General features: G+C 31.9%; 2 protein-coding genes, 2 long non-coding RNA genes and 1 pseudogene across 5 annotated transcripts; all 5 read left to right on the top strand.

Annotated features, from left to right (window-relative positions):
* The first annotated feature begins 14,451 nt into the window (after window positions 1-14,451).
* On the top strand, window positions 14,452-16,727 carry LOC131183394 (probable disease resistance protein At5g63020). Its single transcript, XM_058154167.1, has 2 exons — window positions 14,452-16,634; window positions 16,682-16,727. The coding sequence occupies exons 1-2, from the start codon at window positions 14,452-14,454 to the stop codon at window positions 16,725-16,727; spliced, it is 2,229 nt and encodes a 742-aa protein (XP_058010150.1).
* On the top strand, window positions 16,726-17,550 carry LOC131180172 (uncharacterized). Its single transcript, XR_009149011.1, has 2 exons — window positions 16,726-17,162; window positions 17,302-17,550. It is a non-coding gene; the product is annotated as an uncharacterized LOC131180172 (long non-coding RNA).
* A 12,710-nt stretch (window positions 17,551-30,260) lies between these two features.
* Window positions 30,261-41,776, top strand: LOC131180271 (uncharacterized). Of its 2 annotated transcripts, XR_009149060.1 has the most exons (4): window positions 30,261-30,535; window positions 31,551-31,694; window positions 31,998-32,110; window positions 41,242-41,776. It is a non-coding gene; the product is annotated as an uncharacterized LOC131180271 (long non-coding RNA). The 2 variants fall into 2 exon arrangements; XR_009149059.1 differs by lacking the exon at window positions 31,551-31,694.
* Window positions 41,777-44,109: 2,333 nt separating this feature from the next.
* Window positions 44,110-46,765, top strand: LOC131180134 (probable disease resistance protein At5g63020). Its single transcript, XM_058147764.1, has one exon. It carries the CDS (start codon window positions 44,110-44,112, stop codon window positions 46,534-46,536), a length of 2,427 nt encoding a protein of 808 aa, XP_058003747.1. The 3' UTR covers window positions 46,537-46,765.
* Window positions 46,766-53,078: 6,313 nt separating this feature from the next.
* On the top strand, window positions 53,079-55,095 carry LOC131183389 (probable disease resistance protein At5g63020; annotated as a pseudogene).
* The last annotated feature ends 7,624 nt before the right edge of the window (window positions 55,096-62,719 follow it).

Below are 62,719 nucleotides of genomic sequence, written 5' to 3'. Positions count from 1 at the left end.
AACCTCTTCATCCACGACCCCTCCTGCATTCAACACTAAAGCCTTATTCACTTATCTTGAAAGGCTTAGTGATGATATATACTTTGTGGATAGGAAGCTTGACACTGGTCTTGATACCCTCAAGGATCGTCATAATCAACTATTTGACTTTGTCATGGAAACCAGAGATAAGCAGAAAGAACTAAAGGAGATGATGAAGCAACTCATGGTTTTTCTAGGAATGCCACCTCCACCTCCATCACCTCCTCCAAAGACCATCATTTCGACAAAGAATGATGCAACCAAATTTCCTTAGCAACATCGATGGACAAGGGCAAAACAATAGAACTAGATTAGTTTCTGTTTTACTTTTGTTCAAACCTGTAGGACTTTTTCTTTGTAGATATGTTCAAACAATTGTAGTTTATTTTGAATTCTGTTTGTTTGTTTTGAATTAGTTTATTTTGAATTCTGTTTTTCTTAAAGTTCTATTGGATGCCCATTACATTAGTTTTTCATTGATTTTCATTGCCTTTACTGCCCTTTTGTGCATAATTGTCCATACATTGTATATTTTTGCATGCTTCTACTGGTGGTTGCACATTTTTCCTTGCTAATCATCATGCAGCAGCTTTTGAATATACTGCACAGGCTGTGAATTCCCTTATGCAAATATTTTGCATAGCCTGTGCAGCCCTTTATGCCACTTATGCAGAACTGCACAGGCTGTCATCCCCTTATGCAAATGTCCTACATAGCCTGTGCAGCCCTTATTGCCACTCATGCAGAACCGCACGGCTTATGCACCCTACTTATGCACATGTTCTGGACAGCACTTTACTCTGCATAACCTGTGCAGCTTCTTATGCATCCCTTTATATCTTGAATTCTCATCCGCTCTATACTGTAACTCTTTCTTTTTGCTCTTAATTTTCACTAATCTGGTTCTTCCTTTGAGTTTTTATACTACACTGCTTGAGACATTGAGGACAATGTCTGATTTTGAGTTTGGGGGTGTGCATTTTGATTTTTGCTTCATTTTTCACATTTTGAGTATAGGAGCATCTCATCCCATTCCATTTACATATATTGTAAATATTTTACATATACATCCTTACATACATATACATAACACATTTACACACACATTACACATTTACATACACATTATACATCACTTAGAAATTGTACACATTGCACACAAATAGACAAATAGACTTCCTCCATTTAGTTAGTGCATTACTCATTTTTAGGAATCATGCATCATGCATTAAAATCTTTTGCCAAATCCCTTGAGTATTGAAAAGTTACCTATGAGAGTGATTTGACTTACCTTTAGTTGGGTTTGTGGATTGAAAGTTTCCTAAGAGGTGCAAGGTTTTAAAATGTCTATCCCTTGCCTATATCTTCTTAGCCAAAAAGCCACCCAACTAGTCCTTTAGAGATTGGAGTGTTTAGAGGGAGTTATTGGATATAAGGTAGTCAAATGATGTCTCACCAATTCTAGAACAAATTTTCTAAACCTTTCAAGGCGAAATACCAGCTTGTACTTGAAAAGAGAGATGATTAGGCATTCTTTGATTTAAACCTTCTCATTTTAAACCCTTTGGCCCTTTTCCTAATTAAAATTGACCCTTGCAAACCCCTTTGAGCCTTTTTATCCCTAATTTTTCTTGAAATCCTTATTGTTACCTAGCCAATGAACCAAACACTCCAACTCTTTTCATGAGGATAATTGAATATTAGGTACACTTTATAAATATATATATATATATATATATATATATATATATATATATATATATATATATATATATATATATATATACAATAAAAGGGAGAAGAAGTGCTTGTCATCTTGTAAAAGTGCTAGTATATATACTTTTCATTATTGTCATTCAATTTGAAAGAAATCCACCCAAAGTATTAAAAGGAATGAGTTTGGGGGTGGCATTTTTAGGGACAATCATCAAAAGAAAATGTAAGATACAAGTTTAAAGTATCAAAATGTCCCTCCATTTTATGTGTTTTGTAAAATATGCTAGCACTTGACAATCCCCATTGTGTATTTCTCTCCCCCATATATATATATATATATATATATATAAAAGAAAAAAATATAATAAAATAAGAAGTGTACCTTATGTTGTCAAGATTGAAGATATTCTCATGCTTTGAATCCTTTTTATCCATCTTTCTTCTTAGCCTCATTTTGAACCCCATGGCCCCATTACATCCCTAAAAAGACCTTTGATCTCTTGATAGTATTTGCTACATTAGTGGAGATAGGAGTAGGGAATTTGCCTATGGGATTGGAAAATTATCCACTCATTCATTTAATTCCATCATTCTATATAGAGACACTTTGACTATTGATTGTCCTAGAGTTCCTTTTGAGCATGACTCTCTCTTTTGATTGGTTGGTGTGGGAATTTTGAATGATAATTGACTTGATGGCTAAGCGGTGAAAGCTTGGATAAGCATTAGATTCTTTGTATTTTGAAGGATGGGTATATGGATTGTTGGTATGGCTGAAGGTGTGTTAAGTTACTTTAATAGGTAATTTTCATAGCTCTTTGGATAAGGCACCCCTAAAAATTTTGCATCACATTTTAAAGTTTGCTTGAGGACAAGCAAAAGCTTAAGTTTGGGGGTATTTGATGCATACATTTTGCATAATCATTTAGGTTTAATTTCATAGCCATTTTATTTGATTATTAGTCACTTTTAGCTAATTTCATTAGTTATTTAGTTAGTTTTTCATAATTGTCAATTTTGGATTAATTTGTAATTTTTACTTTGTTTTGTAGGAAAAATGGTGTTTTTGAAGGACTGAAAAGAAAATTTTCCATTGAGGAGTTACTTCTACAGCCAAAGATGTCAAAAACAAGTTTTCAAGTTGAAATATGCATTGACAAAATTGCGCATAACTTGCCGAATAAGCTATGCAGATCCGCATGAGGGGAAGAAACACTATTCCAACACCTGCCGAATTGTGCATAAGGAGAGTGCATAGCTTATGCAGATTCACGCCTTCCTTATGCAATCTCACGGAAATGTGCATAACCTATGCGCCAAGTCATGCAGTTTCGCATAAGTGAACCAAAAACAGTCGAAAACTGCATAAGGGATCGTGATAACTTATGCAGTCCACTTATGCAGTCCCACAAAGGTTTCATTAATGAGCTGACAGAAGATTCCCTCAGAAAATTCCTCCTAAAACACACCATTTTAGGGCTCCATGTCAGAAAAATGCTATAAATAGCCCCATTTCCCATTTTAGAAAAAAGAAGAAAGCAAGTACAGGAAGAAAAGGAATAGGGGAGGCAGCAGCTGAAGAGTCATAATCATCTCCCACTCCATTTCCAACCAGATTTGGAGATTTCTTTCTTTTCTTATATTTTTCCTACCTTTCTAGTGTTTAATTTCTTGTTTCTTAGCTTAGATCCCTAAAAATTTTGCATCACATATTAAAGTTTGCTTGAGGACAAGCAAAAGCTTAAGTTTGGGGGTATTTGATGCATACATTTTGCATAATCATTTAGGTTTAATTTCATAGCCATTTTATTTGATTATTAGTCACTTTTAGCTAATTTCATTAGTTATTTAGTTAGTTTTTCATAATTGTCAATTTTGGATTAATTTGTAATTTTTACTTTGTTTTGTAGGAAAAATGGTGTTTTTGAAGGACTGAAAAGAAATTTTTCCATTGAGGAGTTACTTTTACAGCCAAAGATGTCAAAAACAAGTTTTCAAGTTGAAATATGCATTGACAAAATTGCGCATAACTTGCCGCATAAGCTATGCAGATCCGCATGAGGGGAAGAAACACTGTTCCAACACCTGCCGAATTGTGCATAAGGAGAGTGCATAGCTTATGCAGATTCACGCCTTCCTTATGCAATCTCACGGAAATGTGCATAACCTATGCGCCAAGTCATGCAGTTTCGCATAAGTGAACCAAAAAATAAAATCGCATAAGGGACTGCATAACTTATGCAGTCCACTTATGCAGTCCCACAAAGGTTTCATTAATGAGCTGACAGAAGATTCCCTCAGAAAATTCCTCCTAAAACACACCATTTTAGGGCTCCATGTCAGAAAAATGCTATAAATAGCCCCATTTCCCATTTTAGAAAAAAGAAGAAAGCAAGTAGAGGAAGAAAAGGAATAGGGGAGGCAGCAGCTGAAGAGTCATAATCATCTCCCACTCCATTTCCAACCAGATTTGGAGATTTCTTTCTTTTCTTATATTTTTCCTACCTTTCTAGTGTTTAATTTCTTGTTTCTTAGCTTAGATCCCTAAAAATTTTGCATCACATATTAAAGTTTGCTTGAGGACAAGCAAAAGCTTAAGTTTGGGGGTATTTGATGCATACATTTTGCATAATCATTTAGGTTTAATTTCATAGCCATTTTATTTGATTATTAGTCACTTTTAGCTAATTTCATTAGTTATTTAGTTAGTTTTTCATAATTGTCAATTTTAGATTAATTTGTAATTTTTACTTTGTTTTGTAGGAAAAATGGTGTTTTTGAAGGACTGAAAAGAAATTTTTCCATTGAGGAGTTACTTTTACAGCCAAAGATGTCAAAAACAAGTTTTCAAGTTGAAATATGCATTGACAAAATTGCGCATAACTTGCCGCATAAGCTATGCAGATCCGCATGAGGGGAAGAAACACTGTTCCAACACCTGCCGAATTGTGCATAAGGAGAGTGCATAGCTTATGCAGATTCACGCCTTCCTTATGCAATCTCACGGAAATGTGCATAACCTATGCGCCAAGTCATGCAGTTTCGCATAAGTGAACCAAAAACAGCCGAAAACTGCATAAGGGACTGCATAACTTATGCAGTCCACTTATGCAGTCCCACAAAGGTTTCATTAATGACCTGACAGAAGATTCCCTCAGAAAATTCCTCCTAAAACACACCATTTTAGGGCTCCATGTCAGAAAAATGCTATAAATAGCCCCATTTCCCATTTTAGAAAAAAGAAGAAAGCAAGTACAGGAAGAAAAGGAATAGGGGAGGCAGCAGCTGAAGAGTCATAATCATCTCCCACTCCATTTCCAACCAGATTTGGAGATTTCTTTCTTTTCTTATATTTTTCCTACCTTTCTAGTGTTTAATTTCTTGTTTCTTAGCTTAGATCCCTAAAAATTTTGCATCACATATTAAAGTTTGCTTGAGGACAAGCAAAAGCTTAAGTTTGGGGGTATTTGATGCATACATTTTGCATAATCATTTAGGTTTAATTTCATAGCCATTTTATTTGATTATTAGTCACTTTTAGCTAATTTCATTAGTTATTTAGTTAGTTTTTCATAATTGTCAATTTTGAATTAATTTGTAATTTTTACTTTGTTTTGTAGGAAAAATGGTGTTTTTGAAGGACTGAAAAGAAATTTTTCCATTGAGGAGTTACTTTTACAGCCAAAGATGTCAAAAACAAGTTTTCAAGTTGAAATATGCATTGACAAAATTGCGCATAACTTGCCGCATAAGCTATGCAGATCCGCATGAGGGGAAGAAACACTGTTCCAACACCTGCCGAATTGTGCATAAGGAGAGTGCATAGCTTATGCAGATTCACGCCTTCCTTATGCAATCTCACGGAAATGTGCATAACCTATGCGCCAAGTCATGCAGTTTCGCATAAGTGAACCAAAAACAGCCGAAAACTGCATAAGGGACTGCATAACTTATGCAGTCCACTTATGCAGTCCCACAAAGGTTTCATTAATGAGCTGACAGAAGATTCCCTCAGAAAATTCCTCCTAAAACACACCATTTTAGGGCTCCATGTCAGAAAAATGCTATAAATAGCCCCATTTCCCATTTTAGAAAAAAGAAGAAAGCAAGTACAGGAAGAAAAGGAATAGGGGAGGCAGCAGCTGAAGAGTCATAATCATCTCCCACTCCATTTCCAACCAGATTTGGAGATTTCTTTCTTTTCTTATATTTTTCCTACCTTTCTAGTGTTTAATTTCTTGTTTCTTAGCTTAGATTAAAGCTTTATTTTCTTATAAACTCAGAATATCTTGTAAACATTATGGATAGTGAGTAGTTTTAATTAGATTCTGGAGTAAGGGACGTAATATTTGAGATATTTTGTGGATTTTGATTGGGTAATCCATATTTTGTGGTCTTAATGAGTTTTATTCATTTCTTGTGTGCTTAATGACATGCTTAGTGTAGGATCCCATTAAGTGATGTTCTTAATCCATGGTTGAGGCACCGAAAGGAGAAGGCCTTGTGATAGATAATCAAGAAATTGGACTTAATTAACTTAGACCTAGAAATAGGTTAAGGATTAAGAGGATTCACATATTAATTAAAGAACCTAATGGGTCTTAATTAACTCTAACTCCACGAAAGTAGGATTAGATTAATTAAGGCACTCTTTGTCTCACTCGAAAGGGTATTCAAAGGATTTAAGAATTAATCTCTTTAAAACCCGTAAGTTCCACAAGATTGGATAACCAATTTAAAATCCCAAAAGCTTGAATATGAAATCCCGAACTCCGGAATCGCCTTTTTATCATTGTTAATTTCTAATCGAATTTAATTACTTGCCATTTTGAATATTGCCATATTTGAATTTTCTTATTTTAATTTGATGCAAATTTAGTTAAATCATTACATAGTTGAATAGATTATTGATTTTGCACATATAGATTTCATACTCCAATACCCATCAATTCATTGCTTTAATTTCAAAAATAGTTCAATTTAGTCAACTTTTTATATCAAAAATTCAATCATTAACACAACTCCTCGTGGGAACGATATCTTTTCTATATTACTTGTACGACCCGTGCACTTGCGGTTGGGCCACATCATGTATCTATTAGTTTATTAACTTGTGAAATTGGTGATGATATTATTCATTACAACTATAAGTGTTAAAAAGCATTTTCTGCAATAAAGAATGTAAAGACTCAATTGCGTAATCAAGTAAAAGTTGAGTTATTAAATGATTATTTGATTACATATATTGAAAGATATTTTTTATAGCGTTAATTATGAAGTGATCAAGCAATGCTTTTAGAAAATAAAAAATCTTCAAAGATAATTGTAATTTGAGATTGTAGCGAGAATTTATTATTTCATGAAATTATTTTTTACATTTTCTTTTTCTTAGTAGATAATTTATTATTATATATAATATATTTTTTAAATTAAATAAAGTATATTTTTTTAACCTTACTTATTCAATTTGTCGCTCATACCGCTAATAGTATGTATAGTGGTATTATGCTTTAAAAAGGAACAAAGGTGAGAATCACATAGCTGCTTGCATACATGCCGATATTATAGCAGCTGATATTCTAGTTTTTTTCAACTTTCAACAAGTGCAGTGTTAGACCAATCCCAGTATCTTCATTAAGAGTAATAAACACTCACCCCCTTTTTTCTTAAGCACTGCTTAATTTATAGCGCTTGCAAACTGTCACAAATTATAACTTGTTATTATCTGTTAAATCTTTAAAATTGCTAAGCAATAAGAAATTACTAGTGACAAGTCAGAAAAATTTTAGACCTATCGCACATGTAGTGCTGCTAATCATATCTCTTGGGAGCTCTTTGCTTAATGGTTATCAAGATTGTTCTTTGATCTAATATAGACAATAGTGATGATAACATTAGAAATTAGTTGTCTAATATAATCATGTCTTAAAGCAATATGTCTAGACTTGTGATTATAAATCTTGCTAAATGCTCTAAATATAGTAGCTTCACTATCATAGTGCAAAGAGATTGACGACATCAATTGTGGTCACAACTTTATACCTAGTGATAAATTATTTAGTCATTCTGCTTATTTACTTACGACTGTTAAAGCATTAAACTCAGATTCCATTATGGAATCAGTAATAAATGTCTGTCTCTTATAAGCCCATGAGACAGCTCATCCACTAAAGTAAATATCCAATTGGATGTAGACTTATTATCATTAACACTGGTATCCAACTAGCATCACTATAACCCTCAAGCATTGAAGGAAATTTATTGTAAAACAAGACAAAAGACTTTGTCCTTTTACGATAACTGATAACTTTTCCAACAGCTCTCTAATGATCAGTGATAGGATTATGAGTATATCTTGAATGTTTACAAATAGCAAAGGCAATATCTGGCCTAGCACAATGAATAGCATACATCAAACTAACAATTGCACTAGCATAGCCTGATTGACTTACAGATCTTCTTGAATTTTCAACTAATTTGTTAAAAACATTAAAAGGAGTATTAGTTTCTTTAATACTCAAATAATTATACTCGGAAAGAATCTTATCAATATAATGAAATTGACTCAAAGCAAAATCTCCACTTTGTTTTTAATTTTGATACCTAAGATAATATTCACTTCTCCCATATCTTTCTATAATCATTCCAAGTCAGTAATTTTGCATTCACAGCAGTCACTTGAAGTTGTTCAGACACTTTTATTGTCATATCTTTGAGTCTAAATATTAAAACAGGCAATTCATCTACTTGATTCATAACAGGTTTATTTTCTGACATTTGAAAAAAAAAATTCATAGAAATCTGTCTATACCTTGTTTTTTAGAAGTATACTTACACTCTAAGGCCTATCCAATTTCTTGTGAAGTTTTGATAGGCCGAAATAAATCATATAGTCTGTCAAAAAGAGAATTCATAATAAATCCTATGCAGCAAACTTCATCTTCTTCACATATCCTATGAGATGCTGTGATTGTTGCAGCCTTATTATTAGATGGTTTAGGAATTTTGAGAAAATTATCACTCAGCAAATATGCAATACCTAATTTTGTAAGCAAAAATAATAATTTGTCCTTCCAGCGAGTGAAATTTATTCTATCAAAATGCTTTAGTTTGAAGACATCAGGATTGACAATCTTGTTGAAAACAAAATAAAAAACACCAGTACCAGAAGCCTCCATTGTTGAATAATTCCCTTAAGATTGTTAGAAAAATAATAACAATAATAACAATAGGCTTCGATTGTGTAGTCGCTCTCCTTAAGAGAATTATGCCCCCCACCATGTTGCTATCAGGTATTTTGAGCAAATTCCTCTAGGATAATAAAGTCAAAACAAAATTTTAAACAACGATTCTAGAATTCTCCCAATAATGAATTAAAGAATAACAATGTTGATTGTAAGTAGAAATGAAGAGAAAAGATAGAAGAGAAAGAGTTAATAGATTTTTGTTGAAACTATTATTTATAAAACTTTTGCACCTCTTCGAACAAATATAACAGTTCACTTTGCATCTATTAGAATAATTAGATCTGTTTACTTTATATCTCTTAAAATAATTATATCTGTTCACTTATATCTTTTAGAATAGAAATAACTGTTGATAATAAATAGTTCGTTTTGATTTCTTTTAATGTACAAACATAACTTTTTTAATATGGGACAACTTTCCTGTCACTAACTATTTCTATCATGCAATCACATGCCAAATTGCATTGTTCTTTGATATTTTTTAAATTTAATCAATTATTAATTAATTTGACATATTAATTATCCATTCTTAATACTACATTTAGCTTTGGATGCTGCGTTGGTGGATGTCTTACAGCTAAACGGAGTGACTTTGCTACTTGTGAATTCTCAATTATCAAGACTGCAATTCTTGCGCATTTCCTTTTGCTGCATGTAAACTAGTTCTTCACAAATAATAATAAGAAAGATTAAAAAAAAAAAAATCACCAATTAAAAAGAAATTCCTATTTCTATATTTCTCCACATCAAACACCCAAGATTATATTTTAAAATTTATTAAATTTCAATAAAATTTTAAATAAAACTAAAAAATTAAAATTATGCTAATCAACCTTAAAAATTCGTAAAAATTAATATATAAGTTACTTGAGAGTAACTCAAGAATTAAAGATGTTCAAAATAATCTAGAAAATCTGAGAAAAAATATTAAAAAATAAAATTTGAGCTTTGAAACCTAGTTTCTCTCTCTATAAGCAAAATTATTTGTTTTCCTTACCTGAATTAAAAAACACATTTAAGCCAAAATAATATAACTTGTAAAGAACATTATAATTTTCTGCACAAATAATTTAATTTTCATTTAGTTTCATTGTTTACCTTCACAACAACCGGTGAACCTTATTGATCTTTGGACTTCGATTATATTTATATATAATGCAAACCATTATGAGTAGGTTGATAAAAAAATAAAATTCAAATTATGCAAACCCAAAAAAATAAAAATAAAATAAAATAATTATGCAAACCATTATTACTTGACTTAGTATATTATGAATTCAAAACACAAATATATGAAACAGTGTTATTAAACCTGGCCTGGAGATTGACCCGACGAAGGTATCGAGTGAATGGGTCAGTGATTTAACCGGTAGATCATTAAAAATTAATTAAATATATAAATTAATTAAAATTAATTAAATATAACACTTATTAATATAAATAAATATAATTAATTAAATTTTAATTATTCAAAATAAAATTTTAACATTTATTAAGTTATATTTAATAAATTTTAATAGTGTTTTTAAATTTTACATAAAAGTATTCAAGTAATATAATGCATCAAAATTTCTATAAATGTATAGTTTTTTTTAATATTTATGAAATATGAAGTATATAATAAAAAATAAATATATTAAAATAAAAACACATAACTACCAAATTAATTCAATTAATTTTGATTTTAAAGACTTTTTTATGAGATTTTAAATTTAATTTTTTATACTAAAATTAAAAAAAAAAAAAGAGAGAGGTTTTATTAAATAATTGAACCACTCATATCAATCGGGTTATATCAGCTTATTGATTCAATAGTTGAGTCCGCCGAATCATGTCAGGTCGCTTCTTTATTTAGTTTAATTATAAATTCAAATTGATTTGAAAGTCAGTTTACCAATTCACTAGTTTAACCGTTCAATTTAGTCCGAGTTTAATAACTATGATGTGAAATCCATGTAGCCCAAGCTTACAATTAAAGACACATTTTGGCTTTCAAAGTTTAGCCAAGGTTTCGAATCCATTTTTAATATTTAGTAATTAAGAGCTAATTCAATCACATATAGATGGCCCTCGAAAACCCCGTTAAATGATAAGCCATATTTGAAATGATAAACATTATATTTGACGTAGTAAACGGATTAAACGTCATATTTTAAAATTGATTACATGACACTCATAATATTCAGGACAGTTGAAACGCTATGTTGTGTTTGAAATGGTAAACGGATTAAATTTAGTGATTTGAGATTATATTAAAATAAAAATATTTTGCATTTTATTTTATAAAATCAATTATTTTAATATAAATTAATTTAAGTAATTTATTAAATTATTATATATAAAGTAATTTAAGTAATTTACTCATCAACAGTCTTCTATATGTAATAACTCAACTTATTCAATAACTGTCACGATTAAAAAATAGTTTTAAATTTATTTATTATTTAAGTGTTAAAAAGACTTGTTTGGTTCCATTATATATGATAGAATTCATTTTATTTGTAAATGGATTTTTTTATTTAGTATATTATATATTAAATGTGAAATTTATTTCGAATGAAATAAATTTTGTATTTAAAATAAATAAAATAATAAATAATAAGAGTATAGTTTTGTTAATTGAAATATATATGATTTGAAATTTGAAATTTATTTGTAAATTTTATAAATTTTGATGAAATTTGATTTAGTTATAATAAATTTTATGAAATTAATTATTAATCATTTTAAATAAATTTTCATTTAAACTAAATATTAAAATTTTATATTTACTAATAAATTTCATAAAATTTAGTGAAATTTATTTATATCAAATACTATCATAATCATAATTAGAAAATTGGTCATTTAAAGCACATGGTTTTAATAATTTTAGTACATAAATAATTATAATATATATATATATATATATATATATATATATATATATATTAAAATTTTTATCTAACAGTTTTTTACTAATGATTTTATAATATTTTAAAAATAAAAGAAAATATTATTTAACAAAAATAATTTAAAAAAATAAAGAAATAAAATAAAAGTACATATTAGAAATATAAAATAAATATATGATGGCAAATATTTTGCTAAGCCATTAACCAGCCCGAGTATTCATGCTCAGATTTTTTTTTTTTATTAAGTCTGTACGAAAATAGACTGATTTCACGTCAATTTCTCTAATAGATTTTCAACGGTAATTATAATATTTTCTCCACTTAAAATATAAAATTATTTCATGTCAATTTCTTTAATAGATTTTCAACAGTAATTATAATAATCGTAAAGCCACTCAATTTGCAATAAACTAATGCAAATTGTTTAATAAGGTAAAGATTATGACAAAAAGGCCACTCAATTTGCAATAAACTAATGCAAATTGTTTAATAAGGTAGAGATTATGACAAAAAGGCCACTCAATTTGCAATTGATTAGTGCTTATCATACGCGCGCGTACTGACAGCTTCATTAAGAGTAATGTATTATCAACTATATGCTCAGTTCATTGAACTTATACTTTGAGAAGCAATCTGTCAAATAGATGTTAAACAAATTTCCAGTCATGTAAAAGGAAATCTTTTCCAAAGTGTTTAATGGTCAGAAACCCAACAGGCTCCGTTATACTCTGAAAATATTTTGCGGGATGAGACAGAAATATTTATATATTTTTTTCAACGTCAAGGTGAATGCCCTTTGCAAGTCCTCCAATGCGTTGTATGAGGTTAAACATTTGTGAATTGTATTGCATCTGTTGTCTTTTATATTCAAGAACTTGAATTGTCAGGAGTTGCCACATTTCTTGTTTTTTTGCTTTTGACATGATCATTCTATTAGATATTCCATCAAACTTCTTCCATATCCTGTAATATATAATGTCTAGCAGTGTGGAGTTTAAGGTGATGAATATGCTGATGCTTCACCGTTGTCCATCGCATATCATGGCCAATATTGGAGGCTTGCTTGTTTCTGGAGGCCTCAAGGCCTCAAGATGATGAATGATTCATCGAGTTACCCTCACGCAGGGCTTAGACTTTGAGGCAACATCCACACTTGATTTCCCACAGAAACTCGTGACTAGCTGCTCTGGCCACTGGTATGATGTTTTTTATCATTTTATTTAGAATTTTAATAGGTAGTGTGTGTGTATATATATATATATATATATATATATATATATAAGGTTTAATAAGAGTTGAATTATAAAAATTTAAAAATATTAAAAAAATAAAAATAATTTAAATTGAACTCAATTCACTTAATGTAAAAATGAAATTTGTTTTATTTTAAAATTTAATTTGTTTGTTTTGATTTAAATACTATCAAGACTGATTTTATCAGTTTGGTTTGATTCTAACGAATCATATATAGTTTAGAAAAGAAATTGATCTACCTTTATAATTTTTGGTTTTATAATTAATTTTTTAAAAAACGTTAAAGCCAACGTAATAATTTAAATAAATAAAAAATTATTATTTCCTTTTTTTCTTTACTTTATTCCCTTTGCTTTCCAAACAAGAGAGAGAAAAAAGTAATTTCATTTCCTATGATTCTCTCCACCCGCCATTTCTCTCCTCTCTCTTTCTTTCTTGGAATAAATTATTAATTTATATCTAAGTCCTTAAAATTTAATAAAACCCTCATATTAATTGTTATTTAAAGTTTGAGTAAAGATTGAATTCGTGAATTTCAATTTTATTAAACAAATTGATCCTTTCTTTCCAATTTATCGTCTTAAAAAACTATTTTATAATGGCAAAATTGCCCTTGTATGAAAGGAATCTTCTTTTACCTCTAAATATTTCACTATTAAAATTAGAATAATTTATAACTAAGTTTATAAGATTTGGTAAAATTCATATATTATTCCTTGTTTAAAATTTAGCTAATAATTGAGTCCTTAAATTTCAATTCTGTTAAATAAATTAGTTCTTCAGTTAAAAAGATAATTAATTTGCCGTTAGTGTATTGACTCTGAAAAGAAAAAAATTATTGATCCTCTTTTTATTATTACGTCAGAAAGTAATTAAAAATGAAAGTTTAAAGTAATACCATTTATAATAAAAAAAAAATTTATTTCATTTTTAAACTAGCATTATTAAGGCCACTGTCTTTCCTCAAAAGCCATAGACTCCACAATGAAGCAAGGAATAAAACGATTCATGCATCGTTATCAAAAAGCCATAGAATCCATTATTATGCAAACTGCAAAGACTTAAAGGGATCAATACCATTATTCTTCATCTTTTTGCCTCTCATTTTTCACTTCACTTTATTTTCTTTCTTCACATTTCAATCGAGAGAGAGAAAAGTAATTTCATTTCCATCATTCTCTCCACTCTCAATTTCTCTCCTCTCCCTTTCTTTCTTATCATTTTTTCAAACAAAGAGTTCATTTTTCATCCCTTAGATTTCTTGTAATAACTTAGCTTCCGTTCATTTTTTTACGCTTCTGTCCAATTCTTCATAAGCTATGGGTAACGTCGTTTCAATTCAATGCGGTGATGCCTTGATCGGTCGTTGCTGGGATTGCGTTGCTGGACAAGCTCTTTATGTATGTCAGCTTGAAGACAATCTTCAAGAACTTGAGACTGCAAGAGATAAATTAAGAGAGCTGAGCAATGATGTGATGCGGAGGGTTAAAAGTGAGGAAACTCCACAAACAGTGCAGCTGGATCGAATTGGAGGATGGCTTTCAAGGGTAGACGCTACCATTACTGAAGTTGATTCTCTCCTCAACAGAGCTACGCTAGAAAGACAGAAATTGTGTCTCGCAGGCTGTTGCTCCAAGAACTGTAAGGCCACCTACATGTTTGGGAAAAGCGTTTCCAGAAGCCTCAAACATGTGGTTGGTTTGATGAGCGAAGGAGATTTTAAGGAAGTGGTTGAGAGGACACTTCCAGAACCAGTGGTAGTAGGAAATGTTAATCCAACATTGGGCACTGAAACTACCTTAGACGAGGCATGGAGCTACATCACGGGAGATGAGGTGAGAATTGTTGGCATATACGGTATGGGGGGAGTCGGTAAAACTACTCTTCTTACTAAAATCAACAACAGATTTGCCACTATATCTAATAATTTTGATGTTGTGATTTGGGCTGTGGTTTCTAAAGATTTGAAACCTGAGAAGATTCAAGAGCAGATTTGGAAAAGAATTGGCTTTTTGGATAAGAAATGGAAAAAGAAAAGCCTCCATGAGAAAGCGGAAGACATATTTCATGTACTGAGTAGAAAGAAATTTGTATTATTATTAGATGACATATGGCGGCGAGTTGACCTTGAAGAGATTGGGGTTCCTCTACCTACTAGACAAAACAGATGCAAGATAGTATTCACAACACGCTCTTGCAGAGTAGGCGGGCAAATGGAAGCTGAAAAGATGATAAAAGTAGAACCTTTGGCTTGGGAAGAAGCTTGGGCGTTGTTTCAGAAGAAGGTTGGGGATATTGATTTTGATATTGTTCCTCTGGCTCAAGATGTTGCTAAAGAGTGTAGTGGGTTGCCAATCGCACTCATTACCATTGGCAGAGCAATGGCCAGTAAAATTACAAAGGAAGAATGGGAGCATGCTCTTGAGGTACTTAGAAGCCCTGCCTCAAGCTTACCAGGCATGGAGGATGAGGTAATTCAAGACATGGAGGTTGAGGTATTTGTAAGATTGAAGTTTAGTTATGACGGTTTGCTTAGTGATAAAGTTAAATTTTGTTTCTTATATTGTTCCTTATTTCCGGAAGACTTTGAAATTGAGAAAGATGACTTGGTACATTATTGGATTTATGAGAATTTTTGTGCTCGCAATGAGGCATATTCTATAATTGGGACTCTTGTTGGGGCATGTTTATTGGAAGAGAAAGGCCGACATGTGAAAATGCATGATGTGATTTGTGATATGGCTCTGTTGATAGCATGTAAATATGAAAAAGAAAAATATAAGTTTTTTGTGGAAGCGGGTGCCCAATTAACTCGAGTACCAGAGGTTGGAAAATGGGAAGTATCAAAGCGGATGTCCTTGATGGCAAACTCCTTCGAGAGAATCCATGAAGTTCCTAGATGTCCTGATCTTTTTACTTTATTTCTCAGCGATAATCGTAATTTGAGTGAGATCAGTGATGGTTTCTTTCAGTTTATGGGTACACTAACCGTTTTAGACCTATCAAGTACTAATATCAAAAAATTGCCGGTAGGAATATCAAAATTGAACTCATTGCAATATCTTAATCTGTCATGGACGTTGATAAGTCAATTGCCAATTGAGTTGAAAATGTTGGTAAATCTGAAATATCTGAACTTGGTGGGTAATTTCGAGCTAAATATGATTCCAAGGGGAGTCATATCCAGTCTATCACCATTGCAAGTTTTGAAAATGTACAACGTTGGTTTTATTTGGGTCGAAAAATTGGAAGATAATATATTGAGGGAAGAGAACATGCTAATAGAGGAGCTACAATGTTTGGAACACTTGAATGAATTGAGCAGTACAATAAGAAGTGTCTCAGATCTCCAGAGTTATGTCAACGCCCACACATTAGTCAACTGTACTCGAGCTCTATGGCTTAATTTGTTTCCAAGTCCACAATCTCTCAACATTTGGTGGTTGGCAAATATGAAGAATCTAGAAGATATTGTTATAATTGGTGGAAGTAATTCAGAAGAGTTGGGAGTCAATGTTGTAATGGAAGAGATAGAAGCACATGATGCAGGTGGAGGCCTAGGCAACTCAATGATCTCAAGGAAGATATACTTTAATAGCCTTCATACATTGACTTTAGGGGGAAGCCTCAGATTGAGGGATCTGACATGGGTTATTCTAGCTCCAAATTTGACGTGTTTGAATGTGCAAGTGAACGAGCATATAGAAGAGATAATAAGTGTTGAAAAGTTAGATGATGTTCAAGTTGGGGATGAAAATTTTAACCCATTTTTTAAACTCCAAGTGCTCAGGTTGCTTTTTTTACCACAACTGAAAAGCATATATCCCAATGCCTTGTCCTTTCCCTCTCTAGAAAAAATCGAAGTAAATGAATGCCCACAGCTTAAGAAGCTGCCATTAAACTCGAGCAGCGCAAATGGAGGCAAAGTTGAGATTAGAGCAGAGGAACAATGGTGGAAAGATGTTGAATGGGAGGATGATTCTACTAAAACTACCTTTCTACCGTGCTTTGTGCATGCTCGCTACCATTGGTAATTGGTTTTCATTTTCAACTTTGTATTATTTCGTATTGACATATTTTGATCATATTATATCTTGCATCAAACGCTTAAAGGCTTTCAAAATTATTGTTGAATGTGATTTCTAATGCAATTTTTTTTTTTTTGGCAGGGGATGAGCTGGCAAACTATGGAATGGTGCTGTGAGAGCAAATGCTGCATTTGGCTTTGGATGCTGTGTTGGTGGATGTGTTACAGCCAAATGGAGTGATTTTGGTACTCAAGTATGAGGACTGCAATTCTTGCGCATTTTCTGTTACTGCATGCGTAGCTTTTTTGCTTTGATTTTATTTTGAGATGTTTTCTTCGAGTTTGTGCCCAGTCAATGCCTTCTACCTGAAATTAAAGTTGAGTTTGCTTAGTATGAGCTCATTTTATGTTTGGTCTGAATTTTGCATATCATTTTAGGGATGGGTCCTTAGATAGATATACACCATGTATATTTGTGCTCTTTATTTTTCTATAATCAAAAGCTTATTCTTCACTTGAAATCTTGAAAATTTACATACAAATCGACATGATTATATTATATTATATTATATTTTTTAGATGCACTGTTTAAACTTGGGATAGCCTTAGCTCAATCTAAAACTCTAAAATTAATAATCACTAATCTGATAAGTCTAGCTATTATTTAAATATAAGATTGGATCTCATATTTATATTTTAAAACTATGAATTTTCTGAATTTAATTGATTGCAAACTTTTTGTGTTTGTATCACGTAATATATGAAAGAATTTTCATTTGTAATTAATATGTAAATATGAATTTTATATATCTAATAATAAATTTATCAATAATTTATTTTATATAATCATACAACCACTAACATTACTGCTTACTATTGATCAAGCTAGCATTTATTTTTAATATCTTGAATAATAATAATAACAATAATAATAATAATAATAATAATAATAATAATTTAGCATGGAATCATTTCAATTCCATCTTTCTATTTCAATCAATAATAGTTCAATTATAATATATAAATAAAAATATTTTTGACTCAAAATAAACTAATTTCCTCTAAAAATACATTTTTAATATAAACTAGTTCTTCACAAATAAAAAAAAATCCATAAAAATTCACCAATTAAAAAGAAATTCCTATTTCTATATTTCTCCGCATCAAACACCTGATATAATATTATATTTAAAAATTCATTAAACTTTAATAAAATTTTAAATAAAACTAAAACTCTAAAATTATGCTAATCAATTTTAAAAATTCATGAAAATTAATATATATAACTTACTGGAGAGTGGGTTGATAACTTCATTATAATTTTCTGAACAGGTAATTTCATTCCCATGAGCACGTTAATAATAATAATAATAATAATAATTTTGGCCTCCAAAGTTTAGCCCAATATTTATTGCACGGTTAAAAAAAGTTTCGAATCAATTTTTAATTTTTCGTAGCTAAGAGCTAATTCGGTCACATACAGATGGCCCTCGGAAACGGCTAATTATTAGGTACAGCAGGAGCACTAAAAAATAGTGCTCTTTCTTTCATAGAAAGTGAGTCTTTCCTATTATATTGGGAGTGGATCTCACATGATTGTGAGAGAAGGTGTATGTACACCGGGTGCACCTAATAATTCCTCCTCGGAAACCTTCGTTAAATGATAAGAGTTTCGGTTACATGAGATTTTGATAAAATATTATTTTGAAATTTTTGAAGTATTTAGAAATTAATTTAAAATCAAATTTTATACATACCAGTGTAATGGTAAGAATGACCTTATTTCAAGCTTTTTGAAGTGGTCATTGGTGAGTATTTTAATCAGTAATTTTTTTTTTGTGTGTTTTTTTATATTGATTTTGTGTTTTTTCAATAATTTTCATATTTGTATCCTTTAGAATATATTTGTTTTGTTCCCAATTTATTTTTGTTGATAGTTCTAAGTTTTGTCATGAAAGATTTATTATCTCCTCTTCTGTGAGGATTTGATATTTGTTTATTTGCGAGAATTTGCTCCAATTTTTCTTTTTTTTATTATTATAGAATTATTAAGCATTTTGTTTTATTATTTTGGTCAGAGTGCAATGATAGTTAGTAAAGATTTCTCTTGTTGAGTATATCAAAATTTGATAATTTTTAGATTATACTTATAAAAACACTGCCGAGTCAAATAATGGTAGATTACCATTGAGTGAAGCATACTTTTCGTCAATTGGCTAACTTAAATACCATGTTAATGCAATTGAATAATTACAATTATCTTTTATGTTAGTTTATCTTAAATTTTCTTATGTAAAATTTGTAACAACCTGATTTTTTTTATATACACATAGAAAATATCTAAAAGTTAGACTATTAATTTATTACTATTTTATTCATGGTATTAAATTAGTATTTTCATAATAGTAATATTTTTACTTTATGAATGTTATTTTTACTGTTATTATTATTACTATTATTATTTTAAATTGTTATTTGTAATATTGTCACTATCAAAAAAATCAATTAAAGTTGTTTAAGATTAAATTAAAATAATAATAATTATAATAATAATTATTATTATATCTAAAGTTTTATTTAATTTAAATATAATAAATGAATTTTGAACCTAATTGTATCTATCTAAAAAAGTTTAGGGACCAATAGGATAATTAAAAGTACAAAAAAAAAAAAAAAACAGATATCAAATCGCAATAGTAGAGCTAGCACACACCCCCTCCCCATCCCTCTTCTCCATTTTTTTCCAGCAACCCACCAACCACCATTGCCAGCACAGGCTTCCAGCTGCTCCAACAGGTCCGATGACCTTCCCTAGCATCCATGAACGCTCACTAGCAGCTCCAACAACCAAGCAAATCGATGTAAGAGAGAGAAGAGAGAGAGGAGAGAGAGAGAGAACTTCCAAGCCATTTTTCAGTTGATTCTGATGGCCAACGCTGGCGATAAAAGCAGCACTTGACTCCCCACGAGCCCAGCTTCATTTTTCGATCATCCTCATTGTCGATAACCACCAGATTCACACAAAACAAGAAGAGAGAAAAATATCGATTTTGTCACTTGTCAACTATTTTTTCGACGATCCGACTGTCAAATCAGCGATCTGAGACCATCGATGAACTCAGCGTGGCAAAACCTTCAAGATGGGATCAATCATGCTCTGATCGGACACCATTTGAAAAAAGCGATTATCGGACTGTCTAAATCATTTGGTGAGATTTTTGACCTTTTTCGATGCTTGTAAATTAAATATAATTATATGATAATTATTAATAATTTTTGAGCTTTGTTTACGTGCAATCGGATAGGTGATAGCTTACTGGCACTCGGGATCGAGTTTTTAACCCGTCTGGGTGATCGGTTGGCTGTCCTAGAAAGGGGTCGTGTTTACAGTTATTCCTAGCATTTTCAGACGTTTCGAACGCATTCAAGATAACAGAATTTGTAAAGGTAGTCCCTAACTTCAGTTGTATAGTTTGTGCCTTGATTAAGTTAGTTAGTTAAATCTGTAAAATATTCCTAGCTTAGAAAAATTAAGTAAAATGACTTTAATTAATATAAGGACGATGTGGAGGACCTCCTAGAATATTTTCATAATTTTTGAAATGTTGAAAATAAATATTTGGACTGTAGAGGAGTTAAGGACCCGAGCTGAAGTTTAGAAGATTGGACTTGGATTAGGACTCTTGTAGGCCTCGGATGGGTATTATAATTGTTGATGTGGGCCTGAGGCCCTGTGTATTGTTCTTGGTTCACTTTTCTTGTAAGGGGGTTAGGTCCAATTATAGGGGAGACTCTACCAAAATTTCAACAAGACCTTAGGATTTTTTTTAATTCTATAGTTTGAATTAATTATTTAATTTTGTCAGTATTCTAATAGAGGTCAGTGTGTATGTTTAGGTGATCAGTATCGACATTCTTCTCCTTCCAGCTAGACCAGCTGCAGTCTAGTCGACCAGTCTATGAGTTAAATATTGATTATGTTTATAATTCCATATTAATTACATATTTGGCATGCTCATGCATTTTTATAAATAATTAATTATGCATATAAATAATTAATATATTCGGGATATTTTGGTTGTTGCATATATAATTATTGTTATTTATTTGTGATTACTGCCTTGAGAATAATTTAGAGCTCTGTATGTGTGTTGGCTTGAGTATGGTGTGGATATGGATGTGGTAGGAAGGGTAGTTACAGATAGAGCTTGACTTATTGGGACTCGATCCTTATATTTATGGATAAGTCAGGGTAGGTATGGCTTTGAGTTGATCTCACTGACCTCCGCACTTAGATTATTAAGTGAAAGTCCGGCTTGAGTTGACTTCACTAACAAGTATTGGATTAAGAGAGTTGTATAGAGGATTAGCTCCCATATGTATATATTGATGTGATACACTGGGTGTGTGAGTAGCTCCAAATTAACTTCTCGTGTGAATATTGGGTGAATTTATTATTTTATGTGTTGGATGTGCATTTCATGATATGATTGCACTAGTCTTAGATAGTTATAAAAATTGTATCTATAATCAATATTTAAACTCTCTAAGTCGAATGCTCATTCCTGTTCAAATATTTTTCCTAAGTTGTAGGACAAGCGAGTTTATTTCTTCGAGTCTAACCTGTATTTTTCCTATGCGGGTTGTGCTTCTTAGTTTTATAGTTCTTGTATCTATTTATTTATTTATTTACTTATTTATTTTTTTAATAACTAGAACTTCGCTGTGACATTGGGTTATGTATTTATGGTATTAATTGATGAAAAATTTTTATGATATTAAATAGTTTGTACATGATCGTATCTGGGTTGAGCTAGGCTCCCTTAGTTTCGGTTTCTGATAGTTAGCTGGTTGGGTTGGCTGAAATAAAAATATAATATTTTATTTTATTTTATTTGTATGTTGGCCCTTAATTTTGGCTCTGGTTATGGATTTGGGAATAGTGAGGCTTACTACAAGCCTCAGAGGCTTTATGCTGGCCTAGGTCCTAGTGCCGGTCTAGCCCAGAAATTGGGTCATGGCAAAGTTAGTATCAGAGCTTAGGTTCTAGATTTATGGGAAAGTGTGTACTTAGAGTTGCCACATGCAGAGTATAGGATATTGTTTCGTCTTCTTCTGTAATTCCTTATTTCTAAATTCTGTGTTATTCCTTGGGTAGTGTAAGAGTGCTTTAGTCAAGTGTCTCAATTTTCATGGAGTACATGGTGATGTGAACTAGAGTTAGCAGACATATTGAGGTCTGCCATAAGGATATGCACTCTAAGAAGTTTTATGTTTTTGTCAGTATGGGGCTGATTGGCATGCCTATCTAGTGCAAGGCACGAGTACATGAAGGTAAGTTTTGGCAGTAGTGTTGCCCTAGATGGGAGTGAGGGTATCACTACTAGCGGTCATCTGTGGATGGCCCAGTCAAAGTATGTTTATGGTATCAGTGAGTTCAAGAGAGATAAGAGACTGGGAAACCTGGTCTGTTGGGACATACCATAGTAACTATATAATATTCTCGATGTTTGTGCTGTAAGCTATAAATTATAGTACCGACATGGGATTATTGTGTAGAGCTGCATGTTTCCCCTTGATGCACCATGATGAGGGTGGTTGCAGACAACCTCTATTTTGGTATAGTTATGCAAGAACAGAGTTTTATTTTTCCAGAGAGTTTAGAACTCCTAGTTAGAGGTTTAAAACCCTTGAGCTATAATATTGAAGTTCATAGTTGGATGGCAACTAGAGTCAGTGACTCGGTTACCCTAGCATGAGCTAGAGTTATTTCAAGAGTTGCCATAAGTTAGAGGTTTTAGTATAGTCACAAAGAAGGTAGCACCTACAGAGCGAGACCATCTGATCTTCGATATGGGGTCTTAGACAGTTTTGGCATTACAAGAGATGTTTTGCCTAAAGTTTAGTAAAAATAGTATCTTCTTTATATGGCAGCAAGGCACAGAGTATGACTTTACTTCCCTAAAAGGAGATCCGATGCTATGAATGATGTTCATAGCCTGTGAAATAACGCTTTAAGGGGTTTGCAGTATGATAAGAGAGCAAATAGCCTTTCATAGTTGTGGTAATGTAGTAGATTCAATATCTCTCTTACTATTAAATGTGCTACTGATTATGACAATGTCCTTCAAGAGAGATAGCAGATTGCTATTGGTGTTGGTGACTAACTAAATGGCATCCTAGTTAGGATTGTAAGCTGTGATATAGAGTTGTTGATCCAGGCATCCTAAAGAGGACACAAATCCCACAATGGGAATCATAAGTGAAAAGATCATGATGTGTGTAAAGCTTTTAATTTAATGATAGGTTTAGGTACACAGTACTTTAAGTTTGGCTATTTAAGTTGAAATGAGAAAATAGAATCCCTGTAAATCTCCATCTCGAGGTAGTAGAGGGTAGTCTGTAGTCTAATGGGCAGGAATATAGATTACGCAGTGAATGTTTAACTACTATTCCTTTAGTTCCTCCTTAGCTTCTTATTGCTCAAGACAAGAGTATACTCTAAGTAAAGGAAAGGATAAGGACAGAAGTTAGCATAGATAAATCATAGAATATGTATATATATAGAAGAAGTGCAGAAGATAAAGATAAAATAGTTGGTTTAGATGTAGCAGAGAAATAACATGAATGCCAATGGAACTGCTATTTAGGGTGGTCAGAGGACCAATTCAGAGTAACATTGAAGTGTAGATGACTTATTAGAGACAGTAAAAAGGTACAAGTTTCTGACATGACAGTTGGGTCAAGAAAGAGAATAGACCTAAAGAATAAAATGGTTAAAGTTCAATTTTGGGTAAGATAAAGGAGTTGGCTAAAGAACAAATTGAAAGGCTCAAATTAAGATAAGATTAGGAAGAGTAAAGTCAAGATACAGAGGAGGCAAATGCAGTTCTAGGAAAGGTAAATGGGGTAAACAGAAAAGGATGACATTAGGGAGAATGCTTGTTAAGTTATGGAACCCAAAAGTACATAACTCAGAGCAGGTTATAATTGATGCAGTGTTAGGAGCCTAAACCCAGAGCAGGATCTGGATTAGACTCTGTCTATTTTCTATCCCCAAGGTAGAATAAGGGGGCAATGGGATAAGAGCCCTTTAGGTTGTTGACAATATGAGAAAAGTTAGGTGAGGTATGCAACCAAAGTAGACAGTAGCTATAGGGTGTGCTGTGATAACTTGAACTGTCTTGTCAGACAACGAAGTGAAGTCAGTAGGTAGTAAGTTGAATAAAACTCAACCTAATGGATTCGAATATGCTTGATGGGAGAAAGGAATGAGGGATAATGGCACAAAGGTTTGATGTTAGAATTCAAAATGGTGAGACCTAAAGTCTATGATTGGAGTTAGGCAGGTATTTTTAGTGTGACCAACAGGATAATTATGTAAGAAAGCATGAATAATAGTAGAATGCTAGTAAAGGTCAGGATAGGAGAAGATAAATATAGATGTAATTACAAGTTATAAGGAAGTACATGGATTAAAGGAGTGATTGTTGGTAAGATTGGAGTAGATTTGAAAAAATCTGTTAGTGCTTTATCTTTCAGAATATAACCAAGTATAAAAAGCATTAAACAAATAATTATAAGTATGGAGGAAAAATGGAGAATAAAAAGGGATTGTAAATTCCAAGATAATATGTCAGATGGGACAACAGTATTACCAAGGGTAAGTACAGCTAATATCTTATAATAAAGCACAATAATTGCAAAGAAATGATGAAATTGAAAGGAAAGACTAAGGGGTATGAGCTAAACATTGTTTATCAAACAATGGTGTATTATAAACTGTAGGAGAAGATTTCTCCTTCTTTCCAATTTAACTCGTGTTTTAGTTCTAGGGGATTATGTTAAGAAGGGAGGCTGTGTTAAGGTGATCAAATTAATTGAGAATTTAATGGGCACTAGTACGTACATAATCTTCTGAGGCGAAAATGATGGTAAGTGCATACGTAATGTTAAGAATGAAGAAGGATCAAGAGATGTGGCTATATCAAGGAGAAGGAATGCATAAGGTATCTTGTTAGGGATTGTGACATAACACATATTCACCATTGCCCTATTAGTTCTGGCGGAACTTATAGGTTTAAGGATACCTATCTAACTATGAAGAGCAATTCCCCACTAAGGATAGTAGGGAACGATAATATTTTGATGGTCATGTTAGGAAGGATTGCCTGAGTTCCATAATATGAGTTGTAGGTTAGTGTTATAGTGTGATACTATATGCTGTATATGCTAGTGGAAACCAATCATAGAGTTAGAATTCTAGAAGTAATAGAGTTAGCAATCAAGTTAGGATTAAGAAATAATAAGAAGGTTAAAGTTAACATTGTTGGGATGAGTATCTTCAAAGGAAAAATCAAGAATGGTATGAGAGGGACACTAAGAGATGTTTAGGAAAAGTTATGGTAAAATGGCAGGTTAAAAGAGTGGTGGAGCCTCAATCTAAGTGCCAATGTGTCAGGAAATACATTAGATTGTAAGAAGTTTTAAGCAGAAGTCAAGGAACTTCCTTTTTAGGAAAGGAGTAGGATATGATAAGTCGTGTTGACTAGGTGGCTTAATAATACTTAAACTTTTATCATGACAAATGAGAGACCAGATCACTTTTTGGTGTCAATAGTGGTGTAAGGAACATTTGGCTTTTGGATGTAACTCTACACAACTAATTACCTAAGATAGGTAGGAGTTGGTATAGGGACCCCACTGGTGACACAAAGCAAGTGGGAAGTTCACAATATCATGGAATTGAGAAGTACGGGTGCTTTGAGCATGGAGAAAAGTCTTGCTAGAGCTTCAATGGCCAATAGGATCAGTAATGATTTTGGGTAAGGTGAGTGCAAACATAGTGACTTTAGAATGGCACTTCATGACACTTTGTAAGCAGGCAATATGACTCACATCTTTGCACCACATAGATTTGTAATAGAAGGGAACCAAGACTAGTATTGCTATATACCATATCAGAGTGCAGTGGAAGCGCAATGGGTACTAGAGATATTAGAAAAAGATCAACAAGTACTCAGATGTAATGGCTTAGTTTCATATGGAGGATGGTAATTACCGTGCTACAGCAGGGACAGTTGCAAGTAAAGTGCTTTTAACCATCTTTGCATAGATGGACAAGCAATGCTCGCACATGTTTTAATAACTTTCCTTTCTCTGTCCCCTATTTGTTCGAAAATTTAGGAATGAATTTTTCTTAAGGGGGGAAGAATGTAATAACCTAATTTTTTTTATATATATATAGAAAATATTTAAAAGTTAAACTATTAATTTATTACTATTTTATTCATGGTATTAAATTAGTATTTTCATAATAATGATATTTTTACTTTATGAATGTTATTTTTACATGTATTATTATTACTACTATTATTTTAAATTGTTATTTGCAATATTGTTACTATCAAAAAAATCAATTAAAGTTGTTTAAGATTAAATTAAAATAACAATAATAATTTAATAAATTTCTTTAGAGTATTATTATTATTATTATTATTATTATTATTATTATTATTACTACTACTACTACTAAAGTTTTATTTAATTTAAATATAATAAAAGAATTTTGGACCTAATCGTATATATCTAAAAAAGTTTAGGGACCAATAGGGTAATTAAAAGTTAAAAAAAAAATAGATTTCAAATTGCAGCAGCAGAGGGCTGGCCGCCCCACACCCCCCCCCCCCCCCCACTCTCTTTCCTCCCTCCCCCTTCTCCATTTTTTTGGGCCACCCACCAACCACCTTTGTCGGTGAAGGCTTCCAACTGCTCCAGCAGGTCTGGCGACCTTCCCCAGCCCCCATGAATGCCGACTAGTAGCTCTAACAGCCAAGCAAATCAATGTAAGAGACATAAGAGAGAGAAAGAGAACTTCCAAGCCATTTTTTTGTTGATTCTAGTAGCCAACGCCGGTGATAAAAGTGGCGCTCGACTCCTCATAAGCCCATCTTCATTTTTCGACCAGCCTCACCATTGGCAGCCACTAGATTCATACAAAATGAGGAGAGAGAAAAATATGGGTTTTGCCACTTTTCGACCATTTTTCCGGTGATTCGACCATCGGATTGGCGATCCGAGACTATCGATAAACTCAACGCAGTGAAACCTTCGAGATGGGACTGACTCCACTCTGATCGGATACCGTTTGAAAAAGGCAATTATTGAACGGTCCAGATCAGTTGGTGTGATTTTCGACCTTTTTCAATGCTTGTAAATGAAATATAATTATATGGTAATTATTAATAATTTTTGGGCTTCGTTTAGATGTGATCGGATCAGTGATAGCTCACTGGCACTTGGGATTGCACTAGTCTTAGATAGTTATAGAAATTACATCTATAATAAATATCTAAACTCTCTGAGTCAAACGCTCATTCCTGTTCAAATATTTTTCCCAAGTTGCAGAAGGAGCAAATTTATTTCTTCGAGTCTAATCAGTATTTTCCTCCGCAGGTTGTGCTTCTTAGTTTAATAGTCTTATATCTATCTATTTATTTAATAACTAGAACTCCGTTGTGACGTTGGCTTATGTATTTATGGTATTAATTGATGAAAAATTTTTATAATATTAAATAGTTTATACATGATCGTATCAGGGTTGAGCTAGGCTCTCTTACTTTTGGTTTCTGATAATTAGTGGATTGAGTTGGCTCAAATAAAAATATTTTATTTTATTTTATTTTATTTTATTTGTATGTTGGGCCTAAATTTTGTTCCTAGTTATTGGTTTGGGAGTAGTGAGGCTTACTATGGACCTCGGAGGTTTTATGTTGGCTAAGATCCTAGTATCGATCTAGCTCAGAAATTGGATCGTGACAAAATTATAGTGGTTAGAAATTGTGTACCTCATATTTGTATTTCACCTCAATTTAATGTAAGTTTTTATCTTTTATTTTCTAAAAAAAAAATTGAAATTAATCTTTTTTCTAATCTAATTGAAAATTTAATTAAAAAAAATATTATTTTTTAGTATAATATAAGATTTTTAGCGTTGAAATTTAAAAATATTTAAATAAAAATTTGATTTTATTTGAAGTATTAATATATAATTTTTTTTAATAATATTTGCTGTAATTTTGTATTTGATAATATATCATTTAATTTTAAAATTTGAAAAAAATTGATTAATAGGTTATTTTTTATTATTTTCTAAATTAGTTATCATATATCAATAAAAGGAAAAAAAGGTAAAAAAAAAAAAAACACATACATCGTATGGCAACTTTTAAATTATCATTATTAAAATTCTTAAAATTTAAATATAAGAAACATTTTTGAAAATAATTTTTAAATTTCATAATATATATATATATATATATATATATTAAGGAATTTTTTTTATTTGGGCTTTAATTTTCTGAATAACAAGAGTGTGTTATTGTGTCTAAGGCTTGAAGTATCCCGACAAGGTTTGGATAAAAATCAATAATATAGTTTAAACATCTTAAAAATCTTTGAAGTTGGATTTTAGGAAACTTGTCAACAATAGCATGGGATCTTTCTACTGGAGAGATTATGCCATTTATGATACACCACAAGAAAAACAGAATATTGTGACGGATTTTTTGTGACAAAAATATTCCGTTACAAATTAGAGACAGATTACATCATTTGATAGATTTGTGACGAAATATCCGTCACAAATTTTTTAATTATTTTTTTAATATTTTAATTATTGACGGACGGAATATTCCGTCTCTAAACCGTTATTATTTTGTAACAGATGGATTTATCCGCCACTAATTTGTGACAGAAGAATATTGTCATAAAAATTTTTGTGACGAAATGTATTTCCATCACAAATTTGTGATGGAAAATAATTATTCGTCACAAATTTTTGATGGAAAACATAATTCTGTCACCAAGTTTGTGGCAGAATAAATTATTCAGTCACAAATTTATAACGAATTAACTTATCCGTCACAAATTTGTGACGAATTAACTTATCAATCACAAATTTTTGACGGAAAACATAATTCTATCACAAAATTTGTGACAGAATACATTATTCTGTCATAAATTTGTGACGAATTAACTTGTCACAAATTTGTGACAAATCAACTTATCCATTACAAATTTGTGACGACATAATATATTCTGTCACAAATTTTGTGATGAAATTATGTTTTTCGTCAAAAATTTATGACGGATAAGTTAATCCGTCACTAAAGCTCAGCCTTAAAAATTAGAATCTTTTAATCAAACAATTGCTCCTCTTTCTTTCTTCTTCCCTTTCCTCCCCACCTCGCCACCTCCTTTCCCTTCGTCGGTGTTGTCTACCACCTCCACTAGCAGCAGAAGATGGAGAAGAAAATACATCTCCTTTTTCATCGTTCTCCATATACTTATTTTATTTATTTTCTTATTAATTTAAATGAATTTTTTAAGGTGATAGATGTAGAGCAGCTTGTGTTTTAAAATAAGAGCAGATTGTAGAATGACATGTAATTAAAAATTATTTAAGTTCTGAGTAATTAAAAATATTGTTACTTTGTTGTTAGGGATGAGTTCAGATATTTTTTAAAGAGATTTGGGTGAGTTCAGGTAGAGTTTGAGTTTACTATCAAGGAGTTGAGTAGCAGGTACCTCGTGAATACTCAACCTCGTCTCTGTAAATAGTTAGTGAGTACCCGCATGTACTCATCATTTATTACCTGTGAAGATAACTATATTTATGAATGTTTTTAGCAGGGCTTCAACCTAAGAGCTCAAAAATTCCTGGCTCAAGCTTAACCACTAGACCAAATACTTGCTATTAGTATTCTTTCATGTTTATTAGTATTTCTTATTCAAGCATATTATTTTATTTCTTTTATTATTTTAATTAACTCATTTTACTAATTATTAATTTTATTAACTAATTATTTGTTACATTTATAAATATTTTAATTTAATAATTCTCCATATAAATATATAACTTAAAATTTATTAATTATTTTAATATTTATTATTAATATTAATAAAAATAATTTATTAAAAATAATATTATAATATTATAATAAAATATTTAATTTTAATTTTCTCTAAGAAAAAATAACCTAGCGCCATTTTTTTTTTGCTAAAATTAAAATTCCCTCTTTCTTTTTTACTTCTTCCTCCTTCCCATTATCGCCAATCCATTGCTCCTCTCCCTCTTTCTTATCTCTGCCCATTACAACCGTTCGACCGGCTCCCACCAAAAAGGGGATTGCGCTCGACTTTTCCATATCTGATATTCATCATAATCATCTATTCATATCTTCTTGTCGATACTTTCCAGATAAGAGAAATAAAAGATTCTGGAATGGCACCGTCAGCTTACTCAATTGAGGTGTCAACTTCAATTTTGCCTTTTGAGCTCATTCTTCTCCGTCTTCTTTCTCCGGCAATTCAAAGTATGCCTTTTCTTTTACAAATTATTCTTCTTTTTAAGGAATGTTAGGATTCTGAGCAAATGCGTTGTGTGAAATGAAATTGGATTTTAATTTTTGCTAGTTCAGTTATCTCTCGTTTGCGTTATGTGAAACAAAATTAAGATTATAAATTATTGGATTTTAAATTTTCTTTTGAAGTGTTATGTGAAACAAAATTAAGATTATAAATTATTGGATTTTAAATTTTCTTTTGAAGTGTAATTTTGCTTTCCTAGCAAGCTTAATGATCGATTTCTCTATTTTGTAGTTTTTCTTCTTTTCCTATTCGGTTACTTTTTAATGTCCATAAATTGAGAAGAAAATGTATATTATTATCCTAAAAATTCAAGCAAAAAAAAGTGAATTCAAAGAGCATCATCAGATAACGAGATGAAGGAGTGAAAATTAATATTGAACATATGGAAATTGAAGCCTTTGAGCCTAGGCCAATGGCCTTGTCTCTTTGTGCAAAGTTTAGTGATTTTAACCCTAACGCCCCTGTCCCTTTTAAAAATTTCAAATGCATTAAAAGGAATTGGAGTTTCATGTTAGTTAAAGCATTATCTGGTTTGAAATTCAATTTTGAAAAGAGTTTACTCTTTTGTTGTTTGTCATTTTGGACAAGTCTAAATATGGTTGTCTATTCCCAAGGTATCTTTAAAGACTGTGCCAGTGGTCCTTGCACGTTATTATACTATTGATTCAGTTCTACTGGCAGAGATGAGATTAAAAGCTTACAAATGAATAATCTGTAGAAATATGGATTTAATAGACTTTCACTAGATATAATCCCCATTAATCTTAGTTATGAAAAACCAACTTTTTATTTATCATTATTTTCTTATTTTCTTCAGTATTCACCTAGTAATAAGTGTTATGTCAAACTGTCCTGCGGATGAAGATGGGTAACATATATTTTTGGCAAAAGTATATTTATATTTTCTTTCAAAACTTTAACACGAGGTGATTATTTGTTTACTTGATTTTCTGTCTGCAGCTGTAATGACTATGCTTAGGTTGTTAGCATTCAACTTCTTAAAGAAATTGTGCTGTAGTAATGAAGAAGGAACCAAAGTTTAGTAAGGGGAGGTGGAGCCTGTGAGAGGTCCTTTGCTTTCATATAAAGATGATGATCTCTCAAGTTGGGTATTGCATCTTCTTAATTAAATATTCAATGCAATTTATTCCTATCTTCATTTATGTAGAAGTATGAAATATATGAACTGGTGCTCCAGTGAAGATGCTATCGTTGTCAAATATCACAAGTTGATGATTATCAACATCCAACATGCTTTGATCCTCTGGGAAAATTTACATACGATTAATTTATTTTGGTAGAATAGTATAACTTTTTGATGGTTGGGATAGTAGCCAAAATGTTTTATTATGTGCTATGTTAATTAAGTTTCTGATGAATTGAGACTGTCTTTTGTTCAATTGTTAGGCTCAGGCTGGAATTATTGAAGTTCCCTTTCTTCCATTTAATCAAACTGATAAAAGGACAACATTTACATATTTAGAGGAAAGATGCTTAGAGTGAGCAAAGCACCAGAACAGGTACTTAGTTACAATCTTAGTTTATGATCATTACACTACCTGCTATAGCCTAATATTGATTACATCATTTATGTAGCAACTTTAGATTCACTGGAGAATGCAATTTCTACTTATAATCATACTTTATAATTTATGCCCTAGCTGATTATTTATGGTCAGACCATTCCTGAATTAATCTGTTTCCTATTTCTGTATTTTTTTTGGGTTGTTGATTTAGAAACAATGATTGAAATTTATTGCTTTTATTTTGATTTCATCATTGTTGATTTGATAATGATAATTGTCTATCAAATAGACTTTTGATCAATCCTTTCATTTTATTTTCTTTTTGCTTTATCTTTATTTTTGGAAGCAATTTATATAATGATTATAGTCATGATTAACTCTTGGCAATGGTGATTTTAATTTTTTTTTTTTTTAATCTCTAATTCAAGTTTTTCTATCTGATCAATATCAAGTTCCTATTGAAAGGCTATACCAAGTAGCTAGTCTTAATCACTTTCTCTATTTTTTTTCCTTAAATTAAATAAAACAATTTTTTTCTTCATTTTGTCCATCTTTGGAAGCAATATATATATATATATATATATATATATATATATATATATATATTGCGAGTCAAAGAATGCCATATGCTTTTCCAGCTATCTAATTAAATTTCAGTTTTAAATCTTGACTTTGTGATGTGATTTGATAGTTTGTTGTTGAACCCATTGTAATAAATCCAACGTCTATTGGTTCATTTTCAGCTCTTTCTTTGGCTTCAGAAGAAGTAATTAATTAATGCACATTTTCATTGTGCTTTTTACTTGGAATTTCTAATGCCTGATTTACCATCATTAGTATATGTGCATTGCATAATTTTTTGCATGATACTTCACATTCGGTTTTGAAATATAGCTTCCCATGAAATTATTTCCTTTTAGGTAGTAAATAAGATTCTGCATTTCAATTTCTGCTTGGCTCCAGTTGAGGTGTAGATGAAAAAAATTATTGGCTCCAGTTATGATCAATTAAGTATAAATAAAAAAAAATTCAAAAAATATAAATTATTTAGCTCAAACTTATGATCAAAGACACATTTTGGCCTTTAAAGTTTAGCCCAAGATTTATTCCACGGTTAAAAAATAGATTCAAATCCATTTTTAATTTTTAGTAACTAATAATCACATATAGATGGCCGTCAAAAACCTCTGTAAAATGATAAGCTATATTTGAAATAGTAAACGTTAAGTAGTTATCAGATTAAACGTTATATTTTAAAATTGATTATGTGGCACTCATAATATTTAAGATGGCTCAAACGCCATATTTAATTTGAAGTAGTAAACGGATTAAATTGAGTAGTTTGAGATTATTTTAAAATATAAATATTTTGAATTTTATTTTTTAAATTCAATTATTTTTAATTATAAATTAATTTAAGTTATTTATTAATTATTATATATAAAATGTTGAGTTAATTTACATAAATTGAATTATTTAGATCATAATATTTTTTTTTATTTTTTTATTTAAATTAAAATTTAAGTTATTTGATCTATATAAATAAATTACCTTGGCCTATTAGATTAAAAATCCAAAACTTTTAGGATATTCATAATTATAGTCAAAACTTTAAATTGTGTATATTATAGTCGAATATTAGTTAATTATCACAATTATAATTAAAAGAACTAAATTAAATTTTAAAAAGTTAATAATAAATTATAATATAATCTTTAAAATTTTATTCGTCCCTCCCCAATAGCTTTAGAGGACGCCTGAAAAGGTTGAAGAAACTGCTTTCTATTTCATGAGCAACATTCATAGTACGAAATATATCAACTGTATCTTGAGTTCTCATCCTCGTCCTGATTTCATCTCTCAACTCATTAAGAAAGTGCCCTAGACATTGTTGATTTGTTGAGTCTTCCACTGAGCAGCGTGAGGTACAAAATAGTCAATATACTCATCAACAGTCTTCTCTTGCCTAATTGCAGCTAGTTTTTCATATGTATTAACTAACATATCTCCAGCATGCCTATGTAATAACTCGACTGTAAGCTGATTCCAAGTCATTCCTGGTGTACATTAGCGCAACCATCTCAACCAGCGTAAATTAGGCCCTTCCATGCATACCATAGCCAAAGCTAATTTCATTTCTTCCCTTGTTTGGTTGATGTACTTTCTTTTTTTCCCTTTCCATGCATACCATAGCCAAAGCTACTTTCATTTCTTCCCTTGTTTGGTTGATGTACTTTCATTTCTTCCCTTGTCTGGTTGATGATGAAGTATTGGTCAACTCTCACTAACCATCAAACTGGGTCTGTCCCATCAAAATTTGGCAACTCTACCATTTTGACAGCCAATGGTGATTCCTCTACTACTACCACATGAGCGGTGGGGCAAATGTTGGAAGTGTCCCCAGTAGCTATGGCCTAAGGGGATGGATTTGAAGCATCACCCTGACAGATAGCTGGTAGAGTAGACTGTAGAGCTGGAGCAAAAGGCTGGACTTAAGCTGGAACAAAGGCTAGATTTAATTGATTTAATGGGCTGACAATTAACTAAGAAGAGAAGAAGAAGGACAAGCCCGGTATAAGAAGCTCACTAGCTCAATTCACCAGATATTTTCTCAATAGAAGCAACAAGAAGAAGTTAAAAGAATTCCAGCTCATCATTTATGTTTCTTAGCTCCAGCAAATTTGTTGTAGATTAGTTGTTTACATCCTATAAATATGGTAGGGCAAAATAGGAAATTAATTTGATTCTAGATTATTTTTTGAGAGTGTATATAAACATAGTAATTCATTCAATACAATGCAACTATTTTCTGCTCAATTTTACAAATTCTATAGCTATTTTTTCATGGTATCAGAGCACAACCTGTGCTACTGATATTTTCTCTCTAAAACCTTTTGAAAAATGGCTGAAGTACCACCAACTGGAACTAATGATGCTAGCAGTGAAAATGAAGTGCAGGCAGCAGCTGGTGTTAGAAATGACATCATCCACCTGCATAACTCTGATCATCCGGGGATGATGCTTGTAATCTCACCTCTCATAGGGAAGAATTATCTATCATGGAGTAGAGCCATGATATTGGCTTTAAGAGCCAAAGACAAGCTAGGATTTGTGGATGGAAGCTATGAGGCACCATCTGCAGATGTTGCAACTCTGGACAAATGGAAGAAGGTGGACAACATGGTGACTTCCTGGATTCTGAATTCACTCTCAAAAGAGTTGGTTGATGCCTTCATTTATTCTACTTCTTCAAAGAACCTATGGGAAGAGATTAAGGAGAGATTTGGAGAGAGCAATGGACCTCTCCTATACCAGCTGAAAAGAGAGATAAGTACTCTAACTCAAGCAAATACATATGTTTTAGTGTATTACTAAGCTTAAAAGAGTGTGAGATGAATTGACACGTCTTAAGTCTCTACAAGTATGTGACTGTAATGCAGCAAAACAAATGGATGAAATTACCAGTGAATATAAACTTATCCAGTTTTTGATGGGGTTGAATGAAACTTATGACCATGTCAGAAACCAAATCCTTCTCATGGATCCATTACCTAGCTTCAACAAGGCATATTCCATGGTGCTAAGAGTAGAGAAACAGAGAGAGATCCATGTTGATATAGCAGAAGAGTTCAACTCAGTAATGGCAGTCAAGGGAAAGCTGAACACAAGGCAAAGCTAAGGCAAATATGGCAGCTAATGCATATGAGAAGGTACCTGAATGTGAGAGCAAAGCTGAACACAAGAATGAGGTAGCAGGAGTTGACTCGGGAAGTATGATCCAGCTTGAGATTGCCAAGTATATGCGGCACCAAAATCCTACAGCAAATGAGGTAAGCTGTGTTAATTTTACTAGTTATGCAGGTAAGAATCCAGAATCCAACTTACTACTCTTCTAGCATACATGGTAAGGACTGTGGTATGTGGATAGTGGATTCAGGAGCCTCCACACATGTGTCATGATTTTTCTCTCTTCCAAAGCCCCACAAAGTTGAATAACCACTATTTTGTTACCCTACTAGATGGAAATACCAAACTAGTAAAATACAAAGGAAACATCAAAATAAACCCCCACCTACACCTCTCTCATGTACTGCACACACCAAGCTTCAAATACAATTTGATATCTATTAGCGCACTTACCAAGCATTCCAACATAATTGTTCATTTCTTCACTGACCATTACATTTTGCAAGACCTAGTGACTAAGAAAGTAGTAGCAAGAGTAGAACTATAGGGGGGGTTATACATCTTGAAGGGGAATAAGTGTAACCATGAGGTCTATGAAAACAACTGTAATCCTGCTTTTAAAATCAATTGTACTAAGCCCAAATTCAAATGAATGAAGTTCATCAAACATTTGCATCATCTAATTCTTATGAACTGTGGCATTACAGACTTGGGCACATATCAAACACCAAACTGTCTCACATCAAAGCCATTAATCCAAAGCACAAAAGTCATGAAATATGTGAGATATGCCCACTTGCCAAACAACAAAGACTCAGTTTCTAAAAAGAAAAATTGCCACAAACTCTATCTTTGATTTGATCCACATTGATTTATGGGGACTATATCAAGTGCATTCTATTTCAAATTCCAAGTATGTTCTCACCATTGTTGATGATTGCTCAAGGGTCACATGGACATATTTATTGCACGATAAAATCAGAGTTTACAATGCATTGATTGAGTTTTTCAACATGGTCCAAAACCAGTTTCAAAAACAAATTAAAGCAATAAGGTCAAATAATGGTACTAAATTCATCAATCAACAATGCTCCACATTTTTCAAAAATAAGAGGATTTTACATCAAAGGACCTGTCCATATTCTCCATAAAAGAATGGAGTGGTGGTAAGAAAACACAAGCATTTGTTGCAAGTGGCAAGGGCCTTAATGTTTGCATCAAAAATACTAAAATGTTTTTGGGGAGAAAGTATTTTGACTACAACTTATCTCATAAATAGGATGCCAAGCGCTGTTTTAAACTATAAAACCCCTTATGAAATTTTATTTAACAAAAAACCAGATTATAATCATCTCAAAATTTTTGGCTGTCTATGTTATGCTACTAACATCAGACCACAAAAACTCAATTTTGAAGAAAGGGCTTTCAAATGCATTTTTATTGGTTACGCTTTAGGATTTAAGGCATATAAATTATATGATTTTCATAACAAGAAAAATACTCATTTCAAGAGATGTGATTTTCTATGAAAACTATTTTCCATACACAAGTGGGCATTCTGACCAAGAAGATACCTGTGTCATTCCATTAGCAATAACAGATACAGAACTAACTCACCTTCTTTTTGATACCACCTTGTCACACAATTCAAATGACACATAAGAAACTATTGTCCCTCCACTTGACATAGCAGTCGGTCCATCTTTCCCACCTTCTTTAGGCTTAACTCAAACACCAAATAGTCCTTTACCAATTAGAAGAAGCACAAGGGTGACAACAATATCCCAATGGTTGAATGAATTTGTGGCACAAGTTGAGAAAGAAAATTTTTCTGCAGTCCCACTTGCTTCTGCCTCCTCAAATCCAACAAGTACTTCTTTATCCCCACTTCTCTCATATCTTCTTTCAAAATTAGAATATAATCATGATTACATAACATTTATGGCAAATGTATCTACTGTTCATGAACCACACACTTACTATCAAGCTAGGGAGGATAGCAACTGGAATCTTGCTATGAAAATTGAATCTAAGGCTTTAGAGAGAAATAATACCTGGGTCTTTACCACCCTTCCCAAAGGTAAAAAGCCAATTGCTTCTAAGTGGGTGTACAGAGTCAAGTATAGGCCAGATGGCACTATAGACAAGTACAAGGCCAGGTTGGTTGCAAAAGGGTATAGTCAATTGGCTGGAATTGATTACCATAACAACTTCTCACCTGTAGCCAAACTAGTCACTGTAAGAATATTTCTAGCCATATACAAAATTTAACTTGCCTGTTCATCAATTAGATATTAGTTAACTGGCAAATTATAAACATTTGGGTTTCATCAGTCAGCTTTTGATCATTGCCTGTTTACAAAAGGATCTGGCTCCACTTTTATCTCACTAATTGTCTATGTAGATGATTTGTTAATTACAAAAGCAGATGAAGTTCACATCAAAGAAGTCAAACAATTCTTAGATGAGCAATTCACCATCAAAGACCTAGAATATGCTAGATATTTCCTAGGCCTTGAAATTGCTAGATCAGAGAAAGGGATGTTACTAAATCAGAGGAAATATATCATGGACATAATTAAAGACATGGGATTACAGAATGCAAAATTAAGCCCATACCCTATGCTCACGGGTTTGAAGCTAGATAATGAAAAAGGGGAGTTATTAAAGGAACCAGACAAGTATAGGAGGCTTATAGGCAGATTGCTATACCTGGGACTTACCAGGCCAGATCTTTCACACGTAACTCAAAAGTTGAGTTAGTTTATGCAGGCTGCACGACAGCCGCAGTGGGATGCAACTATCCAAGTTTATGCAGGCTCCACGACAACTGCATTGGGATGCAGCTATCCAAGTTCTCAAATATTTGAAAGGTTGCCCTTTCAAGAGCTTATTCTTCCCACAAGACAATGATTTGAAGCTCTGGGCATTCTGTGATGTAGATTGGGCATCTTGCCCTATGAGCAGAAAATCTATTACTAGCTTTTGCATCTTCTTAGGGCCCTCTTTAGTTTCCTGGAAAGCAAAGAAGCAGAGTACCATGAGTAGATCCTCAGCTGAAGCTGAGTATAGAAGCATGGTAACAACGGTTTGTGAACTAAAATGGATTAGTTACCTGCTTAATGACAACATGGCAGCGGAGCACATTACGGCAATCCCAGACTTCCATGAGAGAATTAAGCACCTTGAAATATACTGCCATGTAGTCTGCAAGTAGCTAAATCAGGGTTTCATTACTACTGTGCATGTACCATCTAGACATCAGCTTGCCTACCTACTCACGAAACCCCTCACTTCTGTCTTGTTCAACGAGCATCTCTGCAAAATCGGACTCCATGATGTACACGAGTCTCCATCTTGAGAAGGGTGGGGAGGGGGTTTGACAGATAGCTGGTAGAGTAGACTGAAGAGCTAGAGCAAGCTGGAGCAAAAGGCTAGATTTAATTAATTTAATGGGCTGACAATTAACTAAGAAGAGAAGAAGAAGGACAGGCCCGGTATAAGAAGCTTACCAGCTCAATTCACCAAATATTTTCTCAATAGAAGCAACAAGAATAAGTTAGAAGAATTCCAGCTCATCATTTACATTTCTTAGCTTCAGCAAATTTGTTGATGATTAGTTTTTTACATCCTGTAAATATGGTAGGGCAAAATAGAAAATTAATTTGATTCTAGATTATTCTTTGAGTGTATATAAACATAGCAATTCATGCAATACAATGCAGCTATTTTCTGCTCAATTTTACAAATTCTATAGCTATTTCTTCACACCCTCATCCATGATAGCCTTCCCCCCTTGCTAACGCAGCAAGAAAGTTTCAAGTTGCTGGAAACATTGCTCCTGGTCCAACTTTATGGCTATCATGAATTCTTCCATGTTGGTCATGTTCCTTTCTACCTGCTTCACTCTCCCTCCTACTTTCCTGCACTTCAAACTAGTTGATAGAGTTAGGAACAAATATATAGAGCAAACAAAAGTGGGATGAAGATTTGTATTGAATTGAAATATCAAATAACTCAATACAATTAGTTTTTCAGTACTTTCTCCATTACTCAAACTTGACAGTCAAAATAGATCCAATAACTGGAAAACAACAGAGGAGAAGAAGAAAAATCTAAACAAGACAACCAGGAGATGAATTCTGCCGAACCAGTCAAATGTTAGCCCCATCTGCTGCTGCAATCCAGAGAATTCTAAAGCTGTCTCCTCCCCAATTCAATTTGTTCTTTCATTCTCTCATTATGTTAGAATCTTCATGTGGCCAAGGTGGCATTTCTCCACGATTTCCTCTAAGGATCCCAACTTTTCAAGGGCTATATTATAACTCATCGTTAACTTTTTCAAAATTCAATTCAGTCCTTTTTGTTGTAATTATGACATCTAATTAAGATTTGGTTATAAAAATAGTTATTTATGCTCAAATTTTTTTTACTAAGTCTGTATAAAAATAAAATTATTTACGCTCACATTTTTTTTTATTAAGTCTGTATAAAAATAAAATAATTTCATGTCAATTTATCTAGTAGATTTTTAGTAGTAGTTACAATAATTTATTAATTTAAAATATAAAATTATTTCGTGACAATTTCTCTACTAGATTTTCAGCGGTAACTACAACAATTGAATAATTGTAAAGCCACTCAATCTGCAATAAACTAATGCAAATTGTTTAATAGGAGGCTATTACAAACAAGCATTCAATTTGCAATAGATTAGTGCTTATCATACCTGTATTGACAGCTTCATTAAGAGTAATATATTATCAACCGGATGAATAAAAAAAAAAAAAAATTATTGTTAGTTTCAACACGAATTTGACCAAGTGATACAAAAAACAAGAGCAAACTTCAGCATTATATATTTAATTTAATTGATTAATGAATTTTGATTTAATAATGTTATAATTGTTTTCAATATATATATATATATATATATATATATATATATAATATTATTATTATTATTATTATTATTATTAATAATAATAATAATAATATTATTATTATTATTATTATTATTATTATTATTTATGCACTATCTATATATATATATATATATATAGATAGATAGTGCATAAATAATAATAATAATAATAATAATAATAATAATAATAATAATGCCCTTGATTTATTTTAGCAAGCCAAACAGAGGTGTCAATACACTAAACCGACTTCATTCTTTTTTTTTCCTTAAAAAAAAAACATAAATTTATTAATAATATGACCTTAATATAAATAGCAATTTCGTATGCTGAAATATATAAATTGTAATTGTAGACTTTAAATTGTTTAAATGCATTGCATTTGTTGTTTTGATATTCCAGAACTCGAATGGTCAGGATTAGCAACATTTCTTGTTTTTTAGCTTTTGAAATGTTCTTTCTATGGGATTTTCCATCAAACCTTTTTCATATCCTGTAATGTATGATATGTAGCAGCATGGAGGTTAAGGTGATGAATCTGCTGATGCTTCACCATTGTCCAGTGCATATTATGGCCAATATTGGAGGCTTGCTTATTTCTAGAGGCCTTAAGATGTGATGGATGATTCATAGAGTTACCCTCATACTGGCCCCAACATCCACACTTGATTTCCCTCATAAACTCGTGACTGGCTGCCCTGGCCATTGGTATAATTGTTTTTATGATTTTTAATGCCTAGCTATCTTTCGAATTTGATTCCATTAGCACAATATTTACGATATCATGTTAATAATGATAGAACAGACATTATCCTTGTGGGTTAAAGGAAATTCGAATCATGAAAATTAGAAGCGTTCTGTTCCACTGTCATGATAAGTGCTTCTGTTCTTGCAGTTTGCTCTCTGTAGTATGTACTTCTTATGATTGCTTGTGTAGCATTGCAATGGTTAGGATTTTGTGGTGAATATAGATGTGGCCGGGACTCATTCAAATGGCTAAAGCAGGAGGTTTGGATATGATCCAGACTTGCGTTTTCTGGGATGGACATGAGCCTGCTCAGGGACGAGTAATTCAAAATTACATCTTTTATTATTTTTTTTTAATGATATGTTTCATAGTACGATTTCTAGTCTAAAGATCTCACTGAAGTTTTTCAAGTATTTGGGGAAAAAGAGATGAAATGGTAGTGCTTCTGTTCTTGCAGTTTGCCCTTTTTTTTTTTTTTTATAAATAAGATTTTTATTAATAAAATTTTAGGAAAAGCTTACTATGTAGTATCATAACTACGCCCAATCATCGTATTCCCTTATCTACTTTTCTGTGAAAAAATGAGTACTATTTTTTAGTACTCTCGATATATTTAATAATTAGCCCTCTTAAGCACCACATATTACGTGGAAAAACCTGGACCAAAGCACAAAAGCGAAAAAACATGAGTTTTGCTGATTCATGCTAAAGATTCAACAACAATCAGCCACAAAAACTGCACATCCAGAAAAAATAAACAAAAACAAAAGCAACCAGGCAAATAAGCAAACATGTCTGAATTTCTTGTAAGTTGATTAGTTGATTGGTATGAGCTTTTATGACTCCGATTTTAATAAACTTATTTTTTTTTTTATGTATTTTATAAAAAATTAAATGCTTTTATAAATAGGATTTATGTAGTATTATTAGTTGTATTCTCACCTAGTGCGAAGTTCTCAAATTCCCTATAAAAAAAAATTCTAAAAAATTATTAAGGTCAGCGTGGTAGTAACCAACAATTTATTCAGGTAAATTATTAGAATTATTCTAATATTCTTAAAGTTATTAAATTTCTAATATTTAATATTACAATAATAATTTAATATTCCCCCAAGAATAAGATTTTAATAACTATAAAAATAATAATATATAATCGTAATTTAGCATTTGACATACAATGATACTTACACTTTAATTTTTTATATGATATATTTTAAATATATATAATCACACTTTAATTCTAAAAAATTAAAAATTGTTAATCTCTGAAATTGTTATATTATAAAAATAATTGATGGACACGTTGAATTTACTTTTATCTTTAGCCAAATTTGCAATTACCATAATCATTTTTCTTTTAATTGTGTCAATTATATATAAATATAAGTAATATTTTTATATCTGTACAGTACTACTCTGAGGTGATCATATAAGTACCGCATTGAATTGAATAATAATAATAATTTGGGTTGTGATATTTAAATTAAAGCTAACTGGGCTTGAAAATTAAATTCATAAGATATTTTAGTAAATTATTTTTTAATATATTTTAATAAGTTATTTAACCATAGTTGATAATGGTAATTTAAATAAAATAAGGTTTAATTTATTTCAAGAATTATTAATTTATTAAGAATAAAGTGTAAATTTTTTGTATACGCTGCAAAGTTTATTTTTAAATTTAATTAAAATTTTTTAAAATTTAAAGTTGACTAATAAATATGGAAGAAGATATGAATGTAAATATGGCAGTTATTTTAAAAGAGATTGTTATTTTCTTTAATTTTATTTATAAATAACTAATTTTAAGAGTGTTTTAGTCAGTATGGCAGTATTTTCTTTTATTATAAATAACTAATGTAAATATGGCAGTATTTTCTTTTATTATTTATTTTAATTGTGACCAAGTATATTGAATTGTGGAAATAGACACTCTCAAATATTTTAATAAAATATATTCATTTTAAACCCAGGTTGATGGACCTAACTCAGTACACCTGATGTGGGATTCATAATTTTAAATGAAAAAAATTGGCCAAATAGATCAGAATGAAGAATATTTACAAGTAGGAATTATTATACTTAATAGTCAATTTCTCTACGTAGTTGTATTCTTTTCTTTTATGGGTATTTTTTTTCCATTTTTTTATGAAGAATTGAATTGATTTTGAATTATTGTTAAGAATTTTGCTAAATAAACATGAATTTTCAAAAATTATAATAATTATAATTTAAAATTTTAGCAAAATAAATATTAAAATATCAAAATAATTTAGAACTATGCAAAAGGAATCTTAGATAGTGTTTTAAGAGATTTGATTTAGTCTTACATAAATCATAATCTTTTCTATTTATGACTGTTTCGTTGATTAAATAAAATGACACCTACTTAAAAAAAAAACGAATTATATTTAATATCATACGAAGGTGCAAGGAAGGATATGCTGAAAGAACATACCTAACTTTTCTTTTAAAAAAAGGAGCATACCTAATCTCAGAAGTCAAAAGAACTTGAAAACGTTTCATCCTTATTTCACTCGTTTCTTTGCTTTTAATACAATACAGAATTCATAATTTAATTGCCATTAATCATTCATCTGCTACACCATCCATTGTTTTTCCTATCTCTTGCATATATGGGTAACGTTTTCTCTATCTCAATATCAATCTCGCCTGGGGACCTTGGTGGCTGGTGGCAATGGATTGCTGGGCGAGCTTGTAGGGTTGAGGGAAGAGGAAGACCAAGTGAACCAACAGTGGGCTTGGAAAATATGCTAGATAAGGTATGGAGCTGCCTCATTCAAGAACATGTGGGAATTATTGGCCTCTACGGCATGGGAGGAGTTGGCAAAACTACACTCTTGACCCAAATCAACAACAGGTTTATCAATACGTCTCATGATTTTGATGTTGTTATCTGGGTAACTGTGTCAAAAGATTTGAGACTTGAAAAGGTTCAAGATGAAATTGGGGAGAAGATAGGTTTTTTTGAGGAGAAATGGCATACAAAAAGAATTGATGAGAAAGCTGTAGACATCTACAACGTGTTGCGCAAAAAGAAGTTTGTGTTGTTGTTAGATGATGTATGGGAGCGAGTTAATCTGATAAGACTAGGAGTTCCTTTTCCAGATGGACAAAACAGCTCCAAGGTAGTATTCACAACTCGTTCGGAGACTGTATGCAGCCTAATGGATGCTCAAAAGAAGATTAAAGTGGAGACTCTGGAGTGGGAAGAAGCCTGGAAACTATTTCGAGACAAGGTTGGAGAAGACATCCTCGGTATTCATCCAGATATACCTCATCTTGCACAAGCTGTTGCCAGAGAGTGCGATGGTTTGCCAATTGCACTCATTACTATTGCTCGAGCCATGGCTTGCAAGAAGACACCCCAGGAATGGAGTCATGGTCTTGAAGTGCTGAGAAAATCTGCCTCAGAATTACAAGGTATGGGTGATGAGGTGTTTCCTCTTTTAAAGTTCAGTTATGATAGTTTGCCTAATGTGAGAATTCAATCTTGCTTCTTATATTGCACCTTGTTCCCAGAAGACTATAAAATTGATAAGGATGACTTGATAGATTATTGGAATTGTGATGTATTTTGGAATGATTTTGATCATAATGGAGGGAGTACTTCTCCCACCGAGGGATTCAACAGTATTAGCACTCGATTACTGAAAGATGAAATTCCATCTGCTCGTAATGAAGGGTACGAAATTATTGGTACTCTTGGACGTGCCTGTTTATTGGAAGATGAAGGCAAATACGTAAAGATTCATGATGTGATTCGTGACATGGCTTTATGGATTGCATGCGAATGTGCAGAGAAAAAAGAACATTTTTTGGTGCAAGCAGGTGCTCAGTTGATTAAAACGCCAAAGGCTGATGAATGGGTAGGGGCAAGCCGGATGTCATTGATGGCGAATTCCTTTGAAGATCTACCAGAAAGTCCTAGTTGTCCTCGTCTTTTGACTTTATTTCTTTGTCATAATCATGATTTGAGCATGATCAATGGTGACTTCTTCCAGTATATGGATGCATTAGCAGTTCTAGATCTGTCGGAGACTCGTATAGAAGAATTGCCTCTAGGAATTTCCAGATTGATTTCATTGCAATATCTTAATCTATCTAATACATGGTTAAGGCGATTATCATTTGAGCTAAAGGGGCTGAAAAAACTAAAATACTTGAACTTGGAGAGCAATGGTCACCTGAAAATGATTCCAGGGCAGGTGATATCTAATTTGTCATCACTGCAAGTTCTGAGAATGCTGAGATGTGGGAGTCATTTGTATGAAAAGGCGGGAGATAATATATTGTCTGATGGTAATTTGCAAATAGAGGAGCTCAGGTGTTTGGAAAATCTGAATGAATTAAGCTTCACAATCAACTATGCGTCCATTCTCCAGAGCTTTCTCAACGCCCACAGATTACAGAACTGCACTAAAGCTCTACTCCTAATGTGCTTTGATTCGCCAAACTCGATCAACATTTCATCTTTAGCGAATATGAGGCATCTGGGCGTCCTGGAAATCCTAGCCAATCCTAATTTGGAAGAGTTGCATGTTGATTTTGCTGTGCAAGGAACATCACAAATGCCCTCTATGATCTCAACTAGGAAATGCTTTGACAGCCTTCGGCAAGTACTTGTTTATAAATGCGACAGATTGCGGGAGTTGTCATGGCTTATTCTAGCCCCAAATCTGGAAAATTTGAGAGTCATATCTAACCACAATATGGAAGAAATATTCAGTACCAGAAAAATTATTGAACTGCTAATTAGGAGCAGAAATCCAACACCATTCACGAAACTTGAATTTCTTGAATTGCGTAAATTACCGAAATTGAAGAGTGTGTATTGGAATGCACTGCCCTTCCCATTCCTGAGAAAAATGAAAGTGTATAAATGCCCTATGCTCAAGAAGCTTCCATTAAATTCTGATAATACAAAGGGATGCAAAGTTGTCATTGAAGCAGAGGCACAATGGTGGGAACATCTTGAATGGGAGGATGATGCTACTAAAGCTGCCTTTCTACCCCATTTCACACATTACACAATTCGGTAGAGGTAAGAAATTTGACAAATCTACGTCGTATGCTTCATATTTCGGATGATGAGCATTTGAGAGTGCTAAGAAATTTGATAGTATGCTTCTTGTCAGCTGACGTGATTTTGTCCCTTTTTCTCCTCCTCGATATATTTTCCTTAATTGATGTCAAGATGTTGTAAAGGAATAAATGGCGTGACAGAAATGTATAATCTAGATTTTATTTCTTTGTCTTTTGATTTATCATGTTACCACAGCTTATTCCTATTTTAAAAATTTTTCTTTTTAGTTTTTTTTTTTAATTTAATTGGCTGAATGTGTATTTGAATTTTAGAAATAGTTATTTGACGTTATTGTTTCTAATATGTATTTGCCTATTTGGTATTTTCTACTTGCTCAGTTTATTGAACTTGTACTTTGAGAAGCAATCTGTCAAATACATGTTAAATAAATTTCCAGTCATGTAAAAAGGTAATCTTTGCCAAATTGTTAATTGTCAGAAACCTCAACTGGCTCAGTTATACCATGAAAATATTTCGACACATTTACCGGGAAGCAAACAAGTGTGCAAATTGGCTTGCCCAGTAGGCTTGTTCTCTGGATCAGGGTGTGTTTAATCTCCCTCAACCTCCCACTGATTTGAAGCAGTGGCCTGTGCATGATCAATTGAGAGTGGCCTACTCTTCGGTTGTGGTTATTGTTGCTTAGAGCTTTCTCTTTCTATATCTATATACACAACCAGTCAAAACTCCTAACAAGATGAGATTACTCTTCTAAGGAAAACCTTTAGTGTACAAAAAAATGTTTACAAAAAATATACAAAGAACGTGAAATGCCTACTTTACCCTTATACCATTTTGGCTATAAATTAGTTTTGCTTTCCCTCTAAAATACAACAAATTATAACATTCCTTTTCTTTGACCAATCAACTCTCACCAATCTCTCAATCAATCATAGCCTTCTTTTTCTTTGACCAATCATATTCTACCAAATCTTCAATCAATCAGTAGTACCTATCAATCTTTCAACCAATCATAGTTAATAAAAAATTACACCAATCAAGTCTAACCACACCAAAAATTCAATCAATTACACTTGATTTCATATTGTGTTATTAGAACTGGACCAAACTGGACCAACTATTGATTTGATTTAAGCTAGAATCAGGCCAATGATTCGTTCAGTTTGATCGGCGATTCAAGCTTCAAACCCTTTATTTAGCAAACTGGAGTTGACTTATCCGAACCAGTCAGGTAATTGGTGAACTAATTATATTATAAATTAATTAACTATAATCAATTAGATCATAATCAATTATATCAATTAATCAACTATAATTAATTATATCATAATTAATTAGATCAACTAATCAAGTAACAATTAACAATTAGATCAATTAATCAAATAACTATTAACAATTAGATCTTAAATCAAGTAACTATGATCAATTATATATTAATCAAGTACTATCAAGTAATTGATCAATTAATTAAAGTCATAATTAATCAAGTAGATTATAATCAAATTGATAATAAATTAAGTAACTATGATTAATTAGATCATGATCAAGTACAATCAGGTATTTTATCAATTAATCAAGTATATCATAATCAATTAGATCATAAATCAAGTAATTATGATCAATTATATCATAATCAAGTACTATCGAGTATTTTATCAATTAATCAAGTAGATTATAATCAATTAAGCCATAAATCAAGTAACTATGATCAATTAGATCATAATCAAGTATAATAGGATATTTTATCAATTAATCAAGTAGATCATAATCAATTAGGTTATAAATCAAGTAACTATGATTAATTAAATCATAATCAAGTACAATATGGTATTTTATAAATTAATCAAGTTGATCATAATCAATTAGATCATAATCAAGTAATGATGATCAATTACATCATAATCAAGTACAATAGGGTATTTTATAAATTAATCAAGTAGATCATAATTAATTAGATCAAAATCAAGTAAAATAGGGTATTTTATAGATTAATCAAGTAGATCATAAATCAAATAATTATAATTAATTACATCATAAACAACTACAATCAGGTATTTTATCAATTCATCAAGTAAATCATAATCAATTAGATAATAAATCAAGTAACTATAATTAATCACATCATAATCAAGTATAATATGGTATTTTATAAATTAATCAAGTACATCATAATAAATTAGATCATAAATCAAGTAACTATTATCAATTAGACTATAATCAAGTGCAATAGGGTATTTTATCAATTAATCAAGTAGATCATAAATCAAATAGATATAATCAATTACATCATAATCAAGTACAATTAGGTATTTTTTTCAATTAATCAAATGGATCATAATCAAGTAATTATGATCAATTATATCATAATTAAGTACTATAGTGTGTTTTATCAATTAATTAAGTATATCATAATCAATTAGATCATAAATCAAATAAATATGATCAATTACATTATAATTATTTTATTATTATGGAATGAAATTGATCATCCTTTTATGTAAGTCTACCCAGCAATATTGACTTTCAATATAGGCTGTAATAGATTTTCAAGGAAAGAAAAATCAATTAAATAAATTCGAGTGCTAGAAATGGGCTTGAATGAACTTGATAAAACACTAGCACTACAATTGGAAAATTAGAAGACCAGTTCCCATTACTTGTCATTCCCATTGCTGAAGCACTTATATAAATAATTTTGGCTAAGGTGATCTACTTTTTTATTTTAAAAAAAAACAAATAAATAAGATTTCCATACCCAACTCATCTTTTAAGTATAATTTGGTTAAGAATTAAAAAAACTATTATGTTTAGAAATATTTAAATAAAAAAATTTCTACGCTAGGAGAAATTGTTGGTCCAGGTCTTCAGTGGTGTGTTACGGCATGTGATTTTGCGCTTTCTTTGGATTCTTTTGTATATGGGGTTTGATGCATAGCTTTTTGCTTCTTGTCTTATAATTTGTTTATCACAATTTTTTTTAAATTGGTAGATACATATATGATTCGTTGATTAAATAAGGCATGAGACCCATTAAAAATGAAGATTTAATACAAATAGTCTTAACTAAATGCACCCAAGAGCATGCTCAAGATTAAACGCAGAAACCCAAGAGCATACTAGAGCCTTTTGCCAAAACGTTGTCAAATAAAAATGTAATTGTTCATTTTTGCATGGTCTGGGAAATATTTCCCAAACCAGGGGAATACCGATAATATGATTTCCGGCAAAGGTTACCAATAGTCAAGGGTCAATCTACTTCATATTGAGTGGGTCTCACTAAAATAAATTTTAAAATATTAAAATATTATTATATTTAATAAATTTAGACTTATTGTTTTAACAATTATTATACTTATTATATAATAATTAACATTTAAATTAATAATTATTATACTTATTATTTTGATAATTAACATGTTATATAAAAAAAACTAGTGTACCTATTAGTTTATTAAGTTGTGAAATTGGTGATGATATTACCCATTGCAACTATAAGTGTTAAAGAGCATTTTCTGCCATAAAGAATGTAAAAACTCAATTGCGTAATCAAGTAAGAGATGAGTTATTAAATGATTATTCGATTACGTATATTGAAAGATATTTTTTTATAGTGTTAATTATAAAGTGATCAAGCAATGCTTTTAGAAACTAAAAACTCTTCAAAGATAATTGTAATTTGAGATTGTGGCGAGAATTATGAAATTATTTTTTATATTTTCTTTTTCTTAGTAGATAATTTATTATTATAAATAATATATTTTTTAAATTAAATAAAATATTTTTTTAACCCTGCTAATTCAATTTGCTGGCTCCACCTTGCCAATAGTATGTGTAGTGGTATTATGCTTTTAAAAAGAACGGAGGTGGGAATCACATAGCTCCTTGCATACACGCCGATATTGTAGCAGTTGATATTCTAGTTTTTTTCAACTTTCAACAAGTGCAATGTTAGACCAAACCCAGTATCTTCATTAAGAGTAATAAACACTCACCCTCTTTTTTCTTAAGCATGCTTAATTTCTAGCACTTGCAAGTTGTCACAAATTATAACTTGTTATTATCTTTTCATATTTAAAATTGCTGAGCAACAAGAAAGATAAGGTTTTCATTACTAATGACAAGTCAGAAAAATTTTAGACCTATCGCACATGTAGTGCTACTAATCATATCCCTTGGGAGCCCTTTGATTAATGGTTAGCAAGATTGTTCTTTGATTTAATATAAACAATAGTGATGATAACATCAGAAATTAGTTGTCTAACATAATCATGTCTTAAAGCAATATGTCTAGACTTGCCATTATAAATCTTGCTAAATGTTCTAAACATAGTAGCTTCACTATCACAGTGCAAAGAGATTGATGACATCGGTTGTGGCCACAACTTTGTACCTAGCAATAAATTATTCAGTCATTCTGCTTATTTACTTATTATTGTTAAAGCATTAAACTCAGATTTCATTATGGAATGAGTAATACATATCTGTTTCTTATGAGCCCATGAGATAGCTCATCCAATAAAGTGAATATCCAATCGGATGTAGGCTTATTATCATTAACACTAGTATCCAACTGGCGTTACTATAACCCTTAAGCATTGAAGGAAACTTATTGTAAAACAAGGCAAAAGACTTTGCCCTTTTAAGATAACCAAGAACTTTTTCAACAGCTCTCTAATGATCAGTGATACGATTATGAGTATATCTTAACTGTTTACAAATAGCAAAAGTAATATCTGGCCTAGCACAATACATAACATACATCAAACTAACAATTGCACTAGCATAGTCTAATTGACTTACAGATCTTCCTGAATTTTCAACTAATTTGTTAGAAACATTAAATGGAGTATTAGCTTATTTAATACCCAAATAATTATACTTGGAAAGAATCTTATCAATATAATAAAATTGACTCAAAGCAAAACCTCCACTATGTTTTTTAATTTTGATACCTAAAATAGCATCCACTTCTCTCATATCTTTCTATAATCATTCCAAGTGAGTAATTTTGCATTCACAGCAGTCACTTGAAGTTGTTCAGACACTTTTATTGTCAAATCTTTGAGTCTAAATACTAAAATAGGCAATTCATCTACTTAATTCATAACAGGTTTATTTTCTAACATTTGAAACTAAAAAAAGAAAAAAATCATACTTAGAAATCTGTCTATACCTTGTTTTTCATAAGTATACTTACACTCTAAGGCTTGCCAAATTTCTTGCGAAATTTTGATAGACCAAAATAAATCATATAGTCTGTCAAAAAGAGAATTCAGAATAAATCCTATGTAGCAAACTTCACCTCCTTCACATATCTTGCGAGTTGCTATGATTGTTGCAGTCTCATTATTAGATGGTTTAGGAATTTTGGGAAAATTATCGCTCAGCAAATATGCAATACCCAATTCAGCAAGTCAAAATAATAATTTGTCCTTTCAGCGAGTGAAATTGTTTCTATCAAAATGCTCTAGTTTGAAGACATCAGGAATGACAATCTTGTTGAAAATAGAATAAAAAACATCAGTACCAAAAGCCTCCATTATTGAATAATTCCCTTAAGATTGTTAGAAAAATAATAATAACAATAACAATAGGCTTCGATCATGTAGTTGCTCTCTTTAAGGGAATTATGCCTCCCACCATGATGCTATCAGATATTTTGAGCAAATCCCTCTAGGATAATAAAACCAAAACAGAATTTTAGACAACGATTTTAGAATTATCTCAAGAACGAATTAAAAAATAACAATGTTGATTGTAAGTAGAAATGAAGAGAAGAGATAAAAGAGAAAGAATTCATAGATTTTTGTTCAAACTATTATTTATAAAGCATTTGCACCTCTTCAAACAAATACAACAGTTCACTTTGCATCTATTAGAATAATTAGATATGTTCACTTTGTAACTTTTAAAACAATTATATCTATTCACTTATACCTTTTAGAGCAGAAATAACTGTTGATAATAAACAGTTCGTTTTGATATCTTTTAATGTATAGACATAACTTTTTCAATACGGGACAACTTTTCTATCACTAACTATTTCTATCATGCAAGACATCACATGCCAAATTACATTGTTCTTTGATATTTTTAAAATTTAATCAATTTTTAATTAATTTTATATATTAATTATCCATTTTTAATACTACATTTAGCTTTGGATGCTGTGTTGGTGGATGTGTTACGGCTAAACAGAGTGATTTTGCTACTTGTGAATTCTCAATTATGATGCTAATCAATTTTAAAAATTTCATAAAAATTAATATATAAGTTACTTGAGGGAAACTCAAGAATTAATGATGTTCAAAATAATTTATAAAATTTAAAAAATATATTAAAAAATAAAATTTAAGCTTTGAAAGCTAGTTTCTCTCTCTATGAGCAAAATTATTTGTCTTCCACACATTTTAATTTTCTGCAAGATGAGAATTATGGGCTTCAAAGGAGGATGTGAAGCAAAAGGTTGACTTAGAGGAAGGACAACAAAAAAAGGCACTGCAACAAGTTCTATTGTGGCTTTCGGTGGCGGAAGCGATGATAACCGAAGCAGAGGAGCTCGAAAGTGATGGTCCACAACAAGTTCAGAAATTGCTAGCTGGAGATATTTCCAATTACATGTTCATGGGAAGGGTCCCCAAAAAATTAGAAGATGTGATTGCGTTAAAAGCCAAAGGAGATTTTAAGGAAGTGGTTGAGAGGACACTTCCAGAACCAGTGGAAGTAAGAAATGTTAATCCAACTGTGGGCACTGAAACTACCTTAGACAAGGCATGGAGCTTCATCACGGGAGATAAGGTGGGAATTTTTGGCATATACGGTATGGGGGGAGTCGATAAAACTACTCTCCTTACTCAAATCAACAATAGATTTGCCACTATATCTAATAATTTTGATGTTTTGATTTGGGTTGTGGTTTCTAAAGATTTGAAACTTGAGAAGATTCAAGCGCAAATTTGGAAAAAAATTGGCTTTTTTTATGAGAAATGGGAAAAGAAAAGCCTCCATGAGAAAGCGGATGACATATTCCATGTATTGAGCAGAAAGAAATTTGTATTATTGTTAGCTGACATATGGCAGCGAGTGACCTTGAAGAAATTGGGGTTCCTCGGCCTACAAGACAAAACAGATGCAAGATAGTATTCACAACATGCTCTTACAGAGTAGGCAGGCAAATAGAAGCTGAAAAGATGATAAAAGTGAGACCTTTGGATTGGGAAGAAGCTTGGGCATTGTTTCAGAAGAAGGTTGGGGATATTGATCTTGATATTTTCCCTCTGGCTCAAGATGTTGCTAAAGAGTGTAGAGGATTGCCAATCGCTCTCATTACCATTGGTAGAGCCACAACCAATAGAATTACAAGGGAAGAATGGAAGCATGCTCTTAAGGTACTAAGAAGTTTTACCTCCAGCTTACCAGTCATGGAGGATGAGGTATTTCAAGATATGGAGATTGAGGTATTTGTACAATTGAAATTTAGTTATGATAGTCTGAGTAGTGATAAAGTTAAATCTTATTTCTTATATTGTTCCTTATTTGCGGAAGACTTTGAAATTCCCAAACATGGATTGGTAGATTATTGGATTTGTGAGAATTTTAGTGATCACAATGAGTCATATTCTATAATCGATTCACTTATTGGGGCATGTTTATTGGAAGAGCAAGGCGAACATGTGAAAATGCATGATGTGATTCGTGACATGGCTCTGTGGATAGCATGTAAATGTGAAAAAGAAAAGCATGAGTTTTTTATGGAAGCGGGTGCCCAATTAACTCAAGTACCAGAGGTTGGAAAATGGGAACGACAAAACGTATGTCCCTGATCGCAAACTCTATAGATAGAATCCATGAAGTTCCTAGATGTCCCCATCTTTTAACTTTATTTCTCAGTTATAATCATAGTTTGAGGGAGATCAGTGATGGTTTCTTTCAGTTTGTGGATGCACTAAATGTTCTGGACCTATCACTCACTGGTATAAGGGAATTGCCAGTGGAAATATCAAAATTAAACTCATTGCAGTATCTTAATTTGTCAAGGACGTTGATAAGGCAATTGCCAGTTGAGTTGAAATTGTTGGTAAATCTGAAATATCTAAACTTGGAGAATAACATCGATCTAAATATGATTGCAAGGGGAGTCATATCTAGTTTATCATCATTGCAAGTTTTCGAAATGTACAACATTGGTTTTTGTGAGGTCCAAAAAAGGGAAGATAATATGCTAGTAGAGGAGTTACAATGTTTGGAACGCTTGAATGAACTGAGCAGCACAATAACATGTGTCTCAGGTCTCCAGTGTTATGTCAACTCTTACGAATTACTCAACTGTACTCGAACTCTAAGCCTTCAATTGTTTCCAGGTCCACAATCTCTCAACATTTGGTTGTTAACAAATATGAAGAATCTAGAAGTTTTAGTTATAGTTGGTGGAGGGAATTCAGAAGATTTGGATGTCGATGTTGTAATGGAAGAGATAGAAACACATGATGATGCAGGTGGAGGTCTAGGCAACTTAATGATCTCAAGGGAGACATGCTTTAATAGCCTTTGTTAGAAGAAAGAATACAAGTAATGAAGGAAATGATTATGTATTTGTCTGTGTCTGATTTACAGAGATATTACATCTATTTATACATGAGAATATGAGCTAATTTAGACAAGAATAATAATTGCTATAATTATGCTGCACAAATCTCCTATAATCATGCTAATTGCTGTAATTATGCTAACACCCCTCCCTCAAACTCAAGGTGGTAGCACAGGTGCCAACTTGAGTTTGCTTAAGAGATCCTAAAAGCGAGCTGGAGGATGCGTTTTGGTGAATATATCAGCGGTTTGGCTGACAGAGGAGACAGTAATTAAACATATGGTGCCATGAGCAACATGATGACGTACAAAATGACAATCGATTTCGATGTGTTTGGTATGCTCATGAAATACATCATTATGAGAAATCTGTATGGCACTTCTATTATCGCAATGAAGCATTATGGCAGAAGAATGAGTGACACCCAAATCAGTTAATAACCACCGTAACCAAAGTAATTCAGATGTAGCATCAGCAAGAGCACGATATTTAGATTCTATGCTAGAACATGCGACAACAGTTTGCTTTTTGCTACTCCATGAGATAAGAGAATTACCCAAGAAGAAACAATAACCAGTTGTAGAGCAACGATCTGTCAGATCACCAGCCCAATCAGCATTAGAGTAGCCAGATAATATTAGGGAGGAGGTAGCGAAAAAGTGCAAACCATGAAAAAGAGTGCATTTGATATAACGAAGGATTCGAAGTACTGCAGAGAAATGAGTTGAGCGAGGAGCAAACATAAACTGGCTGACCAGATGAACAGCATATGAAATATCAGGTCGAGTAACTATGAGATAAACAAGACTCCCGACAAGCTGTCGATATAAAGTAGGATCATCAAGAGGAGTGCCAAGTTTGCAATTGAGCTCCAATGGGTTTGATACTGTTTTGCTATCAGTGATGCCTGCTCGAGAAAGTAAGTCGGATGCATACTTGGCTTGAGATAGATAATAGCCATCAGAATTTTGAGAAACTTCAAGACCCAAAAAATAGCTAAAAGAACCCAGGTTTTTCATTTCAAAATGCTGATTGAGATAATGTTGTAACTCTGAAATACCAGATGAATCATCTCCTGTTATTATCATATCATCAACATAAAGCAACAGAAGAACAATACCACTGTCAGTTCGGCGAGTGAATAATGCATAATCATATGGACTAAAGAGAAAACCAAGTTGAGCAAGAGTGGAACTAAATTTGGCAAACTAGGCCCTGGGAGCTTGTTTTAATCCATATAAGACTCGCCGAAGTTTGCAAACCTTATGAGGAGAATGATAACTAGGAGGAGGATGCATATAAACCTCTTCTGTTAAATCACCATGAAGAAAAGCATTTTTTACATCCATCTGGAAAAGTTTCCATTTACGAACTGCAGCAATATCTAAGAGACTGCGAATAGATATTAATCGGGCCACTGGAGCAAAAGTTTCTTCATAGGCGATACCATACTCTTGAGTGTACCCTTTGGCTACTAAGCGAGCTTTGTAGCGTTTAATAGTTCCATCATAACGGGTCTTGATTTTGTAAATCCATTTGCAACCAATAGGGGTCTTGTTTGGTGAAAGATCAACTAAATCCCAAGTATGAGTTTTCTCTAAAGCCTGAAGTTTATCAGTCATAGTTTGCTGCCAAAGAGGGTCAATACTTGCCTCACGATAAGAACGAGGCTCATGAAGGGTTGCAATAGTAGAGTAACAATGAAAATCAGAAACATAATGAGGAGTTTCTCTTACACGGGTAGAACGACGAAGAGCAGTGCTAGGAGGAGATGCAGGCGTAGGTACTAGATCAACAACTGGTGCAGATTCAACAGGGGCAGGTGTAGTTGGGCTAATATTGAGCACTTCACAATCACCTAGATCAGGACTTGGAAACAGCTCTTTGGAGGAGTCAGTGAAAAATAGAGAGTCAGTATTGACAGAGTGATGAAATTTGGAAAGAGAAGAGAACATAGTATTGTCCCAAACGGTAACATGACGAGAGATGCGTAACTTATTAGAAACAGGATCCCAACAATGATACCCTTTGTGTTCAATGCCATAACCAGGAAAACAACATAGACGAGCACGGGGTTCTAATTTGGTATGTTCATGAGGTTATAAAAGAACAAAAGAAACACATCCAAAAGGTTTAAGGATGGAATAGTCAGGAGGTTGTCCAAACAACTTTTTAAAAGGAGATGAATTATGAAGAACCAAGGTAGGAAGACGGTTAATAATATAAACAGCATGAAGAGCTGCTTCTCCCCAAAATTTTTCTGGACATGAGGCAGAAAGAAGAAGAGTATGTACAGAATTAAGAATATGGCAATGCTTGCGTTCGGCTCACCCATTTTGTTGAGAGGTGTGAGAACAAGAACGTTGAACAATGGTGCCTTGTTGACTAAGAAACTGAAGTAAAGAAGAATCCCGATATTTCATGGCATTGTCTGTTCAGAGAATTTTAATGTCACAAGAGAACTGAGTTTTAATCATTTTTGCAAATGTGATGTAAATATGTGATAACTCAGATCGATGTTTCAAAAAATATATCCAAGTAAACCGAGAATAATCATCAATAAATATCATAAAATAACGAAAACCATTTATTGAAGAAATAGGAGAAGGACCCCAAATGTCAGAATGAATTAAACCAAAAGGAGTGTCTGAAGTAGTATTATTATGAGAAAAAGATAATACAGGTTGTTTTGCAAGCTGACAATTTAAACAATTAAATGACTCAAACTTAGTAGATCCTAATAATCTACGAGAAATTAAAGGTTGAATTTTACTGGCAGAAGAATGAACAAGAAGAAGATGCCATTGGTGAATGGAGGAATTAGGGATTGTAATTGCAAACACAAATCTCTGAGGAAGATGTAAAGATGCAAGCTCAAATAATCGAGCCACTCTGCGACTCTCCCCAAGAATCTGTCCCGTTTGTGGATCTTGTACCTGGACACCGTGGGGAGAAAAAATAACATTTAATCCTTTTTCACACAACTGACCAACAGAAATAAGATTGAGTGCCAAATCAGGGATATAATAAGTGTCAGGGAGATGAAGATTTGAGGTATACACATGACCAGTATGTGTGATGTTCATTTTAGTACCATTTGCAGTATGGATTGGTGGTAAGGAAGATACAGGTTTTGCGGAAGACAAGAATTTAAGATTAGTGGTCACATGATTACAACATGCAGAGTCAAAAAGCCAATAAGAATTACCCGGAGTGGCAAACATGGCAGCAGGAGAATTAGAAGAGATAACCTGTTTGAATAGTGCCTCAAGATCACTCATGGTGATGGCAATAGAACTCTCACTAGCAGCAATAGCAGTGACAGAGAAAGATCCAGGCTTTGAGACATTCTTGAATTTAGAATGACCTCCTTTGGGTCTTGGAGGGCGTGTGGGACAATGTTCAAGAATATGACCATAACCATGATAATATTTACATTCTACAGTAGGACAATATGCAAAAGCATGACCAATTTGATTACAATTCTTACAGAGTTGATTGCTAGATTTCTGATGTGAGGATCGAGTAGTTGCAAGAGTAGTTTCAAATTGAGGAGTTTTATCCAAACTAAGATGAGTATCTTTAAAAATAATCTCTTGAATAGCAGTATCCAATGATGGGAGTGGATTTCGATGTAGCAGGGACACTCGAACAGCCTCATATTCTGATCGAAGAGCCATTAGAACTTGAATGAGATAAAGATGATCTTCACTGATTTTGGCCTGAGATATTTGATTCCAAATGGGTTGGACGTGGGCAAGAAAATCATTCACAGATTGACCTGCTTCTTGTTTCAGATTATAAAGAGTAGTCCACAACTGATAATAGTGGGCAAGTCCAGTGGTCTGATATCGATTAGCAAAAAAAATCTCAGATTTCTTTTATAGAGTCATAATTAGCAAATTAGATGTGGATGGACGAGACAGAGGTATCGCGAAACCAGGTGATGATTTGATGATTTTTACTATCCCAATCCTCAAGACGGTCAGCAAATTTTGTATCAGTTTCATCGTTCTCTCTTGTCGGCATAGTGATATCTCCGGTAACAATATGCTAAAGCTTGCGACCTATCAAAAAATTTTTCATTCCTTGAACCCAAATATTATAGTTGGAACCAGCCAGAACTGTTGCAATAGGTTTTGAAATATTAGATTTCTCCATTGATAACAAGATGAGGAGAAAAAAAAATGGTATAATAACAGGAATGAAAGAATGAACCAGAACAGGTTGTAGAGAGAGAAGAGAGACCCCAGAAATTAGAAATAAAAGCTTTACGGCTCTGATACCATGTTAGAAGAAAGAATACAAGTAATGAAGGATCTGATTTACAGAGATATTACATCTATTTATACATGAGAATATGAGCTAATTTAGACAAGAATAATAATTGCTATAATTATGCTACACAAATCTCCTATAATCATGTTAATTACTGTAATTATGCTAACAGCCTTCATACATTGATGTTACGGAGAAAACTCAGATTGAAGGATCTGACATAGATTATTCTAGCTCCAAATTTGACGTATTTGTATGTGGGCGACAACAAGCATATAGAAGAGATAATAAGTGTTGAAAAGTTGGATGATGTTCAAGTTGGGGATGAAAATTTCAATCCGTTTTTTAAACTCGAATATCTCGACTTGGAAGAATTACCAGAATTGAAAAGCATTTATCCCAAAGCCTTGTCCTTTCCCTCTCTAGAACGAATCAATGTATATAAATACCCACAGCTTAAGAAGCTGCCATTAAACTCGAGCAGCGCAAATGGAGGCAAAGTTAAGATTGAAGCAGAGGAACGATGGTGGAAAGATGTTGAATGGGAGGATGATTCTACTAAAACTACCTTTCTATCGTGTTTTGTGCCTTCTCGCTCTCACTATTGATTCTCACATCTGCTTGGTTTCCATAGGTAATTAGTTTTCGTTTTCAACATGTTACTTCGATCTCCTTCTAATTCTTTCCGAAAAAAAGGCAAAAGCCCAATGTACGCTTTGGCTCCGTAAAACAATTTTATCATTTCGCATTGACATTTTTTGATCATATTATTTCCTTTAGCTTTGGATGGTGCTATTGGCCAAATGCTACATTTAGCTTTGGATGCTATGTTGGTGGATGTGTTACAGCCAAATGGAGTGATTTTGGTACTTTGAATTCTCGACTATCAAGACAGCAATTCTTGTGCATTTCCTATTACTGCATGTGTAAGCTTGCATTATTATTTAAATATAAGATTGGATCTCATATCTATATTCTAAAGCTACGAATTTTCTGAATTTGATTGCAAGTATTTTGTGTTTGTATTGCTTAATATATAAATATGAATTTTATATCTTTCATAATGAAATTATCAATCATTCATTTTATATGATCCTAACATTACTACTTATGGTTAATCAAGCTACCATTTCTTTAATATCTTGAATAACCACATTTGGCTATACATATTAATAATAAAAATTTGGTATTGGATCATTTCAGTCTTTCTATTTCAATCAACATATAATATATAAATAAAAATATTGTGACTCATGAAAAACTAATTTCCTCTAGAATCACATATAGTATGCATATAATTTATAGACTTATTGATTTTTTTTTTAATTTTTTTATCCTAATTGGAAATTAAAATTTTTCATATTTTTTCTTTTTTCTTTTTATTATAATCATTTTAAACAATTTTGCAAGTCTCGTGAAGCATTTTTATTGATTTTTTCTTTGATACATTCAATTTATTTATTAGTATTCATTATGAACAATGCGGCTCAAAAGGAAGCAAAAATTCAGGTTCTTATTGCTAAGCTTAACGCATTTATCAATTTGGCTAGCTCAAATTAAAAAAAAAAAAAATAGCCCGCCGCAAAAGAAAATAAAGAGAATACCCTCAAACATTAACAAAATTACAAAATTAACCCTATTACTTTAACAGTGCTAATTTCCCATGAAAAATAGGATTTTTTTTTATTTAGATTTGATTCGTTAGAAATTTAAAATATAACATAGATTGTGAAATTCATTTATTAAGTACATAAATAATATATATTTATATTTTAAATTTATAATAAATTAAATTTAAACAATAATTTTCTCGATAAATAATGCTGCGCAATGTCTGATAATGTAATATATGTATTTCTTCCGTTAATCAAGCCTATCAGGCTTGTCAGTCCTTGAGGAAACAAGATTTTGAAGATTAATGGCCCAAACAAAATTTAGCATTTTTATGAGGCAAATGGGTCCAAGTCCATCATTGGTGAAGTATTATTCAAAGCCAAAGGTCCAATTGAGTCCATCAAACCATTTAAAAAAAAAAAAATCGATTCTTGATAATGATGGATAAAAAAAATTACACAAAAAATCAATTATTTTCTTTGTCTTTAAATAATAGTTATATTTAATTTTTTTATTTTTTCTAAAATTATCTATCACATTTAAAAGAATAAGGATAATTAATTATTTTTTTAATTTTATCCTTTATCTCTAAAAAATATAATAAATATTTATACAATTTAAATAAAAGATAATTAAGTAAATTATTAATATTATTTTTATAAAAATAATAATATTTAATTATTTTTTTAATCACCGTGAGAACTTCAAATGTGACTATTATTTGTTAATGGAGGGAGCATATAATCTTTTGACGGGTTGCATGAAATTCGGTAACCTAAACAATGAAAGGATGTTGAGAATCTCAAAAGCATCAATGCATGAATGGTACTTAAATGATGTTATAAATGAAGAAGAAATCAACACAGATGAGAATTCTAAGAGCCAAGACTTCACTTAGAAATAAAGATTCATCTATAGAAATGTTAAGCAACCCACCAACACAATACAAAAAATATCATATTTTATATCAGTTTGGGACAAAATGTTTGGATTCTTGTGTTCTCTTTATCCTACTGTGCCAAAAGAGGCTTCTCTTCTATTGGCAGCGGCTCAAATTGATTGCATGGTTGGTGGAATCGTCGTTGGCATAATCATGATAGCTTGCATGGTGTAGTACTTTCACGGCAGATATGTCAAACAGTTCTTTAGTAGAATGTAATCAGTTCTCTGCCAAATGCAATAAAATGAATTATACAGTGGAATGATTATTTCTTTTATTTAAATATATATGTTCTTCTTTTACCATTTTGCTTATTATCTTTACGAATCGATTTTTAGTTTTTGTAGTCTGGGTAGCGTTATTATGCATTAAAAAAGAACAGAGGTGGGAATTACATGTGCTTGTATTCTGGTTTTTTTCAACTTCCAACACATGCAGAACAATTCACATGGCAGATTACATTGTTCTTTCATTTTTTTTTAATTTAATTGATTTTTAATTAGTTTTACATATTAATTACCCATTTTTAACACTGCATTTAACTTTGGATGTTGTGTTGGTGAACGGCTAAATGGAGTGATTTTGCTACTTGTGAATTCTCAATTATCAGGATTGTAATTCTAGTGTATTTCCTATTACTGCATGTAAACAAGTTCTTCACAAATAATAACAAGAAAGATAAAAAAAATCCATAAAATTTCACCAATTAAAAAGAAATTCCCGTATCTATATTTCTCCACATCACACCTCCTCATTAAA

The sequence above is a fragment of the Hevea brasiliensis genome, chromosome 1, assembly GCF_030052815.1.
Source record: "Hevea brasiliensis isolate MT/VB/25A 57/8 chromosome 1, ASM3005281v1, whole genome shotgun sequence".
Lineage (NCBI taxonomy): Eukaryota > Viridiplantae > Streptophyta > Magnoliopsida > Malpighiales > Euphorbiaceae > Hevea > Hevea brasiliensis.
This window is presented reverse-complemented; position numbering and strand designations above follow the sequence as displayed.

Excerpts from the sequence above, each read along its gene's own strand:
- LOC131180134 (XM_058147764.1), top strand. The coding sequence starts at position 44,110 with ATGGGTAACGTTTTCTCTATCTCAATATCAATCTCGCCTGGGGACCTT.
- LOC131183394 (XM_058154167.1), top strand. The coding sequence starts at position 14,452 with ATGGGTAACGTCGTTTCAATTCAATGCGGTGATGCCTTGATCGGTCGT. Across the intron at positions 16,635-16,681 it reads GGTGGAAGTAATTCAGAAGA|GTGGAGGCCTAGGCAACTCA; the intron begins GTTGGGAGTCAA and ends CACATGATGCAG.